General features: G+C 38.3%; 2 protein-coding genes across 7 annotated transcripts; one reads left to right on the forward strand and one right to left on the reverse strand.

Moving 5' to 3' along the window:
• Positions 1-2,949: 2,949 nt before the first annotated feature.
• LOC105057874 (ABC transporter B family member 4-like) lies at positions 2,950-11,806 on the forward strand. The gene is made up of 12 exons (XM_010940599.4): positions 2,950-3,459; positions 3,765-3,819; positions 3,919-4,094; positions 4,313-4,534; positions 4,641-4,879; positions 6,158-6,683; positions 6,957-7,230; positions 7,448-8,334; positions 8,674-8,940; positions 10,095-10,358; positions 10,783-11,076; positions 11,234-11,806. The coding sequence occupies exons 1-12, from the start codon at positions 3,115-3,117 to the stop codon at positions 11,585-11,587; spliced, it is 3,903 nt and encodes a 1,300-aa protein (XP_010938901.1). The 5' UTR covers positions 2,950-3,114; the 3' UTR covers positions 11,588-11,806.
• LOC105057825 (uncharacterized) lies at positions 4,677-23,365 on the reverse strand. Of its 6 annotated transcripts, none has more exons than XR_003802576.2 (5): positions 22,578-23,365; positions 14,527-14,690; positions 13,201-14,333; positions 12,765-13,118; positions 4,677-4,814 (listed from the first exon to the last, which is right to left on the reverse strand). XR_003802576.2 is itself a non-coding variant. In XM_073248511.1 (4 exons), exons 1-3 carry the CDS (start codon positions 23,176-23,178, stop codon positions 13,245-13,247), a joined length of 1,854 nt encoding a protein of 617 aa, XP_073104612.1. In that variant the 5' UTR covers positions 23,179-23,365; the 3' UTR covers positions 12,493-13,118; positions 13,201-13,244. The 6 variants fall into 6 exon arrangements, 1 of the variants encoding a protein (XP_073104612.1); XR_012136754.1 differs by lacking the exon at positions 4,677-4,814 and adding an exon at positions 7,885-8,011; XR_012136753.1 differs by lacking the exon at positions 4,677-4,814 and adding an exon at positions 8,907-9,886.
• Between the last annotated feature and the right edge of the window lie 48,724 nt (positions 23,366-72,089).

Below are 72,089 nucleotides of genomic sequence, written 5' to 3' on the forward strand. Positions count from 1 at the left end.
GCCCATCCAGTGTAAGATAGCTTAGTTCTTACCCAATTCAAGTATATTTTGATCTTCTCAAGAAGACTCACATGGATGCCTCCAAGCTTGTTATTACTTCAATACCATCCGGCTCCAATCTCTCACTATGTGCTGATCTATATCCAAACCCAAGTCATTATCATTGTATAGTTGAGATCCTTCAATACCTTACTCTCACTCAGCCTAATATTGCCTATACTATCAATTATGTGTCAATTCATGCATAGGCCAACTATCAAGTACTATAAGGATGTTAAACAAATTCCATGGTACTTAAAGTACTCTATTTACTATGAGCTTAAAAGTAATAAATTATCTAAGGTTGCTTCACATGCATATTCGGATACAAATTTGACTGGAGACCTTGATGATCAATGATCTATATTCAATTATACTATATTCCTTGGCTCTAATCTTCTTTCATGGAGCTCAAAGAAACAAGACATCATAGCCCTCTTTAGCATAGAGTCTGAATATGAAGGGTTAATTAGCTTAATGTTACGATCAAGCTTATATGGATTCAACAGTCATTATGTATCTTTCTTTTCTTTCCTCCAATACTTCGGTGTGACAACTTAAGTACAATTTATATGACAACCAATCTTATTTTTTGTACACATACAAGCATATTGAAACTAATTGTTATTTTGTCCACGCAAACAGATAGCTCACAACAAACTGCACATTAGATTCATCTCCTTCCAAGAGTAGATCATTGATATACTAACCAAAGATCTCTCCTGTCATCGATTTTTTCCACTCTCAGATCCAAGCTCAATATGCAATCTATGCCCCATTTGCTTGAGGGGGCTATTAGCCTAGTTGTTGTCATATAATCTTCAAAAAATCTTCAAGATCATATAGTCAAATATTTAAAAATCATTAGAAAATATTCAAGGAATCACCAAAGCATATTCCAGTTTTTAAATCTCATGAGATGGAAGTGTACTAATATCTCTAAGAAATGGGACATCCATTATCCCATCTTATTCGTTAACTATTTCGGTCATATATTTCGATAGATATCCTCTATTTTTCTTTCTTTCTTCTTTTCTTCTGTCATCTCTTTTTGCTTTCTTTCATTCTTTTCTTTCTTGTTTCTACCTTTCTTTCTTTCTTTTCCTTTTTCCTGTTCTTATCCTTTTCTTCCTTTCTTTCTTTCTTTCTTTTTTCATCTTCTTATTTCTCTTTCCTTTCTTTGTTCTTTTCTTTCTTTTCTTCTTCCTTCCTTTCCTTCATTTTTCTTCTTTCCTTTCATTTTTTACTTTTCATCTTCCTTTCTTTCTTTTATCTTTATTCTTCTCTCAACATAAAGATGAGTTCCCATCTTATTTTCTCTCAAGAATGAAATGGGGTGGCCAGGATGCCTCCGATCCTGTAGGACATAAAATCTTGAATATATTTTTGAAATCTATTATTATATCTTTTTTATTAAGAGAGCGTTATAGCATATTCTTGAGATATTCATAGAATCTTTTAGACTATGTAAGCTTTTCAAAGCATATTTTTGAAATTTATCATTATATATTTCTATCTTTGTATCCATTATTATGAGAAAGTCTTTGTGCATTGCATGCGGAGCACCAAAAATGCACCGCCCCACCTTATTGGGCCATATAGTCACTGCTTTTCAATGTGCATTTAATGTCCATAGTTCTGCTTTTTTGTTTGAAATTTTGAATGATGAAAATGTTTCTCTTTTTTTAAAAAAATAATGATATTCTGTGGCCATTTTATGATATTTTATGGTCAAATTATGACTTCCTGTACAACAGTGTAAGTCATAATTTGGCCACAGGATATTATAAGGAAGGAAAGGCATTTTCATCATTTAAAAATATTATAAATTTTTAATGATGAAAATGTTCTTCCCTCTTTATGACTTCTGGAAAAAAATTATAACTTCCTGTTGTGCAAGAAGTCATAATTTGATTGCAGATGTCATAATATGACCATCGAATGTCATCATTTTTTTTCAAAAGATGAGGGGCATTTTCATCATTCAAAATTTTAAACGAAAAAACAGAACTACAGGCATTAAATACGTATTAAAAAATAGTAGCTATGTGACCCAATAAGATGAAGCGGTATATTTTTACTGCACTGCATGCAGTGCATAAAAAATTACTCATTATGAGAAAGTCTTTGTGCACGCATGTAAAAATGCACCACCCCACCTTATTGGGCCACGTAGCCACTGCTTTTCAATGTGCATTTAATGCTTGTAGTTCCGTTTTTTTATTTGAAATTTTCAATGAGAAAAATATCCCTCCTCTTTTGAAAAAATTATGATATCCTATGGCCGTATTATGACATCCTACGGTCAAATTATGACTTCCTGCACAACAGTAAATCATAATTTGATCATAGGATGTCATAAGAAAGGAGAGACATTTTCATCATTTAAAAATTTCATAAATTTTTAATAATGAAATTATCCTTCTCTCTTTATGATTTCTGCAAAAAAATTATCACTTTCTGTTATGCAGGTAATCATAATTTGATTGTAGGATGTCATAATATGGCTACAGGATATTATTATTTTTTTCAAAAGATGAGAGATATTTTCGTCATTCAAAATTTTAAACAAAAAAATAGAACTGTCGATATTAAATGCGCGTTATAAAAATAATGGCTATATAGCCTAATAAGATGGAGCAATGTATTTTTACTGCACCGTATGCGATGCACAAAGAATTACTCCTATTATTATTGTAAGTAAATATATATTCGTACTATAAAAGAATATATAGATGTCCCCATCAATACAGATTGAGTGAGAGAAGTCTCTATAATTTCAATTTTCTTTTCCTCACTTTTTAATCAAGAAGCTTCCGTCTTTTCACTTGAGAGAGAATATATCTGTTCCCATTTAAAGTGACGCAAGTTTTCTTCTTCTTCTGAACTTTAACATGGTTAGTTCCCCAAGAAGTTTCATTCAGACTAGAGGCTCCCCTTTAGGCTCAACGCTCTAATTTTTCACCCCTAAACTATCATTCCCTGTGTTGTGGCTGGCGATTTAATGATATTTAGCAGTGGGGATCTTGAGGCACAGAGAATTGTAAGAGGTTTTATTAAGTTCATAGGCTAGAGATGGGAGCTGAAGGAGAGAAGGAAAACATTGAACTGGACAATGGTGCAAGGACCAAGGATATTGGATCCTCTAGCAATTCAGTTCCTTCAGGCAAGCCTGCGAAGATGCAGCATCAGCATGAGAGCGAGAAGAGTGGGAAGCAGGACGATGGCAAGCACGCCGTGCCATTTTACAAGTTGTTCGCATTCGCAGACTCAATTGATATAACTTTGATGATCTTGGGGACCGTGGGTGCCATTGCAAATGGGCTGGCACTGCCACTTATGACGGTTCTCTTCGGACGCTTGATCCAATCTTTTGGAGGAGCTTCAGATATCCATGATGTGGTTCATAGAGTTTCCAAGGTGCGTGTTTCTAATTCAGATGCTACCTTTTTCAAACAAGCAGTGTTCGTATTCATAAAAAAAAAAAGTTTGGGCATGATTCTGTTTTCCCTATCCCTTCTTCATCCGATGCTCAATCGCCGTTTTATTTGGTTTGATTCACTACGTTGAGAGTTATGATGAGTTTCTTTAATCGATACTTCAACTGTTTATGTGAATGGCAATTCTCTTTTATTTCATTTGATTTCTACCAAGATGAAAAATTAAATGTACATATCTAATCCTTTTAGTACTTTGACGTGATGAATGAGTCTAATCATGTTCAGGTAGCGCTTGAGTATGTCTATCTAGCAATTGGGTCAGGCGTGGCATCTTTCCTCCGTAAGTACCGTCTCGGTATTTGTATACAAAAGAGCCAAGTTTGGCTTCAACTTGTATAGTTTATGAAGTGCTGAGTTCAAATGGCCTAATTTCTGTCAGAGGTGGCTTGCTGGATGGCTGCTGGAGAAAGACAGGCTGCACGAATACGGAATTTATACTTGAAAACCATATTACGGCAAGAAATTGCATTCTTTGACAAGGAAACCAATACAGGAGAAGTTGTTGAGAGAATGTCAGGTGACACTGTCCTCATTCAAGATGCCATGGGTGAAAAGGTACTGGTACCATTTCATGCACTTTTATTTGGCCTGTTGCCTTGCAAATTGATGCATTGCATGACAAGGCTTACAGTGGAAATTTAGTTCTTCTAAAGGCTTCTCGAAACCTCCAATCCTGTTAGCCTTCTAGACAAATGAAAGATTTTGGAGTTCTAAGGCATCTCTTTTTCCGGGCAATGTGTCTTAATGGATTTCATATCTACCACATTTTGTAGGTTGGTAAATTCATTCAGTTAACATCAACTTTCATTGGAGGTTTTGTGGTTGCCTTTGTTCAAGGGTGGCATCTCACCCTTGTCATGCTGGCCACACTTCCTCCACTTGTGGTTGCTGGAGGAGTCATGTCCACCGTCGTATCCAAGATGGCATCGCGTGGACAGGCAGCTTATGGAGAAGCAGCGGTTGTTGTGGAACAGAGCATTGGATCAATTAGAACAGTAAGTTTTACGCTTGTTCTAGAACAGGACGACATGGTAAACCATTTCATTTCATAATATTTAAACCTATTTTCTTGTCCGAAATCTAACTGAAGTCTTTTCTTAGGTTGCATCTTTTACTGGGGAAAAGCATGCAGTGAATAAATACAGCAAGTCTCTGAACAGTGCTTACAGTTCGGGTGTTCAAGAAGGTCTGGCTGCTGGATTAGGTCTTGGCACGGTCATGCTCTTCATCTTCTGTGGGTATTCCTTGGGCATATGGTATGGAGCGAAGTTGATCCTGGACAAAGGTTACACAGGTGCCAAGGTCATTAATGTGATATTTGCAGTCCTGACTGGCTCATTGTAAGTTGCAAATTGCTTTGCATATTTTAATGAAACAAGCTTAGTGAAAGAAGTATCTCATAACATATGTATGCAAATTTCATCCGATACATGGAAGTTTTCACCAAAAAAGAAACTGAAATGAACTATCTTGGTTAATATGATAGGAGGACCTGGTGAAAATAGGGGGAAAATGTGAGTTTCGTGCTCCCTTACAATGAAAAACTAGTACACTTCCTGAAATTTTTTAAGTTCCACTAGATGAATGCTAGTTCCATTTGTCTACATTATATTCTACTCATTTCTATACGAATCTGGATAAAATATAAAATATCAGAAGTTTTAAATTATATTCTACTCATTTTTATAGGAATCTGGATAAAATATTAAAATATCAGAAATTTTATTAAGCATATTAAGAAACACACTCACTCTCATGCATACACCCATAGCAGGAAACCTAATAGGAATGATGATCTTTAAGGATTCATGAAGCCAGCATTAAATCATGGAACAAGAGTTGATGGTCATGGTTATATGCAAACATGCACATAAGTATAAGCAATTTGGGTGGTTAATGTGTCTCTACTTGTATATTGTGTTTTTCATCTGCTCCTAGTACTTCTACCACCCTGATTTTCATTCAAAACAATCAAATTTGAAGTTGCATCTTCTAGTGCCCTCTACTATGCTGGCCGATTTCTATAATTACAACCTCTATACATAGTTCCATAACTAGATTAAAATTTAGTTGAATTTTTTAATGAAGAATTATTAAAATTGCTTCCAGATTCAGTAGTTGCACGTCTAGCCAACCTAGAATATACGACGAATAGAATTGGTGAATGGTTGCAGATGGCCTGTCAAAATATAGACTTGTCTGCTGACAAGAAGTGATATATGGCACATATACACTGAGAATGTTGGCAGTGACAAATATAAAGATATCTCAAGTGAACTATATTATGCCATTCTGTATTCAGCTGTGAATTATACATCGAGAATATGCTGACCACCTCTGAATTCATTGGATTCATAAAACTCTGGCCACCTTTTGTTATACAGCATATTCATGAACATGCAGCTGAAGTAATAATACGAAACATCATCAAATTGTACATAATTTTGTTCAACCATGATAATCGCATGTTGCATTTTGTCACACCATCTATATTTACAATCTTTAAGAACTAACTGGCACCTAAAGTATTTTGTGATGTCCAATACTAAAATGAGTATACTAAATTATTGATTTATAACATTTCCTAACGTTGTGTACTTCTGATATGAACTTTCCAGATCTTTAGGCGAAGCATCACCATGCATGACAGCATTCGCAGCAGGTCAAGCTGCAGCATATAAGATGTTTCAGACTATCAACAGAAAGCCAGAAATAGATGCTTATGACACAAGAGGAATGCAGCCCAATGACATCCAAGGAGACATAGAATTTAGAGATGTTTATTTCAGTTATCCTGCCAGACCAGATGAGCAAATCTTCCGTGGATTCTCTCTGATTATAGAAAATGGAATGACTGTGGCCTTGGTTGGAGAGAGTGGAAGTGGAAAGTCCACTGTCATCAGTTTGATAGAAAGATTCTATGACCCACAGGCTGGTGAAGTTCTCATTGACGGTATAAATATCAAGGAGTACCAACTAAGATGGCTTAGAGGCAAAATTGGGCTTGTCAGTCAGGAACCAGTCCTATTTGCTTCTAGCATTAGAGATAACATAGTGTATGGAAAAGATAATGCAACCATTGAAGAAATCAGAGCTGCAGCTGAGCTAGCTAATGCTGCCAAGTTCATTGACAAAATGCCTCAGGTTTCAAACATCCAGTCGTTCAAAAAACGTTATTTTATTAATCTTTAATTTTATCAGTCGTCACTAAAGCCAATCACTTTCATAATAATAACTCTTCTCCTATGCTACTGAAAACTTGTTAATTGTCAACAACACAAAGCCAAGTATGCAAGAACATCGGCTTCTTTATCTTAGATCTTCCTGATTTGGGTTTCTTTTCTTTGTTTGATTTCATATTATTTTTACCTGGATTAGTTCATGATCGTCCGAAATGTCTCTATCCAATTTGTTCAGGGAATTGACACGATGGTTGGTGAGCATGGAACTCAGCTATCTGGTGGGCAGAAGCAAAGAATTGCCATTGCAAGAGCAATTCTGAAAAATCCACGAATTTTACTTTTAGATGAAGCCACGAGCGCTCTGGACGCAGAGTCTGAACACATTGTGCAGGAGGCACTGGATAGGGTCATGACAAACCAAACCACAGTAGTAGTTGCTCACCGTTTGAGCACTGTGAGGAATGCCGACACAATAGCTGTCATACATCGAGGATCGCTTGTTGAAAAAGGTAAGGATCAATTAGACACAGTGACTATCTGTCCTCTACTTTGCCAGAGCACCAACTAAATTTGTCCGCTCCTTCTCGAGCTTGCATTAGTTAAAGGTTGATAACTTCTATTGATTTATTTTATAGTCAAAATGCTGCTATAAAATTATATTAATATCAAAAAGCTTGAACTTATTTATTTATCAGGATGCAGCTAATTTAGTTCTATTTTTATCAGGTTCCCATTCAGAGTTGCTGAAGGATCCACATGGAGCTTATTGCAAACTCATACGCTTGCAGGAAATGAACAAAGAATCAGATGATGCAACTGGACCAGATCAGGACAAATCTGACATCGGGGATTCAGGAAGGCACTCTAGCAAAATACTTTCTTTCACCCGTTCGATTAGCCAAGGATCATCTAAAGGGCAAAGTAATCGCCACTCCTTCCAAATGGCACTTGGTGTTCCTGTAGGAATTGATATCCAAGCAAATACAAGAGATCAAACAGACATTCTAGAAACTGAAGTGCCTCCTAGAGAACAAAAAGAAGTACCTCTCCGCCACCTTGCATACCTTAACAAACCAGAGCTCCCAGTGTTCCTACTTGGTTCGATTGCTGCCATTGTTGATGGAATCATACTTCCAATATTCGCAATACTCTTATCCAATGTGATAAATACATTTTACCAGCCACCGCACAAGCTCGAGAAGGATTCCAACTTTTGGTCATTAATGTTCCTAGTATTTGGTGTGGTGTCCTTACTTGCACTTCCAGCTAGATCATACTTCTTTGCTATTGCTGGCTCCCAATTGATAAGAAGAATTAGATTAATGACATTCGAGAAGGTGATTAACATGGAGATAGAATGGTTTGATAAACCTGAGAACTCCAGTGGAACAATTGGGGCAAGATTATCAGCAGATGCAGCCACAGTTCGGAGACTTGTGGGTGATGCACTTGCACTAGTTGTTCAGAACACTGCCAGCATGGTCTCTGGTTTGCTGATTGCTTTTCTTGCCAATTGGCAACTCTCTCTTATTATCTTGGCTTTGATACCTCTCATAGGTCTCAATGGATATATCCAGATGAAGTTTGTAAAGGGTTTCAGTGCAGATGCAAAGGTTTGGCTATAGAACTAGGAAAATTTTGCTTCTTTAAGAAGAACTCTATGAAATTTGTTATATATAGCATGTACTACTAAAATTTATATTTTGATAAAAACAGTTGTCTTATGACAGTGCTACTATGGTTATTCACAATTAAATTAACTCATGAAACTTCTTAGTAAAGGATTTTCAAACATTGTTGCTCTAACACGGCAATTTTTGTAACAATTCAAATACCTTTGTTTGTAGCTCTAACTTTAGAGAGGTCCAAGAGGATATAGCTCTTTTCTTAAGACTAAAGAATTTGTGGTGCCATTGATTTCTGATAAGGTGGAAATTAAAAAATGCCTGCAGATGCTGTATGAGGAAGCAAGTCAAGTTGCTAATGATGCAGTGGGAAGTATAAGAACGGTTGCTTCATTTTCGGCTGAGGAAAAGGTAATCAAACTATACAATGAAAAATGTGAAGGCCCTTCGAGAATGGGAATCAGGCAAGGAATAATCAGTGGAATTGGTTTTGGAATCTCGTTTTTCTTGCTGTTTTGTGCATATGCAACCAGCTTTTATGTTGGCGCTCGGCTCGTGGAGGATGGGAAGACAACTTTTGGAAAAGTTTTTCGGGTAAGTAATATCTTCTTCCTAAAATATTATTGAAAATTTCTATTTACCTTTAATCATTATATACTTTTCTTCGAAAACAAATAAGACAAGAATTAACTTTGTTTGACAGTTGCATTTTATGAATTTTTTGATTCGGTCTTGCCATATTTGTCACAAAAGGCATAGAGAAGAAATTACCAATTCATTCAAGTAGCATATATCATACATATGATTTCCAGTCATTAATTAAAAAATAAAAAATATATATATAATATTTTCATACCAATTTGAAGATTTGACAGATAAATAAATAAGACTTTATTTATATTTTGTGTTTCTATTTCAAAGTAGAAAATGAATAAAAGTAATTTCTATCATTTGCTTTAGCATTAGCAAATTCCAAATTACAGCTATGAAACATCTATGAATGCTGAACTCATTGATTACGAGATCATTTAACCACGTCATGCTTATAAAAACAACAAACAACTAATGTAAATGAAAACGTTATTTGCATGGTTACATCAGATGCAAGTTGACAAGAACAATTGCTATAATCCCCCTCTTTTTTATTGAGAAAGAGCTGAGCGGAGAACCCTTCCATTGATTCCATTCTGAGGGGAAATAAGTTCTCCACAAGGCCAGTAAGCAAAACAAAGTATGAAGGATCACCCATTAACATGGAATGCTCCAGCCTCTCTCATCTAAAAAACTCAACCCAGAAACAAAATAAAATACAGACATGAGCCATGCCACCGGCAGCCATTAATCACTTTAAAACATAAGGAAGCCTAGAGAAGCATTAGGGACATCTAAAACATTCAAAACAGAGCCACGAACCACAACTTTTCAATGACAAAAGAGATGGCAAGAATACTACTACCCAGGGTGGGCTCTCTGTCCCATTCACTGCTTTTCCTTGAAGGACCTTCTGAAGCGTGAACTATTGTTCAGATCATGCATCTCACTGTAGCAAGATCAATATTATTGTCCCCAAAAACAACTTTTAATGCTTAAAACAGAAAATTGAACTCATGTAATAATTGAACACATCTTTGTTATATTCTTCCCTCATTTGTTATAGGAGAAGCTCATCATCTAGTTCATTAACATTATGAGAACAGCGGTATTTGCTATTCTTGTTAATGTCCATTTCATCTTTCATCTGGCCACAGGTTTTCTTTGCTCTTTCTATGGCAGCCATTGGAATTTCTCAGTCAAGCTCCATTGCACCAGACTCTAGCAAAGCCAAATCTGCTACAGCTTCTGTGTTTGCTATTCTTGATCGGGAGTCTAAGATAGACCCAAGTGATGATTCTGGGATGACCTTAGAAACAGTGAAGGGCGACATTGGGTTTCAGCATGTGAGCTTCAGGTATCCTACAAGGCCAGATGTCCAGATCTTCCAAGACTTGTGCTTGGCTATCCATGCTGGAAAGGTAATGGATATGACATCAAATATTTTCCATCTATTTTTATATTTTTACGTGTTGAACTTCTATACTTGAGCAAGTTAGACAAGTAGATTAAACTCAACCCAGTAGGAAGAATAAAATCTCTCATTCCTGTTGCTTACAATGCTGCAACTAAAAAACTTCAAAGGCCCGTTGTTGGGTAGAGAGATCAACTGTACTTGTCTCTGTTTAAGCTCATTCAAGCAGGGAATAACCTTCAAAATCCAAAGCATCTAGATGGATAGGGGCTAGATGATAATTTTTGATGTGTTCATCTCCAATGCACAAACAGGCCAAAAGCCAAATGGCAAATGATTCACACTTTGTTCTTTGATAAATTTTGAAAAAATATCATTTAAACTTCCAAGTTTTAGTTTTGAAATCTAACAAGCTTCATTTAACTTCTTAGACTGTTGCACTTGTTGGGGCGAGTGGCTGTGGAAAATCAACTGCCATATCATTGCTGCAAAGATTTTACGACCCTGATTCAGGTCAGATATTGCTAGATGGAATTGAAATACAACAGTTCCAGCTGAGGTGGTTGAGGCAACAGATGGGTCTGGTGAGTCAAGAACCATCCCTCTTCAATGAAACAATCCGAGCTAATATTGCTTATGGAAAGGAAGGGCAGGCCACCGAAGCCGAGATCATAGCTTCTGCAGAGCTAGCAAATGCTCACAAGTTCATTAGCAGTTTGCAGAAGGTTGGATGCCACCACATAACTACTATTTCTTAAACTAATTCCAGCTGATGACTTTTTTTTAACAAATTTGTCTTTTTCTACTGTCTTCAAAATATTTGCACATCAAAAGATGGGTTTCATTAACTTCAGAATCTCTTAATGAAAACTGAAACTGTAGGGTTATGATACATTAGTTGGAGAGCGAGGTATCCAGTTATCTGGTGGGCAGAAACAGCGTGTAGCGATTGCTCGTGCCACAGTGAAAGATCCCAAAATCTTATTACTAGATGAGGCAACTAGTGCACTTGATGCTGAATCTGAACGAGTTGTTCAAGATGCATTGGATCGAGTAATGATCAATCGAACCACAATTGTTATAGCCCATCGGTTATCTACGATAAAAGGTGCTCATGTGATTGCTGTGGTGAAAAATGGAATGATCATAGAGAAAGGGAAGCATGAAACGCTTATCAATATCAAAGATGGGGCTTACGCCTCCTTGGCAGCACTTCACTCAAGAGCCTCTTCATAGCATATGGCACTTCAGGCAGTCCTTGCTTTACCCTGTTTGCATTTTTATTGAGGAGAACCCAGATGCCAATTTTGTTTGTTATCCCTGCCCTGCCTCTCTCATGCAACTCTAAATTCATACAATCCTCAGAATGTAACCAATTTAGCCTTTCACTGTAATCAAAATCTATAGACACATAAAGCTTGTTATTGTGATGATAATGTATCTTTTTTGCAACTATATGGGATACAGTTTCAACACAAGTTAATCATATGATTTTTTTTTTTTATTAACAGTCAAAATTAAAAGTGGTTGAATTACCGTTATTAAGTAATTAAGTTGGAAACAACAAGGTGACATGCCGGCAGATGTGTGCCAAAAACAATTCATAAGTATAAAAAAAAAAGTTGAAGTTACAAAATTTTGAGCGGTTGATACATATTTGTGCCTGATTAAGATAGAGAACAAACGGTTCATTCCTACCAATAGATCTGCTAAAGACCCAAACCCTAGCTTAACAAACATAAGTGACATGGAGAAAGATACTTCTATATCTCGCATTGAAAATCCTCCTTCTTTATTTCAATACATATATCATCGGAAGTTGTAGGTCAAGATTGTTTTTGTTTACTTTTTCCTTATACTTGAATACCTAATTAAATAGACATGTAGAATAAACGAATAGATAAGATTTCCAGATGTTCACTATTCCTACTCACAACCTGGAATCTCACCCTACTACTGTTCAATTGCAGCCTATTTCCATTGCAATAGGTTATGCAGCGCTTATAACCCAGCACACTTTGTGCACTGCATAGCTCTCAAGCACGATTCATGAACAAGAGTGCAAATATGCAATACACTGGCGAATTGGATTATAAGAGGAGCCTCGATTTATTGTTGCATGCATGACAATCACAATATGATAGTCTAAAACATCTGCTGCTCGTCTATTAAAGAAGGTATTGATGCTACTATTCGAATTGCTATGACTTTGATCAGTGGTATAGAATGTCATAGATGAATACAGCCCCATGCCACCTGACAGTCTTCTTATTTGTTAATGTGGTGTGGTGTGGTGTCCGTACACTACTATGATCACTGAGCTAAGTAATCAATCTGGTATGCAAAGAAAACGAAGAAACAAAAAGGGAAACAAGAATGATCTGTGAACCTCTAAAGAAGATGAACTTCTTACCAGGTGGAAAGGACTAGGCTTCGAACTCTCTTGAAAATGTAAGCAAACTATTACATACGGTTATCCATGCGAGCACCTGCCACCATATTTCAGGCGCATATAGGCTGACACCCCTCTCGGTTGCTATTTGCTGCTTACCCTGAGAGGCATCCCAACTTTGAACCTAGATGGTGATATTTCTTCCTCATTTCTAAAAGAAAAAAGAATGCAGCTTTTATCCAAGATGTAAGGATTCCAAGGCCCTACCAGTTTTTGCAGTTTTGCAGTATATGGTTGTCAGAGAATATCTTCGAAGCAATGGAGCATCCATAAGCTATAATGGATCCAAAAGTACTGATTCCAATCGCATTTCATCTGCATGTCATAATTTACAAGAAATCACAATGCATGTAATATTTGGGATTCTCAAAAAAAAAATCCCAAGTATCTTTCATACCTAACAAAAAAAAGAAAGAAATCCGTATTGCTATTCATTTATTATTATTGGTGGCAAACAACAGCAGCACAAGAAGAATCCCCATCAATCAACCACATTTCTAGGTTCTCAAGCTCTCTCTGAACTGAAGTCAATGACATCGCTGGAGACAAGAAAAGCATTTTCCCACTGTCCAGAGCAGAGCGATTCATAGCATCATAACCTAATCTTACACCAATGACCGATTCATCCAACCTCCGCAACCGTACGTCACCCTTGTCCTCCAAAGCTTTGGTAGCAAAATACACAAAATTCTTGTGTTCCAAAGATACAGAATTACTGCCTATCAAAGACTTCCCCACTGCTGCCACGTTAGAAATAAAATCAGCAACCCAAACTTTTAGGGAAGATGAAGAGCTCTTCATGTACATTAATCCAACATTTTTTGCAGCAAAAAAATCATAAGATGGATCTGGTACCTCCAATAATGAATTACTCATTGGAATTATATTCCAATCAAGCACCCATAAATTGTATCCCAGTTCCAGAAACTTTTTAATAACATTGGCTTTAGCCCAGATCTCCTTCATCAAATTCATGTCAGAATGTTCAAAACCATTTGATTTGTCGCTTCCCATCTTGCTGACCAACAGATTTGCATCGATCACAGGATATCCTCTCCGGGCAAGGTCAATGAGAAACTCTGAATCATCACCGATAAACATGAAGTTCTGCAAACCCACCCTCTCAAGATGGCAAATCAAGTTTCTTGCAATCCTTTGTACCGTCCGGTAAAAACTTACCAGTATAATAGTTTTCTGTTCCTTGAAAGAGCGTAGAACAGATTCAAGTTCGTCATACCTCCTAACAATTCTCCCAAGATGCACTTCTCTGAAGCAGAAATCATACCATTTTAAATTTTTCAGGGGCTGCAGTGCCCAGAGATCAAAATCAAGCGAGTTTTTGTCCAGTAAGTTGGAATCAGGACCAGCTGTTTTCCCATAATTTACACCTGCATCCCTGTAAGAGATGCTGAGAGCTCTTTCATGCACAAAGTTTGTGTAAATATTGTAGTATCCTCGGGCATGAATATATTTGATGAACCATGGAGTCCATATTCTCTCACCCATCTTTTTGTACCATCCTGTTGTTACCTGAAAATGGGGCAAGGAAACAAGATAACAGAAGCTGTACAAGACAATGCATAGATAAGGGAATCACAAAGTATCTGAAAGCGAATATATAAATCATATGCAAGCAAATCTAACACGCAAATAAGGACCCCTTTTCCGAAAACTTTACTGAATGTTCTAAGTATTCTTTTCCTATCAAAATAAGTAAAATTACCATGCCCTGCAGTATTGGTTTAATGCCTTTGGCTTTGTGAATATCGTACCACAAGCGAAATTCTTTCCATGGTCTAGGGAAAAGAAGTTGACCCCATGTCCCAACCATCTGGTATAAGAAAAGGTGTGTTTCACTGTCCAGCCGTAGTTTGTTTCCATGCTTTCCTATTTAATAACAAGGTCAATGAGTTAAAGGTCCCAATAAACACCAGAACCTACAGCATTAATATGACGATGGGAATCATAAATAAATTGAAAGGGGAACCTTTAGTAAGATTGCAAATAGACTAAATAAAATTAAAATCAAACATACATTGTAAGCCTGATATACATTGTTGACCATTTCCAATTAGCTAAAGGTTTTGGCCTCAATTGATTAGTTAATACTATCCATAAATTTGGCTAAGCTTAACTCTTTCATATTTCTGCTGTAGTAGATGCCATGACAACCTTACAACTTCTTATTTTAAAAGGGAGAAATACCCTATCAAAGTTGATAATTCTATTACATTTTTGGTACGAAATCAAATTGTAAATCATAGCCTGTAAAATTGAAAAGTATTTATCTATCCCGTGCGATGAGCGCCTCTGATTCAAGGCCACTGTATTCATGGTTATAAATTCCTTAAGCATGAGAAACTTCCAACATTTTTAATGACTGGAAGAGGCAGGCCAGACACCAAGGTCCACCTAGTGCCTGGGCACACACCCGAAAGTCAAGGAGTGGCTGGTGATAGATCATAATAAATAAATAAATATAAGGTGGAATCTGATTAAAATAGTTATAGTTCAATAAAGGAAACATTACATTCAATAAAGATAAAATAATTCTATGGAAGGATCGTCTTGGAATATGAAATACCAATTTATAAATCACTCTCATCCTACATGCTCGAACATAATGCAAAATGTTCAAGCATCCACCTAGAAGTTGCTGCCTAGGCAGGGTTGCATAGGCAGCCAAGCCAAGGTGCCTGTCTTTTAAAACAGTGGCAGCTTCATTCACCCCATTGCAGGTTAATCAAGCTAGGCAAGCCTCAAACTACTATAGTAGGAATTGCTACAAATATACACTATTTTTTCCAAATAGCTGGACAACAAAATTCATTTTGTACATCACTGATATATCATATATTAGAGAAATTCCTATGCCAACTATAAATGAACTCAGATAAACACAAGAATTTCGACCATCTGCTGATTCCAAAAGCTACTTTAAGAATGAGTTGGCAAATAAAAAAGTACATCCACACATGCTTTAAGATTAATAAGTTTAAGTCACAAATTCTTGTAGTCAAATCCAACATCTCCTCAAAAGAGATCCTTTCTTTAAGAATCAAACTTGAAATAGATACAACATACTGCATGTATAAAATTTCCCTTAGCACTTTAAAGATTGATTCAGCAGATCTAATGAATAATAATGCAAGAGAATGAATCAAACAGAGGCAAAAAATTGAAGAAAAGAGAAGGCTAAAAATAACTTGCTGAAGTTCATTTAACTTCAATTGATCAGTGGATCGAGCAGACAAGATAGCCTCTATTCACAAGGTCCAATTCTTAACTAAGAATTGACTCTGTAACCTGGGTAACCGGAGTTTAAAAAGGAGTCCTTTCCACTTACCAAGTACTCAGCTATGGAAAAAAAATTAGGCTCCCTCATCATACCCATTAAAAAATATTTATAAAATACATATACAACACAATCCTAATAACTTCAAAACTTTTTCATAAATGTATAACTATATTAAGACCTATAAACACTGTTTTCAGTCAAAATGAATCTTAATGAAATTATGAAAACAACATAATCACTTACTATGGTAGTTCCCTTCTCCAATTAACCAAATATAGAACATATAAAACTACTGTAAAGTGGCCTGTAATCATATTATTATGGACTGTACTGCTGTTCTGAACTCTAGAATGTCCAATAATGATTACGGTGAGTTTTTGATACCAAAAAACAAATGATGGACCCATATTTTGATTGAAACAACTAGCAGAAAGACTGCCCCAGAAACAATACAAAACCCATTAGACTCAAAAAGAATAAAAGGTCTTTGATTGAATATGGCTAGGGGAATTGCACAATTAGCTAGACAAGGAGTCACCTTAATATTCTAGCATTCAGACTTCCAATTGGAGGCCTTAATTGATACCTCTAAAGATTATATAAAACTAAAGCATGATATGGAATTGTTGCACTGGTCCTATAAAATTTGGTGCAAACTGTTAGGACAAAACAAAATTTGCAATTTAGCACCAGTATAGGGATCCTATATCTAGTTTAGCAGCTCATTTTCTGCAGATCTAGGGAATCCTTAATGCATATACGGTGATGAACAAGACATTTAGGTTCATCATATTTGTGCAATCTAAAACATGGACACTAGAAAATCATGCAGTTAAAAAGGTCCATAAGTAATGAGACCTCATTTAAAAGGATTAAATGACAAAAAAATTGGCACCTGATGAAACAAACTTATCTGTTCAGATAAATCATAACTAGCAAGAACATTGCATATATATATATATATATATATATATATATATATATATATATATATATATATGCAACAGTCATGGAAATTGTGAGAACTTTCCATGACTGAGTCTCAATCAGATATTATCCCCCATAAGTTGATGGCAATTTAACGATCACATGAATTTACTGTAAATAAGTTTAAGTTTTTCAATATTTTTGAAGTATTGTTCAGTCAGTGAAATTAATGAAATATGATAATGATTAGGGACAAGGCACATTTCTAAATGCACGATGAAATTTCTATACAAAAACCTTGGCCTATAATCTATGGTGCCATGCCCAATAATAACTTCCCATTTTGAATCATGCCATAGATAAGTGGGCAGGATGGTTTCACATGAGGCATGAGAACAGAAGAATGGGTGCCCATAATCCTTATTAAAAACAAGGAAGAGCGCCTTCTTCAACCTTTGTTGTTAAATTTCTTAAGGACTAGTTGTAGTAATAAATTAGAATTTTAAATGGTTAGGAAGTTAGCTGAATACAAATGCATTAAGAAGAGCTTCGATATCTTCAAGAGTCCAATTTTGACATAGTTACTCTTAAAAATGCCTATAGTGGTTACAGCTTAGATTAAGAAAGTCTTCATCAGGATCACACTTCAAATTAGTATTGCAGAATTCTCTTTTTAAATTAGTATTCTGGTCTTAATAAGCTCAGTTCGAAGGAGCTCTGGAATCTAACCTTTTAGAATTAGATGACAGGTTTTCTTTGTTATAAAATTAGATCCCAATCTTTTTTAGTGGTCTCCACTCTGTCTCTGTTCATGCTTTTCCTCTGCTTCTTACACTTTTCTTTCTTTTTCTCAACTTTTGTATGGAAGAATCAATCTAGATTTAGGTGTAAACAAGGTGAGTTCAACTTGTTTTATAATCAAATCAAGCTCGAGGCAAACCCAAGCCAGTTGCAAACATCTTATTTATGAGATCTATCAAGAGCCTGAGATCCCTTGAGGCTTTCACAAGTATAAAGTTAGCTAATCTCCACATGTATATCTCAAACTGCTAGTGGAAATGCATTCCCTTAATGTAAAATATGAACTTAATAAACAAATAATTATAAAAATATATTTCCTATATAAAAATATAATAAAAAATATAGCATATCCTAATGATTTGTTTATTCATATTTCAAGTTCTAATCTAGCAAGCTCCAACAAGTTAGGGTAAGCTCTATCTTAGCTCATTACTAATCAAGCAAGACTAATCCAAGCCACATTTCAAGCTGAACACTCCTCACTATCAGGTCTCTTGTTTGACGGCAAATATCAACGCAAATCTGAAATAAAAGCGTACATAAACCTTATTCCAAAACCATGAACCTCCTTTATTAACTGCAGTTTAACCCACTTTTCAATAAATTTTCCTTGTGCCCAACATCTCTTTAAATTTCTTTTTTCAAATCTCTTCTATCATAGATTTCAGACAGCCAACACATTATTTTTCAACAGAGAAATTTCTTATAGATCTACTAATCCTGCTTGTAATTGTGAACTCTAATTGTATTGTCGGCATTACAACCGAGCAGTATAAAGGGCTTTCAAAGAATCCTAAAACAAAAGTTCTCAAGTATCAAGGCAACCTCCTTGGTCATGAAGTTCAAGCTTCCAGCAAATTGGGAGTAACCCTTAAAGACTCCTTCAGGCATGAAAGGATGCTCAACAAAGAGAAAAGAAAAGGCAAGATCCAATATAATCATATAAGGACCATGAAAGTTTAACAAGAGGTTTGATATAAGGTACTGAAATCACTTCAGAAGCAGAAATGATAAGCAATGTTGACTTACAATGAATTTTTAGATATATTGCATGTTAATCACTTATTAATGCTACAGATAACTAAGCAGCAGCTCGAGTGGATAGTAATCCAAGGGAATCAAGCAGCTCGAGTGGATTGTAATCCAAGGGAATCAAGCTAAGGCAGAAATTTTCGGCTCCTCCTTTATGATCAACAATTCATATCTCCTTGCAGTGTATGATTTATGGTCATTTGTAGACAAAGAAAATACCATATGACCTAGTTCTTAGTCCAAATGCAACCTATGCAAGTTTTGGTACGAATATGAAAATATGAAACATGAACAACATTACGTGTTTGATAAGGTTAGTGTAGCCTAGAACAGTACAATTTTAAGCATTCACACTGCTTTCAAATGTCAATATTTTGCTTAAAATAGGGCAGATGAATACATAAACCCAACAATCCACTGTCACTATAACACTAGCACATTGACAAATATGGCCTAACCAAAATAATACGGCTTTCAAATGTCAATGTTTCAAATCTCTCCTGTCATAGATTTCAGAAATCCAGCATATTATTGTCAACAGAGGAATTTCTCATCGATCTACTAATCCTACTTGTCATTGTGAAACTCTAATTGTAGTGTCAACATTACAACTGAGCAATATAAAGGGCTTCCCAAGAATCCTCAAAACAAAGTTAGCAAGTATTGAGGCTATCTCCTTGGTCATGAAGTTCAAGCTTAGGGCAAATAGGGAGTAACTCCTAAAGATTCCTCCAGGCATGGAAGGAGCCTCAACAAAGAGAGGAAAAAAAAAAAAGGCAAGATCTGATATAAGGACCATGGAAGTTTAACAAAAGTTCTGCTACAAGGAATTGAAAACATTTCGGAAGCAGAAATTATAAGAAAAGCTGATTTAGAATGGATTTTTAGTAATATTGTATGTTATTCACTCATTCATGCTATAGATCACTAAGCAGCATCTTGAATGGATGGTAATCCAAGGGAATCAAGCTAAGGGGGAACTTTTGGTTCCTCCTTTATAATCAACAATTAAAGTCTCCTTGCAAAGTATGATTTATGGTCATTTTCAGACAGAAAAATTCATATGAACTAGACCCTAGTCCTAATGCAACATATGCAAGTTATGGTACAAACAAGAATATATGAAACATGTACAACATTATGTGTTTGATAAGGTTAGTTTAGCCTTGAACAGTGTAATTTTAGGCATTCACAATGGCTTTCAAATGTCAATGTTCTCACTTAAAATAAGGAGAACAAATACATAAATCCAACAGTGCATAGTCACTACAGGCCGAGCAAAGGTATGCTGAACCGGTACCGCCAGCTGTATCGACCGGCCGACGGTATGGTTCGGTATAGTTTCGTACCGTACCGAACCGACGAAGGCAAGCGGACCCGAACTGGAAGAAGAAAAAGAAAGAAAGAGAGAGAAATAGAGAGAGAGGAGGAAATAAAAAGAGGGAGCGAAAGGAGCTGGTGGGGCCGCCGAACGGCCTCTGACTGGCTGCCGAAAGACGCAGTCTACGCGTGCGGCACCGCGGGCGTGAAACAAGAGCATCACCCCTGTTTCGCGAGTTTTTTTAAAAAACATAATTTTAAGTGAAGCAGGCAAATTATTTGCCGGCTTCACGATTTATTTTTTTTTAAAAAAATCTCTTAAGTCGGCAACCCAGTTGCCGACTTCATGAGTTTAAAACTAAAACAAAAAGAAAAACCGAAATAGACAACCGCCTATTTCGAAAAAGAAGGGGGTGGAGCCACAAAGGGGCTCCGCCCGCTCAACCGCCCTCAGGCCATCGGTGTCAGCTCGCCGTCCATCCGATAGGTCCCTCCCCCCGAGCGCTCTCTCTCTCTTTCTCACTCTCTTGAAAGCCCTATCAGGCGATATAGGGCTCGAAAGCCCTCCGACGGCCGCAACCAGCCACCGTCGGTCTCCGGCGGCTCCCACCTCCCTCCCTCTCTTCCTCTATCTCTCTTTCTCACTTTTTCTCTTTTTTCCTTCCGTACCTCTGATGTACCGAATTTATCGGCCGAATCGTGTCGGTTCCCCGCCGGTCCGATACGATACAGGGTGTATCAGCCGGTTCGGATGGCAAACCTTGAGCCGAGCACATTGAAAAATATGGCTTAACCAAAATAATATAGCATTAAATATTGAAGCAACATGAATGCATGCATAAAACAAATGGATGGCTTGAAAAGATACTAAATTACATCAAATCATTAAAAATTATGCAAGAATAAGCTATTGGCACTGGATCATAATATCATTAGCACCAAGACTGATATGTCTAGCTCAAACATGATGCTCCATAGGATTTAGTTTGCATTATTAATCTATTATTGATGATGACTATGAGAAATCACTAAACATGAAAGTTGCTTACTGATGGTAACTTGATCAAGCCGACAGGATGAGAAATTGCGCTGGTTGTTTATTAATGTCCCACTAAAATTCTTTTAAGAATCACCAAAAAAAAAAAATCAAAGTTAAAGCATTGGGAAGAGTTTCATAATAACACAAATTTTGGGCACCCAAAATTGAGATCCATATTAAGTAGGTAGTAGTAACCCAAACTCTCAAAAGCATCGCATATCTTTCATTTCAGCAAGAATAATCATTCAGAATTATTCAAATGTACAGTTAGTAATACAAGAGATTAAAGTAGCTACTGGTGCTGTAAAGCTATCAAGGATTAAAACTTCAGATTCAACGCACAGTTGTCCCATAAAAAAATTTGAACATTATCTACCAAATGAACCAGAATTCATGTCTAAGTGTATAATCAAAAAATATAGGTTTCATTGTCTTTGCATAATATGGTCATTTAGTAAACTGAAAAATGATTTATCAATTTTTTTCATGAAATGTTATCTTCGCAATGTGATGGAACTTTTAAAGATTGACAGATTGAGAAGTGCTAAATAAATGTCTGAAACAAACTAAGTAGCTTGGAATGTAAAGTACAGGACCATGTATGGTAGCTAACAACCTATCAACTTATGATAACCATATTTTGCACATTTCAGATGAAATCCAACTAACTTTCCAAAATCCATGATATTTTAGAATAACTTGCAAATAGACAATAATGGGGTACGGTTGAGAACTTTCAAAGAAATTTTTTATCATGTGAAATGTCAATTACAAAAAGCAGCCAATCAAATAGCTAATGCTAGCACCATATGAAACCGTTTGCAAATATGTTTTTCTCAAGTTGCTCACAAGAGTAATTCATATAAGCATGAAATGAACAGTTGAATTCACTGCTTATGGGCACACTGGAAAAAGGAGACACGTAAAACCTGGAGCCCATGAACATTACATGCAATCTTAAAATAGGAAAACCTACCAGACAGTAAACGATAATATTATATGATCCCATGCAACCTGTCTGGGATTCCTCTTAACCTTATTATCATGACCTTGTAATTGTAAGCATAATCGTAATCCTTAACTGCATTATGTTTTAGTTTCTTATGTTATCCAACCAGCTGTGAACCTAATGCCATCTTTCTCCCTACTTAATGCCATTCTCTTCCTTTCTACTCCAGCTTGGGACCAGCACTGTTCATATTACTCTACATAACCAACATACAAAAACTCCAATTCAAAACTGCCATTCAATCCCACACTTAATGGATCTAGGAACATAAATGAGACATCACAAAAACATATTATTGGCATATACCAAAGACGATAGAGACCTAGAGATAAAGAATGGTAACCATACCTGCTACAAACCTTGGCCGCTGCAATGATGCCCCATAGATAGAAGGGCTATAGTTCGACCGATCATAATAATACTTCAAAATCAATTCCTTCAAGAACTTGTAGTACAGCGGCGACAGCTCGAGATCATCCTCCACCACAAAGGCGAAGTCGTCATCCGACTTCGGCCACCAGGCCTCCAGCCACTGAGCCTGAAGCCCGACATTGGCCGTCCGGTGATGCACGAGCTTCTCTCCATGTGGCCAACTGAAGCCATCGACGAGATCCAAGATCCGGCGCGATTCCTCCAGCTTCCGGTCCAGCAGGGCGGATTCGTTGGCGGGGTCAACGGCCCGGAAATGGTCGACGAAGACGTGGAGGCTCACCCGATCGCCGCCGTAGTCGGCGGCGGCGATGGAGCGGAGGCAGCGGCGAAGGGAGTCGATGCGATCGAATGTGAGGAGCTTGATGGTGAAGGTGAAGCGCTGAGGGTTAGGGTTAGAGTTTGGGTTTTGGGAGTGGGAGAAATGGAGGGAGGAGTGGTAATGGTAGGAACAGAGGAAGATAACGGCGAAGGAGAGGATGAAGAGGAGGGGAAGGAGGGATCCCCTTTTTGGGTGCATTTTGGGTTAGGGTTAGGGTTAGAAGAAATCTGAATTCATCTCTTGGTGTTTTCGTTTTTTCTTCTTTTCTGGAGTTGGATCTGGGAGAGACGGAGTAGGAGGGCTTCAGGCGAGAGCTCTCCACTCGTTGCTTCTTACCTGACGGGACCGGCGAAGCGCAGAATTTCAGTTGCTGTACATCCTTCTCGAAATTTTTTTTATATTTATGTATTATTTTTTTATTTATATATAAATCGGAATCCTCCTGAACTTTACGATTTCTATAAATCAAACCTCTGATTAATTTTTGTTGATCAGACCCTAGCTAAGATTGATCAGAATTGCAACAGAGCAGCATATCCTGAGCTTAACGATAATGTGGCCGAAGATTTTTAGCCTTTTCTTCATCATTTTATTCTATTTTGAGTAATTTTTTATACATCATATACGATATAAAAAAAATATACCGTCTCATTTGATTGGACCTCATAATCACTGCTTTTCAATATATATTTAATTTTTAAAAAAATTATAACATCCTGTAGTCAAATTATGATTTTCTATTTATAATTTGGCTACGGAACGTCATGAGAAATGAAGAATATTTTTATCATTTAAAAATTTTATAAATTTTTTATGTTGAAAATATCATTTTTTTCTTTATGACTTCTGAAAAAATTATAATTTTCTACGTGCATGAAGTCATAATTTGAATGCAAGATGTCATAATATGACCAGAGAATATCATATTTTTTTCAAAATAAGAAAGATATTTTTATCATTCAAACTTTTAAATAAAAAAATAAAATTACATACATTAAATATGCATTGAAAAACGGTAGCTACGTACTTCAAGATGATTGGATAATGTGCTCTACGTCACTTTTATTGCACCGCACGTAGTGCATAAAAACTTTCATATTCTATTTTTATACGACTTGAAATGAGTTAGAATAAGCCGGGCCGTATCTTTATCCAAGTACAATCCAAAATTTTTGTTTTTCAAGCTTTGCATTGGGCTTAGCCCCAAAAATTTTAAAAAAATCTAGACCCAAGCCTAGGCCCAAGTTTGATCCAAAACTAATTGAGCCAGCCCAAATTTGTGGGATAGGCTCAGTTGTATAGGAGCCACTTAGTGTTCATTATTAAGAAAGAGCCACCAATGAACTAGGTGATGAGAAATTTTTTCTTAAAAAATAGAGAAAAAAAACTCATACTTATGAGATTGATGATGATGGAGAGCTCCTAACGAGCGAGTTGTAGATTTTCTACTAAGCTCTGCCACAGCCAACTAGATTGCTATATTACCACCATCATCTCTTTGGAACTCTAGGCCTATTTCGCATATTTCTCCACTATGAAAGAGAAATGGATCTGGCAAAAATCATGGAGAGGTACTTTTCCTCATGCCCAATTTCTCTACAATCTAACCCAAGCTATCAAGATTGAGAAAGAATTTGTTGTAATCATCATTTTTGGAATGGACAAAAAAAGGGGAAGGCTAGGAAAGAGGAAGAAAGTTGGCTCATGGAGGGAAATGCTCGTTTTCAGACTCATCAATGGTGTCGGCGCACTTGATCAGGAGCTTGTCAAGATCGATTTGCACGACTGCATCCACCATCTTTGCTCCCCCCAATCATCACTGAAGGAAGAAGAAAAGAAGACAACAAACAACCACAAATCCTAATAATAAACTAAACCCTCAGAAAGAAAAACAATGAAGCTGATAGCTTAAGGCTACCACTAACTTATGTCTTCGATAATAGGGAGATTATAGAACAACAATCAAGCTAATCAAGCCCCATAATATAATAGGGTCGGGTTGATCCACTGAGGATAGGCCTATTTCGGAATTGAATTATACTAGATCTAAGCCTGAATTCGAGCTATATTTCAAATCTTGTATAGAATCAAGCTAAAACTAGGTCTAGGCTAGGCCAATGGTACAATTGAGTCTGGCCAAAAAAAGTAAATAGGCTCTATATTTAAGCTCAAATTTAGACCAATCTTTTTTAGACCCAACCTAGAGTCCGATCTAAAATAGCTCAATCTAATAGGCCTTAGGCTAGCCAAAGCTCATTTCTAGCCCTATGTCTTAAAGACAAAAGTTGAAATTTTACCAAAAAAAAGACAACAGTCGGAGGGACATGGGTTAAGGAACAATTAAGTATGAAGGCTAAAGGTAAAAATATTAAAAGATATTAAATTAATATCATTAAGAAAATAATGATATTAGGGATTAAACTATAAATATAAAAATATTAGGGATTAATATGTAAATATAGAAGCTTTTAGTGCTTACTTAATCTACTAAAACTTATAAGAACTTTTTCCTATAAAGCCCACTGGCATCTGAAATTAGTTTGACTCAACAGAAGTTCACTGTGAGCACTTGATTGTCCTCAAACATAGGCGAAGTTAGCTTCATAAATAATCCATAAATGGAGAAATGATCTAAAGTGATTTTCATCCAAGATGACTAAAGGCCACCTTGGTGAAGTAGGCTCCTACTCAACCTACTTATGATTAAAGCTGATCAACAGTTGGACCTCAAGTCTAAATTATATTCATTGTTATTGGGCTTCAAATTAGACATTTTTAAAATATAAAATTTTCTATGCCCAAGTCCAGCCCTTGATCAGCTCTACTTACAATAACAACTAAGGCCGTAAGATAAGGAACAGTGATATACCTAAGGATCCTAAATAGTGATGAAAATCCTTTATCATGCCACAAGAAAGGTGACAAGTATAAACATGATTATACAATTTATAAAGAATTATACAGTATTTTTATGTCCAAAAGGAGTTAACAAACATAAAAATGGGCCAGAGAGACCACCTGCTGAAGTAAAAGGAGATGTGCGATGGAGAAGTACAGTGGCTGAGGTGTGTCCAACCATTCAAGTGACTTTAGAGCAATGAACATACATCCAACCATTACTATTCCAATTCATCAAGCAACTCTATTTAAGATGGAGTCACCTTAGTGGTTTTAGATTCCTTGGAGGTCTCATCTAAGCAAATTAAGATTGGGGCGAGTCCTTTGGTAGAGAATACATATCAAAGTTCCCCGAAGGTGGATAAAGCTTCATCCTTAAGGATCAACGGCTTCGCACCAATCCTAGGATGCTAGTGCTTGTGGAGTGGGACCTTGGTGGGTTGCAATTATTAGAGTTTTGGAGAGAAAACTCAAAATTTTGCTTCGCTCCAAAGGATCCTAAAAATTTTCTCTTGAGTCTAGTATTGTGAATGGGTGGTGCTCCCAAGCCTTGGAAGGCCATAAGAAGAGTCATGGGGATGATTCTAAAAGATTAAAATCGGGAACGGGTCTTAGGACTAGGACAGAAAAAGTCCTAGGAAGAAGGTTTATTTCTACAACAGAGGAGCCAACTCAAATCTGGGTCAAGTCGATTTGGATTGGGTCAAGCCAGCTCGAGATCCTGAGAGAGCCAGCTCGAATATAAAACAGAGAGCAAGTTTCGCTAGCACGCGAGGTGGCACGACAATCGAGTTGGCTCAAGGTCTAACTAAGCTGGCTCGAACTGGGAATAGAATGGTGCGTAGATTTTGATTTCAGCTAAGATTGATTTTGATCCTACGGATCTTGAGACCTTGTTTGGGAGGTCTTGAAGGGGATAACTTAAGGACTTGGGTTGAGATTAAGTCCAAGAGGTGAGAGCATATAAGACATGGATTAGACATGGTTTAAGAAAAAGAAGAATTTTCTTAGCTTGCTTTACTCGAACCTTTGAAAAAAAATTAGAAAAAATTTAAAAAATATGAATAAAATCTAGATCCTCTTTTCTTTTATTGATACCTAATTAACTAAGTTATTCAACCTCTATTTTTACTCGTAAGGTCCACTATTGCATAATTTAGGTCGGATTCTTTTTTTAGCTCAGATATGACTTTACTTTCTTAAAATAGATATGACTTATGAAAATAAGCACAACAAAGCTAAAATTTTATAAGAAGTAGATCTCAATTTTTATGTCAATTTTATTTTAGTTGCTCTATCTAATTCTTTCTGGATTGGTAGAAACATGTGGTCAAAATATTCTCAAAAAAGAAATTTTTTTGTTTAACCGAATCCATTTTAAGGCCCAAACAATCAAATTTGATCCAAGTACTTGGTATATCAGACCAATTCAAGGGGCGTTGCAACATAAAGCTTGAAAACTTACTGGATTTTTTTTTTTTAAAAAAAAGGATCATCTCAATTAGGTATTATATGGCTAAGTTATAACCTTCAAAAGTTTGGCACATTATTTGACATATCAATGTAGTAAATTTTTCTCTTGGATCCTATCAAGTCTTCTCTATAATAGTAAAGCGATCTACATTCAGTCCTATGATTCTATCAGATCATGCAGTCATAGTCTTTCCCAAAACAAGGGTTTTACTTTGATTGGCCCATTTTGGGGCCTAAAGTATTCCTCCAAATAAATATCTCTTTCTATTCAAACTCTAAGTAGACACCAAAGTATTTTTCCCTCCAAAGTAAATAAGTGGGAAGTTAAGCCAACCATAATTCTTGATGCAGCTCAATAAAATTTATTTGGTTACTTTTAAGTTCAATAAGATTCCACATATGACTGTCTCTAATATATCATAAATCCTAATTGATGCTGGTGCCTTTATCCCTTTATAGCTAATTTGTGAGAGTCAGCATCTCATTTGAAATTTAACTACCACCTAGTAGTTAATCAAAATAAAGAACCATAAGGAAGATGTCAAAGTAGTGGCAATGTAAGCAATTCTCTCAAGGTGAGGCAAGAGTAGCATCTTATTTAAAGCTGCAAAGGGGTTGGATTGACCTGTAATTCGATCTGACCCATTTAGATCCGCTCTGACACACTTTAAAAGATCCATAGGATCAAGTTGGGTTCTAAAATAGGACTAATTCCATTTTCTATGTTGGGTCTAGATTTACCAAATTATGACTCAATCTGATCTATTTGATTTCTAGATCAATTTTGGATCTTCTACTCAATGACCTAACTCGACCTGACCCAATTCCAACATACTATTACGACCTAAACCCGTTTGATCTTCTAACTTGTGATTTGAAAGTTATATGAGCAATGTTAATAATAATTGGTAATGTGGTAATTTAGATGTTATTGGCTATGTTAGACCTGGACCCAATCTAGATCTGATTTGGACCTAAATTTTTTGAGTTGGGACCAGATTATACGTGGACTTGACCCTACATGAATGACCCATTGGGTCAAAAATTTTTGTATGGATTCAACCCGACTTGACCCAATCTTTTGTTGGATTGGGCCGAGGTCAAATATTAGGATCTGATCAAGGAATTGGATCGGATCAAGGTCACCCATGACTCGATCCAATCTGACCCATTTTCACTCTTAATCTTATTTTAATGCACAAGGAATAAAAATCTATAAGTACCTAGGTTGATTGTATGGTAAATTATCATAATTGAAAATTAGTGATGCATGAATTCTAATCTAAAGCTTTTCTCTGAGTAATTTGTAGGTTATTGATAAAAGATTTTTTGATGCTAACTAGATACCTGAGTAGTACTTCAACATAAAAAGCATCAAGCAATCAAAAATGTGCAACTTCACAAAGAAAAGAGGCTCAACATTTATTCCAATAGCTCACAATGGATTGGCACACTCTTTCTTTGGGCCATAATAAACACACTAGCCATCATCTACATACGTAGGATTGTTGGAGCTTCTCAATGTTGGTTTGGTATGGTAAGTCTATGATGAGTCTTTTAACTTTCATGCTTAGCTCAGAAAATTTAAATAAAATCCTCATATTAGATTCAAATTATTGCAAGGAATAACTCTCTCTAATCTGTTCCTTCTAAAATTCTACTTTTCTCCATACTTTGTTCTTTTAGAAACATAGCCCACTATCTAAAGTACCTTTTCTATCAAAGAAGGCATTTGTCGAAAGGATTAACTTATCAAACTGAGTTAAGGTAAGAACATCTTGCTTCATAGATTTTGGTAGTATAAATTGTACTTCTTATTTTAATCATGAAAAAAATTTATGAAATAATGTATACCTTGAGTGTAAGAAACTCAAAACATGTAGAAGCTGTTTGACTTGATCTTGTTTGACAATCCTCTTGGCTTGGCTGCACGATTCACGGCTACTGTTGATCTTCAATGATAGGAAGAGGACTATGAGAGTCCTCAATGGCGTCCACACCTTAGATACCCAAGATCCGAAGGGTAGTCATCTTGGAGAGAGCAAAGAAGAATTTTAGATATATTTTCTATTGTGATATATGACTGACATATATCATATGTTTGTAGAAGCACATTCCATAAACTTAACTTTCTCGCGATCCCTATAGTTAAGAATTATCCAAAATTCTTAACCTCCACATAGGATAAGACTAGGTTGAGAGTTATCTGGAAGCCTCAACCACTACTTAACCTCTACTTAGGATAAGATTGAATTTGAATTTGAATCCCATATGGATGTATTTTGGTATTCTATACCAACATTAACAATCTTTCACTCGGACATATGGGATAACACATCAACTATAAAGCTCATCTCCTCATACAGGGCATTAAGGCATGCGACCTTGATGATAAACAATGATCGTACTATATCAAGCAACTACCAAAACTGACATAGTACTCGTTGCAAGAAAATGAGGGCAATATCGTCTATGCCTCAGATAATATATATCAGATCAATCAAATGCTTCCACACCCTCGAGAATAACTTTGGACAATATTTGACCATCATTCTAAGGTTTTGTACTCATGATCATCACACATAGAATAATCGTCCGGATTATGAGTTACAAAACTTGTATGATGTAATCTAAATTATCTTTCCTAAAATCCAAATTAATCCTTCTTTTGGTCTAACCACTTTCCTAGATATGCTCTGCATAGCTGCTCACGTTGGCCAATTGGATGACATGCTAAAGTAGTGAAATCAAACCTCAACTTCATAAAATGACTCTAGATCCAAAGGCAAAGATAATAGGGTCTCACACAGTGATATAGAGGAAACTATCATGTCACTCCCCTATGGCAATCGAATATTAGCACATGCTGTATGATGTACATGCTACGATAGAGTTTTCACTAATTAGGAGATGTCACACTCATAAACACCATATGGATATTGGTCTAGTCACCACCAAGTCTAGTCACCACCAAGGCACTAACCTGAGTTATTCAACTCATGAGTGCCCACATCTAGCTTCTAACAGGCTTACTGATCACTATCATGAGTGGTCAAAAATAAACCTAATTCACTATTATATAGTTTGGATGAATTAGGATAGTATCCACATGGATCTTGGGCTGAATTGTATTCGAGTTAGTTAAGATTTTGAAGAATTTTACTTATAATTAATTAAGTTAGGGTTGAAAATAGTTGAGAAGAGTGTAAAGCATGCAAGCAAAAGAAAATTCGAAGTAATAGAAGAAAACGTGTCTTGAGAATTTTAATTTTAATTTTTAATTATAAATATAGTATTCATTCCTTAAGTCAATAGATCTATGATCAAATTCTGAGCATGGTCTCTCTCACTGAGCACGGGTCATATCGCTTAATCACGACCCGTCTCTATGTAGACATAGGCTATTCAAAGACTCGTATCATATTAGAAAATTAAGAATATAATATTTGAAAAAAAGAATGCATTTTATTCATGAAAAAAAAGAGAACATTACAATTATTCAAATATCTACTTGCATGAAAGAAAGATATAAGATCTAAAAATAAAAAATTAAAATTTACTTTCTCTAAAAATGAAGACTGCTAGCGGCGCATAGAGTTGCTCCCTTCTTTCTCTTCCTTTTTGTAAGGCTTTCGAAGGATTGTTGGATTCCAGGATGATTCCAAGATAGAGGTATGGAGGTTTTTTTTATAGGTGTTAGGAGGTATAAACTTATTTGACTAGACAATGTGGGATTAATGGAATCAAGAGATGTTTATTTTCTTTTAAAACTCTAAAAGCCTCTCTATTTTCGTCGTGTCCCAAGCTAGTTTGTGAGAACCCACATCCACAAAGCCCACTCTAGTGTTGCGCCCAAATCCATTCGCTCACCTGCAAACCGTGCGCATGCCTACTTGCAGCCCTATGCACACCCGCTTGCCTGAACACGCGCCTGCGAAGATCTGCTCGCCCGAACCTGCCTGAACCCCCATGCACTGTGACAAAGACCGTGCGGCCCTATTAGTCTATTACCATGCACCCCACGTGGCCCCCGTACACTGCATGTAGACCCTTGTAAACCACATTGTGAGCTGCGTGTGGACCACGGTTTGTTTTAGATTTTTGGGCTTGGGCTTTTGTGCTTTGGGCTTAGGCCATGCGACCTCTGTGGCTAGTATGATTTACTTTCTTCTAGCCTGGATATGCATGTTGATTGAAAATTTGTGATAAATGGAGGCTAACTTAGACTTCTTGGACTTGATGATCGTGGAAATGTATGTGACTGACTAATAGCATGTATTCATGAGAAACTTTGCTGGTTTGTAAATAATTCTCCATGATCAACAATTTTTGAAAAAGAGCATAAGAATTATCAAATACTAAATAATAAAAATTAAATAATATAAGTTCTAATATTTTTTATGTCATATTAATGTATTGATCACACCTCCCAACTTGAATTTTGCTCGTCCTCGAGCAAAGAAAGGATTTAGGGCTAAGTACTGTTTAGCTTAGAGTTTTAAATTTCATCAGGTAATTTTCAAAAGGACCATTGATATTCAGTAGAGTGCGAGTGAGCTATATCATTAGGGTATTAGTACTAATCAATATGAAAGTTAAGCCAAGAATACTAAACTTTTTCTGAATTTTTTTCTAAATTTCCCCCTACCTTTATCTCTAAATCATTTAACTTTAATATGGACAAGTATAATATTACTTTCATCCTTTATTTATTAATTTTTTTAATATTTTTTTAATGTTGTACTATTGTTGAGTATCTTAACTCCTTAAGCTTTCTATCTAATCCATGTAGTGAGTTTTCAGCCAATGACTCTCGAACCAGATGGCTTTAGGGTACTAGATATAAAATATCCCTAGGACTTACTAACTTGAATCAAACAGACTATGAGTTAAGACTAGCTTTACAATAGAGTTTTTTTTATCTTTCACATCTTTGATATGAAACTCAATGCTTACTTAGGTAAAGAGACTTGATTACTCAGTATGAAGTTCTTGAAAAAAAATTTTATTCTAAATAAATGTATAGTTATCCTACACTAGCCCATAAAAAGTAAACTCTTCTTTGATGTTGATATGATAAATCAGAAATGCTCAAGAAAAAATTATTTCTGCACTAAACTTAAGTATTCATTGAATTTTTTTAATACTTGATCTCTTGGTATCTCACAAACTCTCTGGGCTGTGCATCAATTTTCTTTTCAAAAAAAAAAAAACTTAGTTCAACTTGATCTTGGAGCGCCATCGGGTGCCTAAATACTAAATACTGATTTATTCAAGAACTTATTGATTTACTATTTTCTCCCCCCAAATTAATTGGCATGATCATCAATGGAGTAAAAACAATACAATCAGTAAAAAGAAGAGGAAAAGGAAAGATTTCACCTGACTCAGATGTGTATTTGGTTCAGTCTAGCCTTCATGATTCCACTCGAAGTCTTTTTAAAATTGATTCTTTCCTTAACTTAGTCCTAAACTTAAAAGGAAGTAAGCTAAAAATGAAAAGAAAATTCAAATGCAAAAACTAGGTTGCCTCCCAACAAGCGCTATGTTTAAACTCTTCAGCCAGATTTTTTGAATCTCAAGGTGGCTCATATACTCAATACTTAAACAACTCAGCTTTCTTCCAAAAATAATACTTGATCTATGAGAAAAGTTGGTCCTTCTCCTGCTTTGACTAGTGAGAAGGATTTTGCCCCATATCCAAGTATTTGACAAATTGAGTAAACCAAGGAGGTTGGTTGGAAGTGAGTGTAAAGAGTCGCTCATCTGCTCCTGTATCTAACCATTTCACTACCTCATCCTTAACAACTTCTCACATGTTTGCTTTCAGTTTCTTTTATATGTCCCTATGTGGTTTAGCATCTACCTCACAATACATACATATAGATAGATCGATGCCTTTTAATTTAGTGATGGTCCGTCTAATAGCTTTCTTTTGTTCTTTTAGAGCACCAACAAGTTTAGCTTCTTGGTTAAAAGTCAGATCTGATATAATGATCATCGAGAGGGTGTCATTGGGTCTTAAGAATATATACTTGAGTGTGACAGGAAGGAATTTCAGTTCTAAAGTAGGTGGTGATTCTAATAAGAGAGCTATTGGAGTGCTAGATTGCATAGGTAATGGCTCATATTTCATAGCCCAAGGTGCGGTGGTTTCAAAATTGGATGTTTCTAATAAAGCATTCACATCCTCAATATATCCATCTAAATCAAAGTCATCCACTCCAAAATGAGCCAGACATATGTGTAAGGAGTCCTTCGAAAGGATTATAGGAGTAGCTTCTTCTATTACATCATCAAGTGTTGGGAAATATATCCTAAAATCAATCGTATGATAATTGAGTTCCTTTTGTATATGAATTATTCATTGATAAATAAAAATTATTTTGGTATTATTCATCACAAAGTTGCATCTTCCTTATAAAACTCTTGTGTTGTTATGAAGTCCTTAGAACTATGTTAGTAATCGATAAAGGAAGATTTATCATATAGTTCTTAAACATGTTCACGATCAAATGATTCATCATTATAGGATGATGATGTTTATCAAGTGGAGGTCATTGTGTGCCATATGAGTTAGTTATCCTCTTAACTAAGGAGTGTGATGATATTGGTATGGCATACATGTAAGATATAGGAGTACATCATCACTGAACAAGTGACTCACCTGCTGAGTATTCTGCTGTCAAGAGCTACTTGCGAAGTGTAGGGCGTAAGTGTCCCTCAAACCTAAGATCACCATAGTGACTTGCAAGCAACTCACTGTGCTTTGGTGTTAGACTATCTAAATTTCTAGTGCAGTGACGGAAGGCTACTGGGTACAGTCAAGTACTTGCGAAGTCTGTGTGTGGATCAAGATGGGATTGACCCCTCCAGATTATAGGAGTCGATGTATCACTGTATTTCAATTTAGTAAAACTTTGATCAAGGTGATCCATGAGATGGATTTGAAAGGTTGAAATATAATATGGATGAAGCACTCAAGATTGACAGTTAACCCTAGATCATCCTAGAGCATTCAGGGTCAAAGAGATGATTTATGTAGTAATCATATGCATAGATTTTAGAATATTTTTTTATGATTATTCAACCTATTCGAATATCAAAAATCATTGCTAGATGATATTTTTGATTAGTACAAAAAATAGTTCCTATGCTACCGGTTTAGTGTTCCAACCTATAGAGTCACACATAAAAGTCAGATGACGTAGAAAAGTATTGGTCTATGTTTATATATCTAATTTGAGAGTACTTGACTTGAATGAACATATAGACTAACTTGATTGAGAATTAAGTTATGGGTCAAACGAGATTGAAGAGTTGACTATGTCTAGCTAGCACTACACATGAGATTCAGGTTCAATCTTGAAGATGAACAGTTTTTTTATCTATGATCCAAAAAATTTATAAGAAATTAGATTTAAGTATTAATTAATTTTAGATTAGATCTAATTTAACTAAACTTAATTAGATTCAAAATTTTAAGTTAGACTTGATCTTAAATCCTAAAATAGTTCAGGAATGACAGCCTTTCAAAATTATTTCGAATTGGATTCGAATTGATCCAATTTTGGATGAGATCCTCAGAGTCCACTTTTGCTGAGACTCTCTCACTTTCATGGCTGACCAACATCTAGTATGATGCTGATTGTGGGCTATCCCATATGGGTGTGGGCGTGGGTGCATGAAGGCGCCAAGCTAGATGCCAATCCTTTCTTATGTAGGGGTTCTTCTTTGATAAGGTATGGACTGATTCAAAGCTTGTTTGAATTAGGAGTCCTAATTTTATGGGTCATGAAGAATTATCTATAAATGTGGAGGGTCTCTATCTATAGATATATAGCAATCAGATTGTGAGAAAAAGAGAAAGAGAGAGAGAGAGGCGTGAGAGAGTTAGTGGGTGTCACCTTTGGGCATCCTCCTCTTTGCCGCCCCTCCTCCTCGTTGCCATGGGCTCCATTATGGGCATCCTCTTGCTGGTGTGAGGCATCACATCAGCACCTTTCTTTCCTTCCTTGGTGGCCTTGCGAAGATACTTCAATCCAAGGCTTCATCCAGCTTTCCTACGGAACTTGGCATGCATGTGAAGTAGAGGGCCTGCAGATCCAGGCCTATGCGAAGATTTGAATCTAGATTTTGAAGATTTGATCTCTATTCTACTGCAATCTAGATAAAAATTTAATTTTTATTTAGTTTAATATATAGAAAATATTTAGACACAACCCTAGTTATCTGCTAGAACCAAGTTTTCTTTCTCTTCAATTGATATCAGAGCCAGGCTTTGATACATGAACGCATAACTGATTTTTTTGGATTAATTATATATTGTATAATTAAAATTTTATGTTAGATATTAAATCTAATTTAGATCTATTTAAATAAAATTTATGATCTAATTTTGATTGGATTATAAGAGCCTAATCAATGGTTGATTAGGGTTTGTTATAAATTTGTTATAACATAATTTTATTATTGCTAAATTTTATTGAAATAATAATCAGATTTAAAATATATTTTAAATTTATTTTAATAAAATTTTAATATTATTATTTTGATTATGAAGTTGAACTTATTTCAGATCTAAATTGAATCTATTTTGATAGATTTTTAGATCTGATTTCTAATAAAATTCTGCACTATATCAAAATAGATCTAATCAGAAATTTAATCCTTATGCATTCATGTTTTCATCTAATTAATTTTTTATTTGATATCAGATCTAAAATTAATATTTTATAATCAATATAAGATATATTTTAGATATGATATGATGTATATGATGCATCAAATCTAATTAGATTAGATGAAGAACATGATTGATAAGATCAAAGACATGTTCATGACATAAGTTATTTTATCAAAATTATATATTGATGTGATTATATATAAAATTAGATTTTAGATCTTAATAATTCAGTACTCAGATTAATGAGATCATCAGATCATCCGATCATACAAAATCGAAGGGATTAATCTCTCTCTCTTGCCCATTCGATGGATTGTATTATGACGTGTAGGGGTGTCATTATGATCCGATTTTATGAAGAAAAAAAGCGAACAGATTTTTATAAATTATTTTGATCATAAATATGTTTGATTAGATCTAAAGTGATTTATGATTTATTACAATAAGATAAATTCAGATATAAAATTATTGTAGAATCTAAAAAATATATTACATTAGATATAATCAGTATTGATCTAAAAGTTGTCATGATGTATGTGATGTATGTATGAAATTTAGATCATACCTATGCATGTTTAATTATTAAATATATTATAAAAAATTATTTTTATGACTTGAAATATATGGTATGCTTTATTTGAAATTTTGGTAGAATAGTTCTACAAACTGAAATATATGTTTCACATACTTAATTCTGAATTAAGTTTAAACGATCTAGATTTGATAATTGAAGATCATTAAGATACCACATAAATCGATGGGTTACACGTTAGCATGAATCATATCTTTTTATTGGGTTAGACCTAGGATTAGAAACACATATAGACTAAATAGAGAAATTGATTAAATCTAATCAAGAGTTGAATTAGATTAGATCAAAATTTCTCTAGATCAACCTCAATAGTTGAAATTTGATCAAGTCTATATTTTTGACTTTAACAAATAAATCATGATCATGGCTCTGTGGTTAAGTCTGAATCTTCTGATGGATCAAATCAAAACTAATTTACTAGTTGGTATCTAAGGTAAGTCTAGCAGATTCGATCAAATAATTTTTAATTGGAAGCTACTCACCTAGATGCATCTACAACGAGTTAATGGCATATCCCTCCTACTGATCTCACTTACCTGGCTAACATGATAGATTATATTTTAATTAGGTCACTAGTTGATTCGAACTAACCCATGCCATCAAGGTTAATTAGTATGACTGATTTAGGTGTCTTTAGACCAGCTTGTATTTAATCTTCTACAGAATTTGGTGAAATCAATGGGAGGATTTATGACTTGCAGGTCAACTTCTTCTCTTATTCTCAAGTCAATAAAATCAAATCTTTTAAATTATTAAGTCTATAAAATGATACAATTATGAAGATAACTTATTCATTACCTCCTATTAAGGTGTGTGATATTGAGTCTAATATTTTAAATAGGTATTGAAGGCGCCATACGCCTGATGTCTATTACGTATTAAAATTATTATCCATCATATTATCATCTTGTTGTACTTTCAGATCAATGCTCAGATTGGTTGAGCCACACTCAAGCCTAGACATCCATTTGTTGGATGCACTTAGTGTTGTCATATTAATGGCTGGACTTAACCAGAATTTTCAGTGGAGGCACCACACGCCTGCTGAAGGAATGTCTAAGACAAAACCTAATTGCTAGAAGTTGTTTGGAGAAACCATTGATTATGAACCTACCTATAGATGCACTAGGGTTGGTCAAGCCACGCTCGGATCCGAATACAGTCTGTGTGGATTTTAGTACCCATAAAGAAATTAATATTGTTGGTGCAAAAATCCGCCTGCGCCGGAGAAGCTGGAGTTGAGGAAGCCGCGGTCGCCGCCGGGACCTGCAAGGGAAGTCTAAACCGGAGGTGGGGTTGCTCCGGCAAGACCCTCCGATGCTCAAGTCAGTTCTCTGCCTCAACAAGAATGGAGTGCTCGAACGGAGAATTTAGCAGAGTTTTGAGATAAGGCAAAAGAGCTTAAAGAATAACGTATCTGAGTCCCCCTTTTATAGGCGGGGGAGGCAACGGACTGATGGCGACGTTTGTAACCGCCTGGTAGTGGGCCGCTCGTGGTCAGGGAAATTGATTGCGGAAGATAGTGGGGTAGACCCGTGGCCATCGCCCCAGCCCGCCACGTAGGGCCTACTGCAGGTAGTGGAGCGGCGTCCGTTGCTGCTAGTTGTCAGCGAGTAGTGGGATCGTGCAGCACCTGCCGCAGGGAGCGGGGCAACATCATAGCTGCTGACATAGCCTGTCAGAGGGTAGTGAGATCGTGCAGCACCTGTCGCAGGAGGGGGTGGAACCGCGGGGAATCCGCTACAGGAAGTGGAACAGGATCATGGCAGTTATTGTTATCTGCCAAGGGACACGGATCTGTTGATCAAGGCTCGGCAGTGGTCGGAGTTCGACCTTTGTAGGAGTCCGGGAGGAGTCCCCCTTTCGGACAAGGTCGCGGGTGGAGTAGGGATCCAGACGGAGCCACCCTGCTGTCGATGGCAGAGCCCGGCTTCCGTAGGAGTCCGGGCGGAGCCGTTCTGCTGTTGAAGGAGGAGCCCGGCTCCCGTAGGAGTCCGGGCGGAGCCGTTCTGCTGTTGATGGAGGAGCCCGGCTCCCGTAGGAGTCCGGGCGGAGCTGCGCTGATGTCGTCGGCGGAGCCCGGCTCCCGTAGGAGTCCGGGCGGAGCTGCGCTGCAAACAAAGTCAAGGGTGAAGTCCGGCTCTGATAGGAGTCCGGATTGAGCTTACCAGCAATTGATATTGGGAGCGGAGCCCGGCTCCCGTAGGAGTCCGGGCGGAGCCGTTCTGCTGTTGAAGGAGGAGCCCGGCTCCCGTAGGAGTCCGGGCGGAGCTGCACTTGCTGTTGAAGGAGGAGCCCGGCTCCCGTAGGAGTCCGGGCGGAGCTGCGCTGATGTCGTCGGCGGAGTCCGGCTCCCGTAGGAGTCCGGGCGGAGCTGCGCTGCAAACAAAGTCAAGGGTGAAGTCCGGCTCTGATAGGAGTCCGGATTGAGCTTACCAGCAATTGATATTGGGAGCGGAGCCCGGCTCCCGTAGGAGTCCGGGCAGAGCTGTTTTGATGTTGGCGGCGGAGCCCGGCTCCCGTAGGAGTCCGGGCGGAGCTGCACTTGCTGATGTCGGTGGAGCCCGGCTCCCGTAGGAGTCTGGGCGGAGCTGCGCTGATGTCGTCGGCGGAGCCCGGCTCCCGTAGGAGTCCGGGTGGAGCTGCGCTGAAAACAAAGTCAAGGGTGAAGTCCGGCTCTGATAGGAGTCCGGATTGAGCTTACCAGCAATTGATATTGGGAGCAGAGCCCGGCTCCCGTAGGAGTCCGGGCAGAGCTGTTTTGATGTTGGCGGCGGAGCCCGGCTCCCGTAGGAGTCCAGGCGGAGCTGCACTTGCTGATGTCGGTGGAGCCCGGCTCCCGTAGGAGTCCGGGCGGAGCTGCGCTGCAAACAAAGTCAAGGGTGAAGTCCGGCTCTGATAGGAGTCCGGATTGAGCTTACCAGCAATTGATATTGGGAGCGGAGCCCGGCTCCCGTAGGAGTCCGGGCAGAGCTGTTTTGATGTTGGTGGCAGAGCCCGGCTCCCGTAGGAGTCCGGGCGGAGCTGCACTTGCTGATGTCGGTGGAGCCCGGCTCCCGTAGGAGTCTGGGCGGAGCTGCGCTGATGTCGTCGGTGGAGCCCGGCTCCCGTAGGAGTCCGGGCGGAGTTGCACTTGCTGATGGCGGTTCCGCCGTGGGTTCCGACTGTGGGTATTTTATACCCAACACCAGTCCCCCTACATCCGAGTTTTGAATTTCAAACGAAGGAAGTACACAAAAGTACAGCCGGAACCGTTCCTTCGAATCTTGCGCACTGCCGCCCCTATTAAATGCGCGCACGTCAGAGTCCGCTTTTCGGTGAAGGTGACTTGAAGAGTCTTTTCGGAACCCCAGCTGAAACGCGATCCTAAGCGTCGTTTTGCGGGAATTCGTGAGCGGTCAACCCTCGATGGCGGTGAAGGGGATAAGCGCGCCACGCGGCACACCTTAGTTGGCCCAAGAGTACCCGTCGCCATAACTGCGCCAGGATCCATCGGCTATTTAAACCCCTCGGCCCCTTCGTAGCTTCATTCTGGCGTTGTTCTTTCATCTGAGAGCCCTGCTTCCCTCGCCCCAGTCCCTGTCTCCTTCCCTTAAACCATGTTGTCTACTTGGGAGGCTGTCCTCGAGGGAATTCTTAGGGTTTGGAGGAAAGAGAGAAGGAGAATGGTGGCCGGTGAGAATCTCCGTCGCTCTAAAGGGAGCCCAAGGAAGAATTTCTTCAACAACAGGGGTTTAATAACGGGGGCTGTCGGGGAAGCTATTCTGCCCGCGAGTCTCGGGGCAGCAAGGCGGGGTGATACCGGTCAAGAGGGCAGAGTAGACGTCACAAGCCATGACGGGATCCTTGACGCCGTCGGGGCCGAGAGACCAGAGGCGGTCGACGTTGACGGTGGGGCAGTAGAACTTGTTGCGGGGGCGGTAGAAGTAACGCATGCTGACCTTGCCGGAGTATCTCGGGTGGCGGCCATCTTTGCCCCCTCCGCCTCCGGGGATTTACCCCACCCCTCTTCTGCCAAGGTTGGGACCTCGGAAACAGAATGAGGCGAGATGGGCGAGAGCTGTTACACGCACTGGTGAATGCGATTGAGAAGGATAGAGACGGAGTTCGCAGCTCGGAGCAGTCTCTGGTTCGTCCTGCCCGAACCGTGCCCGCGATACGTGCGATGACGTGTATCTTCTTTTTTCCTGACCCACCGGGTCCTGTAATGTGTATTTCTGTTAAATGAAAAAGTAATTTCAGTACCTTGTTTGCATCTTGTGTTAAATAGTTGTCTGCCGGACTTCTTCGTTTTCCTTTCGTTCTCTTTGTCTGTGTTACGTTGTTTCAAGGTCGTCGGCGACTTTTTCAGTTCACGTGGGGTCGTCATTTGCCGAGCTTCTTTTCGGCTTTTGTGCCGTTCGGGGATATCCACTTGTCGGGTTCGCCAGGATTCTTCTCCGCTGAAGTCGGGGCTAAGTTCGGCTCCCTTGATAGTCCGAACGGAGAAGCCCTCCGGGAGTTGGAGTAACTCGATTCTCGTGAGAGCCAGGGCAAAGTTTTTCTGCAATCAAAGTTATAAGTAATGTCCGGCTTCCGTAGAAGTCCGGGCGGAGTTGTCCTGCAGCTGTCGTTGGCGGTGGAGCCCGGCTCTCATAGGAGTCCGGGTGAAGCCGTCTTAGCGGCGGAACCCGGCTCCCGTAGGAGTCCGGGTGAAGGTTTCTTGGCGACTGAACCCGGCTCCCGTAGGAGTCCGGGTGAAGTCTTCTTTGCATAGGGACCCGGCTCCCGTAGGAGTCCGGGCGAAGTCTTTTTTTTTTTTTTTTTTTTTTTTTTTGCGGCGGAACCCGGCTCCCGTAGGAGTCCGGGTGAAGTCTTCTTGGCGTAGGGACCCAGCTCCCGTAGGAGTCCGGGTCTTTCACTTTGCTCATGTCAGGACGAGGTTCTCCTCCTGTTCCTGACAGGGCTATATGGGCGTTGCAAGGCCTCTCCCCCCATCCGGTCTAAAAGAACCGGGCCTTCGACTTTGCTCAAGTTAGGGCGAGGTTCTCCTCCTGTCCCTAACAGGGCTGTGGGGGCACATATGGGCGTTGCAAGGCCTCTCCCCCATCCGGTCTAAAAGAACCGGGCCTTCGACTTTGCTCAAGTTAGGGCGAGGTTCTCCTCCTGTCCCTAACAGGGCTGTGGGGGCACATATGGGCGTTGCAAGGCCTCTCCCCCCATCCGGTCTAAAAGAATCGGGCCTTCGACTTTGCTCAAGTTAGGGCGAGGTTCTCCTCCTATCCCTAACAGGGCTGTGGGGGCACATATGGGCGTTGCAAGGCCTCTCCCCCCATCCGGTCTAAAAGAATCGGGCCTTCGACTTTGCTCAAGTTAGGGCGAGGTTCTCCTCCTGTCCCTAACAGGGCTGTGGGGGCACATATGGGCGTTGCAAGGCCTCTCCCCCCATCCGGTCTAAAAGAACCGGGCCTTCGACTTTTATAAGGTTGCCCTCTCATTTTTGATACCGTCTGCTTGAATTATCCTAAGACAAATGGGCATGCATTTTTTTTTTTTTTTTGTCAGGACGAAATCACTGGTAGTACATCCGTAAGTTTTCTGAGCTCCACGGTCGCGGGAGGTCAGCTCCTCCGAGTTCCCTGAGATAATAAGTTCCAGGTCGGACTACTTCCTTGACCTCATAAGGTCCTTCCCAGTTTGGGGCGAGCTTCTCCTGGCCCTGAGGTTGTGAGACAGCAGCTCGTCGGAGCACTAGATCCCCTGCTTTGAATGCTTTGTTCTTCACCCGGGCGTTGTAATATCGGGCAACTTTCTGTCTGTAGGCTGCCATTCGAACCTGAGCAATCTCCCGCCTTTCTTCCAGTAGGTCGAGGTTGGCTCTGAGACTTTGCGCGTTTTGAGGTTCGTCGAATGTCACGACTCGTGCCGACGGGAGTTTAAGCTCGATCGGGATGACGGCTTCCGTACCAAAGGCTAGAGCAAAGGGAGTCTCTCCTGTAGGCAGCCTCTGGGTGGTCCGATAAGCCCATAGCACATGATAAAGTTCGTCCGCCCAAGTCCCTTTTGCTCTTTCGAGCCTGGTCTTAATCATCTGCAAAAGGGTTCTGTTTGTTACCTCGGCTTCGCCGTTCGCCTGGGGATGGGCCACTGACGTGAATTTGTGGGAGATGTTTAGGTCTTCACAGAATTCAGCAAATCTGGCTCCCACGAATTGCCATCCATTATCAGTGATGAGGGTTCTAGACAAACCGAACCTGCACACGATCGATTTTCAGACGAAATCCTGCACTTTCGCTTCTGTGATTTTGGCTAGTGGCTCGGCCTCGACCCATTTGGTGAAGTAGTCGATCGCTACAAGGAGGAATTTCCTTTGACCAGACGCCATGGGAAAGGGGCCAAGAATATCCATTCCCCATTGCGCAAAAGGCCATGGGGCGCTCAAGGGTGTAAGCTCAGTAGCAGGCTGTCTCTGGACGTTGGCGTACCTCTGGCATCGATCACACTTTTTGACATATTCAATTGAATCTTGGTGCATGGTTGGCCAGTAATATCCTTGGCGGAGTAGCTTGTGGGATAGAGACCTGGCGCCTAAATGGCTTCCGCAAGCTCCCTCGTGCATTTCCCATAGAGCGTAGTCAGCTTCGGAGGATCGGAGGCATCTCAAGAGAGGCAGGGAGTGCGATCTTTTGTATAATTTGCCCTCGTAGAGGATGTACCGGGAGGCTTGATTTCGGAGTTTCCGGGCTTCTTTCGCATCCTGGGGGAGAATCTCATCTCTAAGATAGGTTATTAGCGGGTCGACCCAGCTGGGCTCGTGGTCGATCTCCATTACGAGTCGCGGTTCTTCCGTACTCGGTTGTTTTAAAACTTCAAAGAAAATGCCCTTTGGCATTTCGGCCGGAACCGATGTCGCCAGTTTGGAGAGAAGATCGGCTCTAATGTTCTCCGACCTCGGAATTTGCCTGATGTCAAAATTATTAAAGGCAGGGATGAACTCCTTCACCTTTTCGAGATATTTGGCCATACTGTCCTCCCGTGCTTCAAAGCTCCCGCTGACCTGCCCCACCACCAGCTGGGAGTCGCTGTGTACCCAGAGTTGACCTATTCCAAGCTCCTTAGCGATCCTCAACCCTGCGATCAGAGCTTCATACTCCGCTCCATTGTTCGTTGCGGGGAATTCGAAACGCAGTGCGTACTCCGCAACGACTCCCTCCGGGCTGGTCAAGATCAGGCCAGCACCCGCGCCTGCCATGTTGGACGATCCGTCCACATGGAGGGTCCAACAGTTATCGGACGAACTGGCTTCTTCGTCGGGGGAGTTCGGCTGAGTACTCAGGTCATCAATTTTGTTTTGCTCAGGTTCAGCCTCCTCGGGGATGGTGCATTCCACTATGAAATCCGCCAACACTTGGGCTTTTATCGCCGGTCTAGGCTTGTAGTTGATGTCGAATTCTGTAAGCTCAATGGCCCATTTTGCCATTCTTCCGGAGGTATCGGCTCGGTGTAAAACCGCCTTGATCGGTTGGTCGGTGAGTAACGTCACCGTGTGCCCTTGAAAGTAAGGTCGGAGTCTCCGAGCTGCAATCAATAAAGCGTAGGTCAGTTTTTCTAATTTAGTATACCTGGTCTCGGCGTCCCTCAACACGCGACTAATGTAGTAGACCGGTCGCTGGACTTTCATTTCCTCCTTAACAAGGACGGCTGCAAGGGCTGTGGGAGAGACTGCCAGGTACAAAAATAATTCCTCTTTGGGCTCAGGCTTTGCCAGTAGTGGGGGTGAGCCAAGATAGCTTTTCAATTCTTCGAACGCCTGTTGGCATTCAGGGGTCCAACAGAAGTTTTTCGACTGCTTGAGAGTTTGAAAGAAGGGCAGACATCGCTCGGCCGACCTTGCGACAAAGCGATTGAGAGCCGCAATTCTTCCTGTGAGGCACTGAACCTCTTTGATCGACCTTGGGGCAATCATATCTTGGATGGCGCGGATTTTCTCCGGATTGACCTCGATCCCGTGCCCTGATACCATGAAGCCCAGGAATTTCTCCGAGGTTATCCCAAAGGCGCATTTGGTTGGGTTCAGCTTCATTCTATACTTTCGAAGAGCGCCAAAGGTTTCTTCGAGGTCGGTGACATGATTCCCGGAAGACCTGCTTTTCACGAGCATATCGTCCACATAAACTTCCATATTTCGACCGATCTGCTCCTTGAAGATTTTGTTCACCAGTCGTTGATAGGTTGCACCCGCGTTCTTGAGGCCGAATGGCATAACCCTGTAGCAGTAAAGGCCGCGATTAGTGATAAAAGCAGTCTTTTCTTCATCTTCTGATGCCATCCTAATCTGGTTATAGCCGGAGAATGCATCCATGAAAGTGAGAAGCTCGTGGCCCGAGGTAGTGTCCACCAGTTGGTCGATCCTGGGCAGGGGGTAGCTGTCCTTTGGGCAAGCTTTATTCAGCTTTTTGAAGTCGATACACATCCTCCACTTGCCGTTTGCTTTCTTGACCAAGACAACATTGGAGATCCACTCTGGATAATTGACCTCCTTGATGAATCCGGCCTTGAGAAGTTTATCCACTTCCTCGGCTATCGCCTTCTGCCTCTCTGGGGCATGACTCCGGATTTTTTCTTTTGTTGGCCGATGTTTAGGGTCGACCGCCAGATGATGTTCCATGACTTCTGTCTCAATCCCCGGCATATCTGCCGGGACCCATGCAAAAACGTCCGCATTCCTTCGGAGAAAGTCCACGAGATGCGTCCGCACCTCCTCCTCCAGGTTGGAGCCAATCAACACCACGTGCTCCGCATTCCCATCATTCAAAGGAATTGGTATTAGGTCCTCGATCGGGCCGCCCCTCTCTTCAGCGAGGTCGTCGCGCGCATCCAACCCGTCGACTGGACAAAGGTCCGCTTGATCGCTTCTTTGCAGGGCAATATTGTAGCAGTGCCTGGCCAGCTCCTGGTCTCCCCGAACTTCTCCAATCCCTTTGTCAGTGGAGAACTTCAACTTCAAATGATAGGTTGAAACAACGGCTCTGAGGGCATTGAGGCCGGGTCGGCCAAGAATTGCATTGTAGGCAGAAGGCGCCTTTACCACCAGGAAATTCACCAGGGCTCTGGACTGCTTTGGATGCTGACCCGCGGTCACAGCTAGGGCTATCGTTCCTTCCGTTGGAACGGCATCACCAGTAAATCCTATCAAGGGGGAGCACATCGGCCTTAGATGACCGCCAAGAGCGGCCATTCTCGAAAAGGCACTGTAGAATAAGATGTCGGCTGAACTTCCGTTGTCGACGAGAATGCGACGGACGTCATAATCTGCTATATTCAAGGAAACTACGACCGCGTCGTCATGAGGGAATTGGACTCCCTGGGCATCCTCTTCAGTGAAGGCTATGGGCTCTTCAACTTTTTGCCACTTGAGGGGTGCAGCTGATGTGCTGGTTGCCTCCGGCCGGGATTCTCCCGAGATGACATTGACGGAATACGGCGAAGGCTGGTCATCCGGCCACCCTTTATTATCAATCATAGCCGGAGATAGTTGTGCGGAAACCTCGCGGGAGGGCATCGGATGGGAAAAAGAGGATTGGATGCCGGAAAAGATGGCCGGAAGCGGGTCCGTTGAGCGCTCCTTCAAGAACAAGGGTGCTGCGAAGACACGCCCTTCTTCTAGTGCCAATCCTATTGGTGCAAAAATCCGCCTGCGCCGGAGAAGCTGGAGTTGAGGAAGCCGCGGTCGCCGCCGGGACCTGCAAGGGAAGTCTAAACCGGAGGTGGGGTTGCTCCGGCAAGACCCTCCGACGCTCAAGTCAGTTCTCTGCCTCAACAAGAATGGAGTACTCGAACGGAGAATTTAGCAGAGTTTTGAGATAAGGCAAAAGAGCTTAAAGAATAACGTATCTGAGTCCCCCTTTTATAGGCGGGGGAGGCAACGGACTGATGGCGACGTTTGTAACTGCCTGGTAGTGGGCCGCTCGTGGTCAGGGAAATTGATTGCGGAAGATAGTGGGGTAGACCCGTGGCCATCGCCCCAGCCCGCCACGTAGGGCCTACTGCAGGTAGTGGAGCGGCGTCCGTTGCTGCTAGTTGTCAGCGAGTAGTGGGATCGTGCAGCACCTGCCGCAGGGAGCGGGGCAACATCATAGCCGCTGACACAGCCTGTCAGAGGGTAGTGGGATCGTGCAGCACCTGTCGCAGGAGGGGGTGGAACCGCGGGGAATCCGCTACAGGAAGTGGAACAGGATCATGGCAGTTATTGTTATCTGCCAAGGGACACGGATCTGTTGATCAAGGCTCGGCAGTGGTCGGAGTTCGGCCTTTGTAGGAGTCCGGGAGGAGTCCCCCTTTCGGACGAGGTCGCGGGTGGAGTAGGGATCCGGACGGAGCCACCCTGCTGTCGATGGCAGAGCCCGGCTCCCGTAGGAGTCCGGGCGGAGCCATTCTGCTGTTGAAGGAGGAGCTCGGCTCCCGTAGGAGTCCGGGCGGAGCTGCACTTGCTGTTGAAGGAGGAGCCCAGCTCCCGTAGGAGTCCGGGCGGAGCTGCGCTGATGTCGTCGGCGGAGCCCGGCTCCCGTAGGAGTCCGGGCGGAGCTGCGCTGCAAACAAAGTCAAGGGTGAAGTCCGGCTCTGATAGGAGTCCGGATTGAGCTTACCAGCAATTGATATTGGGAGCGGAGCCCGGCTCCCGTAGGAGTCCGGGCGGAGCCGTTCTGCTGTTGAAGGAGGAGCCCGGCTCCCGTAGGAGTCCGAGCAGAGCTGCACTTGCTGTTGAAGGAGGAGCCCGGCTCCCGTAGGAGTCCGGGCGGAGCTGCGCTGATATCGTCGGCGGAGCCCGGCTCCCGTAGGAGTCCGGGCGGAGCTGCACTGCAAACAAAGTCAAGGGTGAAGTCCGGCTCTGATAGGAGTCTGGATTGAGCTTACCAGCAATTGATATTGGGAGCGGAGCCCGGCTCCCGTAAGAGTCCGGGCAGAGCTGTTTTGATGTTGGCGGCGGAGCCCGGCTCCCGTAGGAGTCCGGGCGGAGCTGCACTTGCTGATGTCGGTGGAGCCCGGCTCCCGTAGGAGTCTGGGCGGAGCTGCGCTGATGTCGTCGGCGGAGCCCGGCTCCCGTAGGAGTCCGGGCGGAGCTGCGCTGCAAACAAAGTCAAGGGTGAAGTCCGGCTCTGATAGGAGTCCGGATTGAGCTTACCAGCAATTGATATTGGGAGCGGAGCCCGGCTCCCGTAGGAGTCCGGGCGGAGCTGCACTTGCTGATGTCGGTGGAGCCCGGCTTTCGTAGGAGTCCGGGCGGAGCTGCGCTGCAAACAAAGTCAAGGGTGAAGTCCGGCTCTGATAGGAGTCCGAATTGAGCTTACCAGCAATTGATATTGGGAGCGGAGCCCGGCTCCCGTAGGAGTCCGGGCAGAGCTGTTTTGATGTTGGCGGCGGAGCCCGGCTCCCGTAAGAGTCCGGGCGGAGCTGCACTTGCTGATGTCGGTGGAGCCCGGCTCCCGTAGGAGTCTGGGCGGAGCTGCGCTGATGTCGTCGGCGGAGCCCGGCTCCCGTAGGAGTCCGGGCGGAGTTGCACTTGCTGATGGCGGTTCCGCCGTGGGTTCCGGCTGTGGGTATTTTATACCCAACAAATATAATTTCTTGAGTTGGAGGTAGAGGCTACCAATTCATACAAAATAGTGGAAGAACCTTTAGACTAAAATCCATATCTTTGGGATTAAAAGTAATTCATATACTAATAGGATTTTATTTTTTCTTTTAGCTATGACCAACACATTATCTCTCTATTCGCTGTTGGATAGTAACAAGCTCACCAGACTCAACTTCGATAGCTGGTATCGAAAGTTAAAGATCATCCTGAAGCACGAAAGGATTCTGTACATCCTAACAGATGAGGCACTTGAAGAACCTGTTGCCAATGCTCTTAATGCCGCAAGAGATACTTATCTGAAGTGGCTTAATGACTACACGACTGTATGTTATGTGATGAGGGCAGCGATGAATGATGAACTTAGTTGTAAGTTCAATGATGCGCAACCAGAGGAGATCATTCAAAAGTTGAATGAGTCTTTGGCACCCCTGAGGATGCAGAAAGACACAAAACCTCCTATATAGTATTCAATGCCTATACATGAGAGGGAGCTTCTGTTACCGATCATATACTATACATGATTTAGCAGATTGAATGCCTGAACAAACTTAGCTTTTTGTTGCATGAACAGTTAGGCAAAGATGCTATCCTCAGCTCGCTATCGAAATCCTATCTATCTTTTTTCAGTCAATATAGAATGACGAAGCCTACAGTAAAATATTATAATTTGCTAGGATTACTGCATACTTTTGAGAAGGACCACCAGATTCAGAAAGAGTCGATGCATGTTATGGGAGATTCATCTGCAGGTCGTCAATCCTCTAAGAGAGAAAAGAAGAAGATACGAAGACTCGTACCATCGATCCAAAGTAGAGTAAAACGTCGAAAGTCAATAAAAGCTAGATAGAATGCTTCTTCTACGAGAAGCTAGGTCATTGAAAAAGAAATTATCCTACTTACATAACCACCCTTGATCCTAACAAACCTAAGAACAAAAGAAAGAAGCAAATGGTTGCTTCACAAGGTACTTATATGATAACTTCTTGTAATTTCTCTATTTGTGATACTACTACCTGGGTATTAAATATCAAAAGTTTGATTAATATATACAATTCATTGTAGAAAATGTAGATAAGTAAGAAGTTTCAAGAAAACAAACAGTTTCTGAATGTTGGAGATGAAAATTTTGTTCTAGTTTTGATTTTGAGAATTTTACAGCTTGTCTTCGAGTCCAGTAGTATCATATTAGATGATTGTCATTATTATTCTTTCTTTTTGATGAATGTGATCTTTATAGGCCTTTTGGCCAAACTTGATTTTAAGTTTATAATAAAGGATGATTTTTGTGATATCATTATGAATGATACTGCAATTATGCGAGGACAATTAAGATATAGCATGTACATAATATCACGGTCTGTTGGTATAATGTACACATCCAGTAAACGTCCTAAAATAGATAATGTCATGAATCCTATCTTTGGCATTATAGGCTTGGTCATGTGAATAAGAATAGGATTGATAGGTTAATCAAAGAGCGTATCCTTGAAATAGATGATTGTGAATCATTACCAACCTGCAAATCCTATCTACTTGGTAAGATGACTAAATCACCTTTTAAGAAAAAAGATGAAAGAGCCAATGATATCATAGATCTAATACATACTGATGTATGTGGATCTATGAACTTGAGTATCAGAGAAGAATACTACTACTTCATTATATTTACAGACGATCTATCGAGGTATGGGTATGTCTATCTTATGAAGTATAAATCAGAATCATTTGAAATGATCAAACGATTTTATACTGAAGTAGAGAAACAGACTGAGAAGAGTATTAAGACTCTTTGATCAGATCGAAGAGGTGAATATCACACCAGTGACTTCCTAATATATCTAGAAGAGAATAAGATTCTCTCATAGTGGACCCCTCTTGAAACATCACAACATAATGGAATGTTTGAAAGGAGAAATTAAAATTTATTAGATATGGCTGATCCATGATGGGTTTTGCGAGTTTGTCAATCTCTTTTTGCGGATATGCTCTAGAAACTACCTGCTATATTCTGAATAAGATACCGAATAAATCTGTCGATAAAACTCAATATGAGATATGGACTGGATATAAGTCGGTGCTCTCACACCTTAAAGTCTGGGAGTGTCCAGCTTATGTCAAATATTTAAAGACAGATAAGCTTGGACCTAAGTTCGATAAATACTTGTTCATAGGGTATCCAAAGAAAACTAAAAGGTACTACTTCTACCTAGTTGAAGAACAAAAGGTGTTTGTCAGCAACAGGACAGTCTTTTTGGAAAAAAAGTTTCTTAGAGAAGAAACTAATGCCTGTAAAATTAAACTTGATGAAGTTCAAGAGATGAAGGACCGACACACACAGAATTAAATTTGATTGAAGAATCGAATCTGAAGCTATTAGAGGTATCATTGAGGAGATCCGGTAGAGTACCACATCAACCGGACAGATACTATGATTTCTTGATCAGAGATGGCGATCCCATTAAATTAGATGAGAATGATGAGGATTCGATCACCTATATGGAAGCCATGCAAAAGTTCGACTCTTAGAAATGGCTAGAAGTCATGAAGTTCGAGATGGAGTCCATGGAGATCAATGGTGTATGAACACTAGTTGATCCATCTGAAGAAATAAAACCCATAGGGTGCAAGTAAATTTTCAAAAAAAAAAAGAGGAGCGGATGGAAAGATAGAGACTTATAAAGCTCATCTAATTGCCAAGGGTTACCGTCAACATTATGGTATTGACTATGACAAGATGTTCTCTCTTATGACAATGCTCAAGTCTATCCAGATTATGCTTGCTATAGCTGTACACTTAGATTATGAGATCTGGTAAATAGATGTCAAAACTGCTTTCCTTAATGGAGAGTTGGAAGAAGAGGTGCATATAATATAGCCTGAAGGGTTCACATCCACAAATGAGTCTAAGGTGTGTAAGCTAAATAGGTCCATTCAGGGACTTAAGCAGGCATCTAAAAGTTAGAATATGTGTTTTGATAAGGTGATCAAAATGTATGGCTTCATTAGGAATGGAGAAGAGCCTTGCGTCTACAAGTGGGCTATCGATTTTGTAATCATCTTTCTTGTACTGTGTATAGATAATATGCTGTTAATAAGAAATGACATCCCAGCTTTACAAAATGTGAAGCTATGGTTATCATCATAGTTTTTCATGAAGGACTTGAGAGAAGCATCCTATATTTTAGGGATGAAGATCTATAAGGATAGATCTACAAGATTGCTTGGACTATCCCAATCCACGTACATTGACATCATGTTGAAATGGTTCAATATAAAGAATTTCAAGAAAAGCTATCTTCTGATAGGTCATGGAATTACTCGCTCCAAGAAGGATTATCCAACAACCTCTCAGGAGAGAAAACGTATGAATAGAATACCATATACTTCGGTAGTGGGATCTATCATATACACAATGAAATGTACGAGGTTGGATGTGGTCTATTCACTAGGGGTAGTGAATAGATACCAGTCTGATCCAGATGAAAATTATTAGAAGATTTTGAAGACAACCCTTAAGTATTTGAGAAATACTAAAAATCAATGGCTTATTTATGGAGACACTGATCTGAAACTTGTGAGATATACTGATTCTAATTGTCAATCAGATAGTGATGACAGTAGAAGTATGTTGGGCTATGTATTTACCTTGAATGGAGGAGCTATTTGCTGAAAGAGTTTCAAGCAACATACTGTGATCGATTCTATATACGAAGCAGAATACATTACTGCATCCGATGCTGCAAAAGAGGCAGTGTGGTTGAAGAAATTCATCACCAAGCTGAGAGTTATACCTTCTATTGATGGCCCCGTTCTGCTATACTATGATAGCTCTGGTGCCATGGCTCAGGCGAAAGAACAAAAGTCATACCAGTGCATCAAGTATATTCTGCGCTGCTATCATTTGGAACGAGAGATCGTGGATCGAAGTGATGTCGAGCTTCAAAAGATTGACAGAAAGAAGAATCTTGCCAATCCCTTTACTAAAGCACTAAAGCTCTTAGGATCAAAGAGTTCAATGATTTCAAATGTAAGATGAGTATAAGATACTGTTTCGATAGGCTTTAGTCCAAGTGGGAGTTATTGTAAAATGTGTCCTAAAATCAATCATATGACGATTGAGTTTTTTTTGTATATAAATTTTTGATTGATAAATAAAAATTATTTTGATATTATTCATCACAAAGTTGTATCTTCCTTATAGAACTCTTGTATTGTGATGAAGTCCTTAAAACTATGTTAGTAATCGATAAAGGAGAATTTATCGTATAGTTCTTAAACGTATCTGTGATCAAATGATACATCATTAAAAGATGATGATGTTTATCGAGTGGAGGTCGTTATGTACTATATGAGTTGGTTGTCCTCTTAACCATGGAGTGTGGTGACACTGGTATGACATACAGATGAGATATATGAGTATATCATCACTAAATAAGTGAGTCACCTGCTAAGCAGATGAGATATAGGAGTATATCATCACTGAATAAGTGAGTCACCTGCTAAGCATTCTGTCGTTAAGAGTTGCTCGTGAAGCATATGGGCATAAGTGTCTCTCAGACTTGAGATTACTATAGTGACTTGCAAGTAACTCACTGTGCTTTGGTACCGGACTATCTGAATTTCTAATACAGTGAGAGAAGACTATCGGGTACAATCAAGTACTTATAAAGTCTGTGTATGGATCAAGATGAGATTGATCCTTCTGGATTATAGGAGTTGATGTATCGCTGTATTTTAATTTAGTAAAATTTTGATCAGGATAATCCATGAGATGGATTTAAAAGGTTGAAATACAATATAGATGAAACACTTAGGATTGACAGTTAATCCTAGATCATCCTAGAGCATTCAGGATTAAAAGAATGAATTATACGGTAACCATATACGTAGGTTCTAAAATATTCTCTTACGATTATTTAATCTATTCGAACATTGAAAACTATTGCTAGATGGTATTTTCGATTAGTACAGGAAACGATTCCTATACTACCGACTTAGTGTTCGAACTTATAGAGTTACGCACAAAAGTTAAATGATGTAGAAAAATATTAGCCTATATTTATATATCTAATTTGGAAGTACTTGACTTGATTGAATATATAGATTAACTTGATTGAGAATTAAGTTATGGGTCAAACGAGATTGAAGAGTTAATATGTCTAGTTACCACTACATATGTGATTCAGATTCAATCCCGAAGATGAACAATTTTTTATCTATGATCCAAAAAATCTATAAGAGATTAGATTTAAGTGTTAATTAATTTTAGATTAGATCTGATTTAATTAGACTTAATTAGATTTAAAATTTCAAATTAGACTTGGTCCTAAATCTTAAAACAGTTTATAATTGACAGCCTTTCAAAATTATTTTAAATCAACTTCGAATTGGATCAAATTGATCCAATTTTGGATAAGATCCTTAAAATTTATTTTTACTAATACTCTCTCACCTCCATGGCCGACCAGCACCTGCTATGGTGCTGGTTGTGGGCCATCCCATATGGATGTGGGCGTGGTGCATGTAGGCGCCAAGCTAGGCACCAATCCTTTCTTATGTAGGAGTCGTTTGATAAGTTATGGACTGATTCATAGCTTATTTGAATTAGGATTTCTAATCTTATGGATCATAAAAAATCATCTATAAATAGAGAGGGTCTCTACCTATGGATATATAGCAATCAGATTATGAGAAAGAGAGAGAGAGGCGTAAGAGAGCTCGTGGGCGTCACCCTTGGGCATCCTCTCCTTGCCGCCCCTCCTCCTCCTTGCTATAGGCTCCATTGTGGGTGTCCCCTCACCGGTGTGAGGCATCACATCAGCACCTCTCTTTTCTTCCTTGGTGATCTTGCAAAGATGCTTTAATTTGAGGCTTCATCCTATTTTTCTGTGGAGTTTGGCGTGCATGTGAAGTAGAGGGCCTGCAAATCCAAGCCTACACAAAGGTTTGAATCTAGATTTTGGAGATTTGATCCCTATTTCACTATAATTCAGATAAATATTTGATGTTTATTTAGTTTAATATATAGAAAATTTTTAGATGCAATTTTGGTTATCTGTTAGAAATAGGCTTTCTTTCCTTTCATCAAGTGTATCTATTTCAAAGCAACCATCCATCGATGGTTCTTAGGAAGTACCGAACACATTCAGTCTCAACTTTTAATTCTCAAATGATAAGTCTATGACTCCTGTCCAACAGTTGATGCATGCATTTGCCGTAACTAGGAAGGGTCGGCTGAAGATGATGGAAATTTGCCTTGGATTGCCACTCAATTTCATATCAAGGACTAAGAAATCAATTGAGAAATAGAACTCGTCCAGTTTGACCAAGACATCCTCGAGCATCCCACGTGGTACCTTGATAGATCTATCAGCTAATTGTAAGATGATCGAGGTGGATTTCAGATCACCAAATCTAAAGAGGTCACGCATTGAACTAGGCATCATGTTCACACTGGTCTTTAAATCCAACAGAGCTTGCTCAATATGTAGGTTCCCTATAACACAGGAGATAATAAGGGCACCTAGGTCCTTAAGCTTAGGGGGTAGCATGTTGAAAGACTGAACTGGCCTGTTCAGTGAAGCAAATTTTTTTCGAGATTTGTGCTCTAGATTTTCATTTTGTGTGCACAAATCTTTCAGAAACTTGGCATAGACCAAGACCTGCTTTATTCCATCAAGAAGAGAGAGATTAATTTGGACTTGTTTAAAAAGTTATAGCATTTCATCTAGTTTTCCTCCCTTCTTATTGAATGGCATAAGGGATTCTAATGCACTAGAAAATGGGGCTCTAAGTACTTGAGGTGGTACTAATGATGTTGGTTCGTCCTTTGCCTTGGGGTCCTTCTTATCTTTGGATGGTTCAGGTTCAGTCGACATCTCATTGGTTTTGGTCTTTTTGGTTTCACTCAGCTATTCTATGATTTTATCATTCCTTAGGGTCATGATAGATTTAGCATGCTCAGAAAAGATTTTGGGGGTGTTGGAGCTCTCAGCCATATATTGCTCCTTTGGATTGCTTATTGGCTGTCTATATAATTTTTCTTCCTCCCTCCTATTGAAGGTAGTGGCAGTTGATCTATTTGGATCTCTAGCTTGGCTATTGATTGAGTGTGGGAGTAGAGGATCTGGGTGTTCATCTCAAGCCCTTTTAGTGCTTACAACACCTTCTCCTCAAAAGGACTATGATTGTTAGGAAAAGGTTATGGGGCATTCTGGTATTGAGGGTAAGATGTATTTTTATACTGCATCTCCTGATAGTTGGGTCTGTGGGTAGTCGGGTTAACCACAGATTGCGGTTTCTAAGAAAAATTTGGATGGTTTCGCTAGCCTGGATTGGAGGTGTTTGAGTATGGGTTGTTCCCTGATCTAGGGGTATTCTGGGTTTGGACTTGATGAGCTTGCTCTTGCACAAACTCAAAAAACTGATCGGCAATTGGGCAATCCCCCATAGAATGGGTAGGACTTGAGCATATAGTACAAACATCTTGTGTATAAGTACATGGGGAAGAGGTGTGTCTGACTTGTAGTAGTCGGTCGAGTTTTTGAAATAATTCATCCACCCTACTATCGATGTTTATGGAATGACCTACCTCATAAATTCCATCTTTTTTTAGTCCAATCATGGGAGGGTCTCTACAGGCGACAGACATGTGGTGTAATGAGTTTTCACTAAAGGTCTCAAATAGCTGTCAGGTCTTATGCTCACTTTTAAGCATGAACATCCCACCACAGGAAGAGAACCATTTGTCTGTGCTTTTCTAACAATCCATCATAAAAGTACTGGACCAGTTGCCATTTAGGTATGACGTGGTGTGGACACTTGTGGATGAGGTCTTTGAGCCTCTCCCAAGTGTCATGGAATATTTTCCCCTCCAATTGGAAAAAATTGGTTATAGCTTTTCTAATTTGGTTCATTTTCTCAATTAAAAAATACTTCTTGAGAAACTCTCTTTGAAGTTGGTCCAAGGTCGAAATGGTTACTAAATCTAAGGAGTTTAGCCAATGTTTGGCTTTGTTCTTTAGTGAGAATGGGAGCAGTTTCAACCTAAGGGTATCATCGAAGAAGTTTTGGATCTTAACTGTGGAGCAAATCTCAAAAAATTCGTCCAAATATTTGTACGGGTCCTCATTACTAAGTCCATAAAATCATGGTAGCATTTGAATAATGCTGGACTTAATCTTATACTAAGTGGCCTCTATGGGAGGTGCTCAAATTCATGGAGAATATGTATACAAGGACAGGGTAAAATGCTCCCTTAATGGGTGAGGGGGATTGGCTTCACCAGGTGCAGCCATGTTCCTAGACCGAATATTCCTAATGGTCTTCTATAATTCCTCATTTAGTGGTTATAATTCGGGTTGTTGTGATCGTTGATCGAGCATGCAACCAAAAATTTTATAAAGGACAATCCTAGTCTATTAAGTTTTTTTTATGTATTTTTATTGGAGAAGATAAGAGAAGATGAAAAAAGAAAGAAAGAGGAGAATTCTAAAGATGAGAACCTAAAGAATCCTAAATCTAAGAAAGATAGAGAAGAAGTTGTTATTTTCTTTTATATATATATATATATATATATATATATATTTATTTATTTATTTATAAAGCAAGTTTAGCCCAAAATTTGACCTCTAACTTAAGGTTAGCCTAGACTTAGACAGCTTCTAACTGTACCAAGGTCGCCTTTGAGCCTTCTAAGTCAGAAGTTAACCAACAATCTGTTCAGATAAGTATAAGATTGGTGGGAGACTCTCCGTGCTTTTCAATGGTCTTAATTAAGTAACCACCTTCTTTTAGAATTTTATCCTTGAATCATTTTTCTAGACACCAGTTAACTGATCAACCCTAACACGGTCCAACTCTTAGAGTCTCTTGTCCTAGTGAGCTCGAGATCCCTAGAGGCTGACGTCTAATTGATTTTAAAAATTAGAGTTAGATTATACAGATGCAAAGAAGTGATTTGTGGGCTAAGAAAGGATGATCAAATCTCTATTTTATCTTGTTTATGGGTTAGTGCCCTTAAAGTGAATTATGGAAATGCAAATGCAAACAAAGCAAGGTGTCCAAATAGAAGGAGAATATTTTAAAAGAATTTTTCTATTTTTTGGTTTCTCTATATTAGTTAACTTCTTATGCTATGTTATCTTTTTCTTTCTTTTTTCTTGTTTGAATATTTAAAGCAATTGAAATAAAAGGAAAACTTGAATTAGGTTAGAAGTCAACTTAAGAATAAAAGAAAAATAAACTAAAGTAATTTAGAAAATAAGCATATATATATATATATATATATATGTCAAAAGAATAAAAGGCAAGTTGGAAAATAAAGCAATTGAAATAAAGGCAAGAATAATTAAAGCAGTTAACTAAGAAAGCAATAAAATAAAGAATATAGTAAATATTTTTTTTTATGTGTTTTCTTTCTAAAACAACCATGTGAAAATATCTGATAATGATGTTAAAATTTGATCACTGTCATGGGCGGTCAAAAATAAATCTAATTTACTATTATGTAGTTAGGATGAATCGGGATCGTATGCACGGAGATCTTGGACTGAGTTGTATTTGAGTTAGTTAAGGCTTTGAAGAATTTTACTTATAACTAATTAGGTTAGAATTGAAAATAGTTGAGAAGAGTGTAAACTGCAAGCAAAAAAAAATTCAAAGTAATAGAAGAAAATATATCTTGAAAATTTTTATTTTTATTTTTAATTATAAATATAGTATTCGTTCCTTAAGTCCATATATTTATAATTTATTTTTGAGCATAGCTTATCTCGTTGAGCACTGATCATATCGCTTGATTACGATCCATCTTTACGTACATAGGCTATTCAAAAACTCGTATTGTATTAGAGAATTAAGAACACAATATTTGAAAGAAAGAATACATTTTATTTATGAAGAAAAAGAGAATATTATAATTATTCAAATATCTACTTGCATGAAAGAAAGATATAAGATCTAAAAATAAAAAAATTAAAATTTACTTTTCCCAAAAATGAAGACTACTAGCCATGCATAGAGCTGCTCCCTTCTTTCTCTCCCTTTTTGCAAGGCTTTCGAAGGATTGTTGGATTCCAGAATGATTTTCTAGGTGGAGGTATGAAGATCTTTTTAATAGGTGTTAGGAGGCATAAGTTTATTTGGCTAGGCAATGTGGCATTAATGGAATTAAGAGATGTTTGTTTTCTTTTAAAACTCTAAAAGCCTCTCTATTTCCATCACGTCCCAGGCCAGTTTGTAAGAACCTGCATCCGCAAAGGCAGCTCTAATATTGTGCCCGAATCCATTCGCTCGTCTACCAACCATGCACATGCTCGCTTGCAGCCTTGTGTGTGCCTGCTTGCTCGAAGTCGTGCCCAAAAGACCCACTTGCTCGAACCCACCTAAACCCCCATGCACCATGACAAAGACCGCGCAACCCTGTTATCGTGCACTACATGTGGGCCAGTTGCTAGCCCCCTTACACCAAGCGCATACACCATGTGTAGACCCCTATAAACTATGCTGTGAGCCATGTGAATTTTTTTGGTGAGCCGTGCGTGGACCACGACTTGTTTTGGGTTTATGGGCTCGGGCTTTTGTGCTTTGGGCATAGGCCATGCGACCTTTATAGCTAGTATGATTTACTTTCTTCTGGCCTGGATATGCATGTTGACTGAAAATTTGTGATAGATGCAGGCTAGCTTGAACTTCTTCTTGGACTCGATGATCGTGGAAATATATATGATGGGCCAATAGCATGTATTCATGGGGAACTTTGCAGATTTGTAAATAATTCTCCATGATCAATAATTTCTGAAAAAGAGCGTAAAAAGTATCAAATACTAAATAATAAAGATTAAATAACATAAATTCTAATATTTCTTATATCATATTAATATATTGATCACTTACTATGGACTGAGATAGATCCATAGTTGACTTCTTGAGAAGTCTTATCTTAGACTCACTAAGGTGACAATAGCTTCCTTGAATACTCTTTATGTATCAAGGTACTTACACCGACTACACAAATCCTAATGTAAGCTGACTCATCCTGCATACCACTCAAATGTCTGGATGATTGTCCATGTGAGTGGATCGATCCAAGCCTGGCGACATTCAAAAACATGTGCTACAATAACAATTTTAATCTCAACAATATATTCAATGTGTCATATTATAAAACTATAAATAGATAACAAATATCCATCATTACAAAGCAAACATGAATGTCCAAACTAGTGATCCAACCAAAAACAAACTCAATCCTACAGAATCCCATACATCTAACATGAGTCTTAAATATGTTCCTACTAAGTGGCTTAGTTAATGGATCAACCATCATCTTAGCACTAAGAATGTAACTCGGGATCACTTTTCCATCCCTAACTTGTCCTCTAATATAGTGATATTTTCTCTTTATATGCTTTCTTCTATCATGAAATTTGGGGTCTTGTGCAAATTGTATGGCAGCTATATTATCGATATGTATCTTAACAGGCTCATCAACATGAGTTGTCACCCCAAGCTCTTGCAGAAAAGCACTCAGCCAAGCTGCATGTCTTCCGACCTCTGAACTAGCCACATACTCTGCCTCCATAGTGGATTGTGCAATACAATCCTATTTCTTACTCCGTCATGAGATGGTACCTCCTCCAAAGATAAAAATATAGGCTGATGTGGAGACATTATCATCTATGTCTCTGCTAAAATCAGTATTAGTATAGCTACGCAATCTCATGTCTCCACCTTGGAACATGAAGACATAATCAGATGTACCATGAAAGTACCTCATGATCTTCTTCACAAGTTTTCAGTGTTCTTCACCTGGGTTTCTTTAAAATCTGCTTGCAAGCCTAATAGCGAAGTAGATATCAGGACGAGTATACTTCATAAGGTACATCAAATTCCCAATGGCACTGGCATATGATTTCTTTTCTATTAATTTTCTTTCTTCTTCTATCTTTGGGCATTGACTAAGACTTAAGGTGCAACTCTTATCAACTCAAGTATCAACAAGCTTTGAGTTATACATATGGAAGCACTCAAAAACTTTATTCAGATAAATTTCTTGAGACATACTTGAGAGCCTTCTTGAGCAATCTCTCAAGATCTTAACCCCAAGCACATAACTCGCTTCCCCTAAATCCTTCATCTCAAAGATGGACGATAGCCATTTCTTAATGGCATTAATCATCTCTAAGTTAATTTCAACTAACAAGATGTCATCTACATATAAGGATAGGATCAAGAATTCTTCCTTAGTCTTCTTGATATACACACAATGGTCCTCCTCCATCATGGGCATACCTATGGAGCTAATGGCTTCATGAAACCATAAGCACCATTGTCTAAATGATTACTTAAGATCATAAATGGATCGCTTAAGGTGGCACACTTTGCACTCTTGCCTTTTGGCAATAAAGCCAACGAATTGATCCATATAGAACTTTTCGCCTAGTCCTCCATTGAGGAATGCAATCTTGACATCCATCTGATATAGCTCAAGATCTAAATAAGATACAATGGCTAGAATCATGCGAATGGAGTCAAACCTCACTACGAAAGAGAAAGTCTCTACATAGTCTATACTCTCTTTTTGGGTATAGCCTTTTGTGATCAATCGGGTTTTGAACTTGCTGATTGACCCATTCACCTTGTGCTTGACTTTCAAGATCCACTTGTTGTCAATTGGTTTTCAATTAGGTAGAAGATCAACAAGCTTTCACACCTCATTCTTAGCCATAGAATCCATCTCTTCCTTCATAGCGGCCATCCATTGATCTTGATCAGGTGAGGCAAGTGCTTCTTCATAAGAAGCTGACTCATCTATATCCGATACAGCACACATAAGAACCCTTCCCTCAATTTCTTTGAAATGATATTAAGGAACATTCCTATATTGGCTTCGTCGAACTAGTTGAGTCTCTGAATCAGTGTCTAGGGGTTCACTCCTACCAAGTGGTACGCTCCCACTGATCTTGGGTTCTTTTTCTTGCAACTCATACAATTGGAAGTCTTTATCAACCTCATCGATTTTTGAGAACTCATCCTTAAGAAACTTTACATCTTGAGACTCGAGCTTAATCATTCCCCCATTAAGATGTTTACTATACATGACGTATCCTTTGAAACTCTCAGGATACCTAGTGAACACCTTCTTACTGTTTCTTGGTCCAAGCTTACCATACTTATGGGAGGAGCTATGAACATATCCAGCTGATCTCCAAGGATGCAAGTGGTCTAGACTTGGACTTCTACTAGTCTACAACTCATATGGGATAGAGGGTATGGATTTGCTTGAAACTCAGTTAAGGATATAGACAATGGTTAACAACACATCTTTCTAAAAACTAATCGAGAGATTTGCTTGTGCCATTATAGATCTGACCATTTCTAACAAAATCCGATTCTACCATTTTGCAATACCATTTTATTGTAGAGTATCTAGAATCATTAGGTGTCAAACTATATCTTTTTCCTCACATAAATCTCTGAACTGATCAGACAGATACTTATGACCTCTGTCGGTCCGAAGAGTTTTAACTTTTCTTTCCATTTGATTCTCCACCTCTACTATAAAGCGTCTAAAGCAATCTAATGATTTTGATTTATGGAAAATCAAATACATGTAATCGAAACATGAGTAATTATCTATAAATATGAGGAAATAAGTCACACCATGATGTGCCCTCACATTCATCGGACCGCATATGTCAGAGTGCACTAACTCTAATGAAGGAGATGCTCGAGTAGCCTTACCAAAAGGATTTCTCTTGGCTTTGCTGGTTAAGCAAGGCTCATACATAGTAAGTTTTATTTTGTTAAGTGATCCCAACTGACCTTCTTTAGCTAGTCTGGCCATTTTTTCTTGATCTATATGGTCCAATCGCTTATGCCATACATCACAATTACCAATAATAGAAGAAGATGAAGAAATTAAAGCAAAGGAGGGATTGTTATTATAGACATCCAAATAAAGTTTAAAAAAATTATTGTCTAAGAAACCAGATCCTAAGAATCCATCCTAATCATAAATGTCAACACCACTACTGCTGAAATGAAAAGAATATCCTAACCCTAACAATACTGTTACTGAAACTAGATTACATCAGATTTTTAGAGTGTACAAAATATCCTACAGGAGTAGGCCTCTGCCATTCTTCATCCTGAGCTGGTACAATCCAACTCCAAAGGCTTCCTCAGTAGTGCCATTTTCTAACATGACACATTGTGTCCCCATAGGCATCCGATGATAGTCTACGAATTCCTCCCTATTGACACTTATGCTATATCAACAATCCACTCAGGATGCCAGTATGCAACTAATGCATGTGAGCACACCAAAACATAAGGAAAGTTATGAGAGGTAGTTACCTTCTTCAGCTCAAGACAATCCCGAGTGAAGTGTCCTTTCCTTTGATAGTTGTAGCACTTGAGCTTGGATATATCATTCTTTCCATGTAAGCCCCTTTTGACTTTCTTGATTTGTCCTTTCTTGGGTACAGGGCCCTGAGCATTAGACCCTTGCTTTCTTTGTCTAGGCTTAAAGCTCTCATGTTTCTTAGTCTAAGCCACATAAGCTACTGTGTGGCTTACCTCAATGCGCTCTGCCTCCAGCTCTAAGTGATATGAGATGTCCTCAAAAGTCTTGACATTCCTACTATGTGTCATGGGGAGCTTCATTTGCATCCATTTAGGGTCTGGCAAGGATTTGATCACCCCTAGCATCTGCTCCTCATTAGTAAGGGTGATTTCTATGGTCTGAAGGTCTCAAATGAGAGAATCTATCTCCCTAAGATGCTCAGCCATGCTGTGCTTTGGATCCTTGACATATTGTTGAAACTTCAATCGCAAAGCACGAAGCTTTATAGCAGATGCCTGTTTGAATGTGACTTTCAGCTTTTTTTACATTTTCTTCACTATCTTATAGGACTCAAACTGGCCCATTAAATCACTTCGCATGCTAATAAGCATCGCAAGATGAGCATGGTAGTCCCTCTCAATCCACTTATCATAGGTATTCTGAGATGTAAAGAAAACATCATCCCCGTATGGTGGGATCATGGCAGTATGCAATGTATCCCATACCTTCTTTGCCTAAAGGAGATATTGGATATGCATATCCCAAATGACATACTTAGTACCATCCAATTTTTCAATTTTAACTAGATTAGTTGTGATGGAACTAATGACCATATCACTACAATTAAAGAGATGAAAGACATTTAGTGCACATATTCAAAACAAATAAAATCAAAGTGTTAAATCAATACATTTTGAAATTAATAGATCGCTAAGCTTCAAAGTCATCACCCATTGTGCATAATCTCACATTTTAATTCCATTATTCTTATGGGGCAAATCCACACATCCCAAATAGCACATGTTGGCTTACAAAGAACTCTAATGGTACTAAATTAATTATAAATTTATATAAATAAATAATTAATAAATAATTATAATGTAGAACCAATTTATCAATATGTCAGTTTAGTTTCAGGCAAACTCAAGCACAAAAAATGTTTAGAAACATTATGACATGCCATAGAATAATTCTAATCATATGAATTATGTCAAAACAAGTTTCTATCATTTCTATAATCAATGCATAATTGATTACAAATTATCAAAAACTTATTCTAACTAAGTCCGAAACTCAAAACTAATTATATAGATTATGGACCATAGCTCATGGAGCATTGAGCCTAAAAAAAAAATAGGCCCAATTGGCCCACCATGCGTATGGTCACCAATACACTTTCCCCAAAGCCTGCCAAGATTATAGTGGATGGTGATGCAGCCATCATGTACAGCGAATAGGATGAATAGTGTTGTATACTATTCATCTTCTTCCTCAGCCTGATTTGTGCAGAAACTTATTCTATGCATCCAACTCCGAAAGCTCATATTTTCCAATTGACTAAGCTAAATCATGCATATGATATATCGTTGGAAAGCTTATAAAACATAATTTCAATCAATAACTATATCACAGCATGAAACAAATATTATATACATAAAAAATGAGCCTAAAATCTTGGATTCATGCAGTGTTCATTTTCTCGATTCTACAGAAACTCATTCTGCGCAACCAACTTTGGAAGCCTATTAAGTTCTAATCTACTAATCCAAATCATGCATATAATATATCATTGGAAAGCTTACAAAACATACTTTCAATTAATAATAATATCACAACATGAAACAATTTATATGCATCGAAATTGAGCCTAAAGTCTCAGGTTCATGCAGTATTCATCTTCTCTGTTCTGCAGAAACTCTTTCTGTGCAACCAACTTTGGGAGCCTATAACTCTCAAAATACTTAGCCAAATCATACATATAATATAGTTTTGGAAAGTTTAAAGAGTGAAAGTTGCAAATGATACTAGTTATACAGTGAGAAATAGACATTATACACATCAAAATTGGATCTAAAATCTCCAATTCATCATGGGTTCATACATAGAACAAAAATTTGTGTTTGCAATTTCTCTCAAATGGCTTAACGGATGAGAATGAGATTTTGTAGGCATGTAGATCACCATATGAGGAATAAATCTATCTAGTTGGATTAATAAAATAACAACTGAAATAAATTCTAATAAGGGCTGAATATATCATGCAATATGATTCGGTTTGGATGGTTCTAGCATGCTTATTGTGATCCTAGATCAGAGACCCATGACAAGGGTGCAAACAAGGCCGTGTAGGCTCTGATACCACTAAAAGAAATTTATGAAATAATATATATCTTGAGTATAAGAAACTCAAAATATGCGAAAGCTGTTTGATTTGATCTTATTTGACGACCCAGTTGGCTCAGCTGCACGATTCACAGCTACTGTTGATTTTCAGTGACAGGAAGAGGGCTACCAGAGTCTTCTAATGGCATTCACATCTTAAATGTCCAAGACCTGAAGGGTGGTCATCTTGAAGAAAGTGAAGGAGAATTTTAGATATGTTGTCTATTATGATATATGATCGACATATATTGTACATTTATAGAGGCATGTTCCACAAACTTAACTCTCTCACAATCCTATAGTTGAGAGTTATCTGGGATTCTCAACCTCCACATAAGATGTGATTGAGTTGAGAGTTATCTAGAAGTCTCAACTACCACTTAACCTCCACTTAGGATAAGATTGAATTTGAATCCCATGTGGACATATTTTGGGATTCTATACCAACATTAACAAATCATAATATGATTGCATACAAAGCTCCAATATCTCTACACTGGCTTCAACTCTTTTTATTTTCTTTAGATAATTCCACCCATGCAATTAAGGACTGAACTACCATAGTAGATCACTAAACTCTATTGATCTTTTTCTACATGATAAAATTATTTTAAAAATTTTTAATATACTATATTATTTTAATAAAAGTGTATAATGTGTATCTATAGGCCTTAATTTTCATTAATATTATTATTAATATACTATATTATTCTAATTACTTAATTTTCATTAATAGATTATTCTTATGTTACTATAATGGGATTTGATTATAATTAGGTGATAATTTTATTTGATATCATTATTTTACTTGATTTGTGTTGCACTGATCTTAAATTTCAATAAATTATATTTTTCAAAACTATCAATAGTATTTACTTCATTTACCTTTCAAGTAATATTAGATAAGTGTTTCTTTTATTAGGTGACTGTGCCTTGCACGAGCTTTTTGTTTATTAATATAGATATTTATAAGATAATATGCAAATGTTTATCTACCTTTACAATATTGATATGTCATTAGTTTCATCTTTATTTGAACTACTTCAAAAAACTCAATAAAATTTACTAAAATAAAAATGACCATTAGCAGTATTTTTAAGATCCATTATAGATTAGAAAGAATGTCGTAGATATCTTTATCGATATTTTTGTGGTATTTTTAGTATTTTTAGAAAAATATGTGTCTTTAAAGTTTCGATTCTATCATATATAAGTACCTTTAAGATTTCAATGTCGGTATTTTTTATATACTGATAAGATATATTATCCTAGAATTAAAATAAAGGAAGAATTCAAATCAGTGATCTCTTATTTGAATTACAAACTCTTAACCTCTAACTTATAGCTTATTTTATTAATATATATATATATATAATTTAGTTGATTTATTAACATACATTTATGTCATTAAATAAGTAATACTAAGAATATATATATAAATAATAACATATTTTATGAGATCAATATGACTAAATCAAGCTTTATATAAAAAATAATAATTTAAGTTTTAGTGATAATTTTTAAAAATTTTATAAATTATAAAATTATTTATTGATATATTAGTTAAATGCCATCATAGTAGTTCTGATTTTTCATACTTGAAGTAATATGCCATAAAATACAAATTTATAGTAGCATTTATAATAAAATATCACTAATAAAAAATACTGATTAAAAGATAGCAGTATTTTTACCAAAATGCAATAAAAAAAAGAGATTTTAGTGATATATAATAAGAAATATCATAAATAATTTATTATCAAAAATTATTTTTATTGTAATGATTGTTGATACATCTTAATACCACTTTTCTTTCCAAGCACATGTGCGATCACTTAGCCATTAGCGACCATAGTTTCTTTTATTGTTTATATGACTTGATAGATATATTTTAAATCCTATGGGAATAAGACATTGGATTTTTTTTTTCTTTTTAAAGGCAAAAGGGGCAATAAAGAGAAGGGAGGGGTTAAAGAAATGGATGGCTGTGAAAGATCACTTTGTAGCCTTGTGCAAGTTATAAAACGTGAGCACTATGTAAGAGATTTTCCAATGTTATATATAATATAAATCATGAAAAATAAGTTATTTTATATTAAAAATTTATTTGATAAGAATATCCCATGTTACTTGGTAATGCAAGACTCCAGTTCAAAGCAAATGTGATTGAGGTTGGACTCCTTCCGATCCAGAAACTTAGCACCAACCTGGGGACTGGGATATCAAAGAGAACCTATAAGAGAAGTCCACTCTCATCGGAGGTTTTTTGGTAGAAAATTTTCTGATACTTAAGTCAGCCAGAGCTTGAGAATAATAGAGAAAAGAGAGTGTGAGAGAAAGAGAGAGCAAGAGCACAGGGGTATTTTCTAAAGTTGAGCTTATCTGAAGGTCTCTTTATTACCTCTTTATATAGAGGTGAAGCTGTAAGTTGTTATATTGAAACTTAGTAGGCTGGTAGGTGCTAATTCTCCAGACTGATAGGACTTAATCTAACAGGCTATTTGGATAGAGGATCTATTTATTAACCTATGAATTAGAGTTGTTAGTCATAGATGTCAGTTGCAGATTATGCCCACATTCTAAAAGTTATTGAGAGATTCCAAGGATCGCCCATATGGATAAATAAATGATGTTTTAAGGTCAGTGCTGAGTCGAGGTTCTATCTTGAGCCAGTGCTCATGCGGGTTACAAGTTTTATCCCTTATCATCGATAGGATCTCGACCTTTAGATTGATAAATGTCCTATTAGGAGATTGGACAAGAGCCAATGACATAAATTTGCTTCACCTTGGTTCCTTGGGCCTTCCTTTTGTATCCGAGGTTGCCCATTAGCGAGTGCTTGATTGTAATTTGAGAAGATATCTATTCAAATTGTGGATAACTTCCACAATATGTGCCCCCACTCCCGAGTCTGAAGTGACTTTATCGCTTCGAATGAAAGGAGTAACTAATCACTAGATTGGTCTTCAATTGCTAACCCAACCTTCTCTTTTGGACATTTAATTGACAGCATTCAGTAGAGAAAATCTTAAAGCAACATTAATATGTCACTTCAAGAATCTCACCATTCTTATGAGAGATGGATGGCTCAAGGCATTGCACCATAATAATTTGAAGAGGGAGATCCTAAAATCATCTTTAGGCTCATTGGGGTCTGCCATGTGTCGTACATTGGTAGGTCCCTCACCATATCTTGCAAATCACCTATGCGACTCAATCTAGGAGTGGTATGACAAAGAAGTACATGATTCTATAGCTCTGATGCATGCGATGTGTCAAAATTTGATGGTGCAAGGCTTGAATCTCAATCATCGAAGAGTAGTATAAATAGATCTTTCTTCTGCCACTTTTTTTCTTTTTTTTTTTTCTACCGTCATATCCTTGCTTTCTATACCAACTGCCCTTGCCATCACCATCGACTGAAGGAGGATTTTTTCATTGTTGCCATCTCCCTCAGCATCGGTGACCTTCAAACTGCAATTTCTGATTTTTCATTTTGTTTTTCTTGCTTCTCTATCAGCTTTCACTTGCATCATTTTTCTTTTTCTTAGTTTGATTTCTCTTTTCCTCTTCTCATCTCTTTAGGTTTTTTTTTTTAGTAGCTTCTTCCTCTCCATGTCTTTCGATTGTGGTGAGGTTAGGGGTGAAAGCCTTTGTGGTAGCCGAGATTCTTGATCGCTGCCTCCCTATATCAGGCTCAAGAGAAACTCTTAGATCACTGATAAGTGGTATAATTTTATATTTATTTTAGATATTTTTGATAATTTATGGTGCTAACATCTTTTAAAAAATTTAATTTCATAAATAAATTAGATTTTCTTATAAAAATAGATAATTTTAAAAAATATAAAATTAGAACATATTTATGAAAATAGATGCTGATTTAATTGAAAAATTTTAAGTACCAAAATAATAAAAAATTATTAAAAAATTTAATACATATTTTTTTTAATTTTTCAGACAAAAATCAAAGCAAAAATCAAGCCAAAATACCTTAAAAATAAAATTTATAGGCTTCGATGTACGGTGGACCGGTCGTTGGGTCCACAGAAGTAATGGCGCGGTCCATTAGAATAGTTTCACGGTGTTTGGCACGGCTCACAAGTGGACGGAAGAAGTTTTTCACGATCCGATGGCTTAAAATGATTCTGAGGGAGATCAGATGGTCCACATTAGTTGTCAGTTGAGAAAAGAATTTTTGGGCATGATCAGACGGTCGAAACTCGATCCATAGCTCGATCCAATGACTGTTGTTCATCCCGACTTTGAATAGAAAATCAACTGCACTAATCAACACTCCAGATTCCATCAAGCATGCGATCAGATGGCTGACAGAGTTTTCGACCCTGATAAGGAGTGTAACGTTGATTTTTGATCAGATCTGGGTAGTCCAAGTGCAATCCGACAGTGAGAAAAATTTCTATAGGTATTATATGAATTCTAAGAATTTTAGGACTCCTTTTGCTATCAGAAAAAGATAAAAAATTCACCTATAAAGAGAAGATTTGGGAATAAGAATAGGGAAGAGAGAAAAAATCGATAGAAAAGTAAAAAAAATTAGAGAAAAAAATAAGAAAGATTTAGAGATCCAAGAGAAAGGATGAATATAGAGCTAGAGATCTTGATGTGTAGCTAAATCCCTTCAATCCAAGAGTACGATGAAGTCTGTAAATAGATTTTTATTTTTTTTATGTATTTAATTTTTATGTAATAAAATTATAGTTTTATTTGATATCTTTTTTTTCTGAGATATTGATCTAGCCTACATGTCCTATACCCTTCACTGATGTGCTGTGATCTCTAGATACGGTATATGCCTAGGAGAGATAAATCGTGATATATTAGATTAAATCTTATATCTTGTAATTAAATTTAGATAGTTTATACTCTAATCAGATAGGTCATGATCTACAGATACAGTGCATACCCCTTAGAGATAAGCTATACTAATATCCTAATCATAAGAATTAATATTGCAACATAAAAAAATAAATAAATTTAATTTGCATGGTAGATTCAAAATTTCTGAGTTATCTCACTGACTTATTTTTTACATAAATTAATTTATATTTATAATTAAATTCTTGCTATTTTATTTTTTCTTTAATTCTTTTACAATCAATTCTCTTTTATTTTTTTTTCAAAAAAAAAAAAAACAATCGCCCTAGATCCCCATGAAAATGACCCTGACTCACCCTATCTATATAGTTTGAGTTGATTTTTATTTTTGACCACCTACGACAGCAATCAAATTTTGGTGCCGTAATCAAAGATCTAGGCATGATTGTTTTTTAGTAAATTTTTTTTTTTAGTCTTATTCTTAGTTTCTTTTTATTTGTTTTCTAACTTGCTTAGTTCTTTAGTCAAACTTACTTTCTGCCGAAAAGAAAAAAAAAATATCTACATTGACACCTCATAATCTGCTTAGGGAATTAGATACTTAATGATAAAATCTAAAAAATAAAACAAATCAATTTACTCTTGACTAATTACCAAATCTGATCACCTTTTCTTCTTGCATTGCATAAGTCCATAAAATATCTTAAGGGCACAAATCCTAAATAAGATAAGAGGAAGATTTCATCATCCTTTCTTGACCCACAAACCATCATCCTGCATATTGCATTGACCTAAATCTTAACGTAAAATCAATTAGATGTTGGCCCCTAAGGATTCTCGAGCTCAATAGGATGAGGGATCCTAAGAGTTGGACCGAATTAGGAGTAGTCAGATTGACTGGTGTCTAGAAAAGTAATTCAGAGACTACGTTTTGAAGGAAGGTGATTATTTAATTGATTCTATTCGCTTATCTGGCCAACTCAGTTGGTGTCTAAGAAAAGCAACGAGGGGACCCCCACCAACCTTACACTTATCTGGCCAGTTAAGTGGCTAGTCTTTTTTCTGAACTGCTCAAAGATAATCTTGGCAGTTAGGAGTTATCTAGATCTAGAGTTACCCTTAGCTAGGATTGACCGCATAACTTGATTACTAACTTACAACTATTAATCCTAATTAAAACACTCTTCTCTATCGTCTCTCGATTTAGGACTCCTTAAGATCTCATCTTTAAAATTCTCTTCTCATCTATCTCTCTTTTCTTTTCTCTTGAAAAAAAATTATAAAAAAAACTGAAAATTCTCAATTTTTTTTGGATAAAGATATCTGGTCGATTAGTAAGAATAGATCCAAACTTTGTATTGAGTCCAGTAGACCTTAAGCCCACCATGGGTGAACCCGAACATGAATCTCGGGTACTGAAAGATCTTTGCTACCCAGTTGGGTCAGTCCAACCCTCATGTATCCAACTACCACAAACTGATGTCAATTTTAAAATGAAACCCCGGATCATAAACATGCTTCCCAAATTCACTAGAATCATGGATGTATATATTTTTATGAGAAAATTTGAGAAAGTATGCACCACGATGCGGCTTCAATAGCTCACTGAAGATGCTGTAAAATATAGGTTGATCAACTTTGTCTTCAAGGATAGTGCCAAAAAGTGGTTATACAGTCTTCCTAACTAATCCATAGCATCATGGGAGGGTTTTGTTAAAGTATTTCTGAAAAAAAATTTTCCCCACCATAAAACTGCCAAATTTAGGAATAAAATTTATCAATTATCCGATGAGACTTTTTGGAAGAGCTTTGATTGTTTTAAGAACTTTTTGAGTCAATACCCACACCATGAAATAAAAACTTGGAGACTGTGCTAAATCATTTATGAAGAACTAGACCCAAACTCTAGAATCATGTTAGAATCAATATGTCAGGGTCAATTCATGAACAAAGAGCCTATAGAAGCCTGATAATTTTTAGAGAACCTAGCAGAAAAGAGCCTACAATAAAAGATTACTAGGAAACACGATAGACTCACACCTTCAAAAGGGGATGTATATCAAATTCAACCTTCTCTAGCTAAAAAGGCAAAATTTGCATCATTGATCCGTAGGATAGAAGCCCTAGAACTCAAGGAACACACCCAAGTGAATCAAGTTGCAACATCCACTTACAATGGGTGTAATGCCATAGATCGCATAATGGAAGGATGTCCTTTCTTGATGGGTCCAATCAAGAATGAAGTAGCACAGGTGAGCGCAGCCTATCAAAAATC

The sequence above is a fragment of the Elaeis guineensis genome, chromosome 14, assembly GCF_000442705.2.
Source record: "Elaeis guineensis isolate ETL-2024a chromosome 14, EG11, whole genome shotgun sequence".
Classification (NCBI taxonomy): domain Eukaryota; kingdom Viridiplantae; phylum Streptophyta; class Magnoliopsida; order Arecales; family Arecaceae; genus Elaeis; species Elaeis guineensis.

Coding starts and splice junctions, on each gene's coding strand:
- LOC105057874 (XM_010940599.4), top strand. CDS start 3,115: ATGGGAGCTGAAGGAGAGAAGGAAAACATTGAACTGGACAATGGTGCA. Junction 3,460..3,764: donor TGGTTCATAGAGTTTCCAAG/GTGCGTGTTTCT, acceptor AATCATGTTCAG/GTAGCGCTTGAGTATGTCTA. Junction 4,095..4,312: donor AAGATGCCATGGGTGAAAAG/GTACTGGTACCA, acceptor CACATTTTGTAG/GTTGGTAAATTCATTCAGTT.
- LOC105057825 (XM_073248511.1), bottom strand. CDS start 23,178: ATGCACCCAAAAAGGGGATCCCTCCTTCCCCTCCTCTTCATCCTCTCC. Junction 14,691..22,577: donor GCGGCCAAGGTTTGTAGCAG/GTATGGTTACCA, acceptor GTTATTAAATAG/GAAAGCATGGAAACAAACTA. Junction 14,334..14,526: donor AACCAATACTGCAGGGCATG/GTAATTTTACTT, acceptor CCCCATTTTCAG/GTAACAACAGGATGGTACAA.